The 69,983-nt window shown below is 49.7% G+C and overlaps 4 protein-coding genes and 1 long non-coding RNA gene across 7 annotated transcripts in view; 2 read left to right on the forward strand and 3 right to left on the reverse strand.

The window, feature by feature from the left end:
- The window catches only part of LOC138765388 (uncharacterized), a 27,314-nt gene extending 19,066 nt beyond the window's left edge, over nt 1-8,248 (reverse strand). The window contains exons 1-4 of the mRNA XM_069942430.1: nt 7,948-8,248; nt 6,371-6,860; nt 5,031-5,097; nt 1,664-1,706 (exon numbers count right to left, since the gene is read on the reverse strand). Of these exons, the coding sequence (XP_069798531.1) occupies nt 1,664-1,706; nt 5,031-5,097; nt 6,371-6,860; nt 7,948-8,248 (901 nt within the window). The remainder of the gene's footprint in view (nt 1-1,663; nt 1,707-5,030; nt 5,098-6,370; nt 6,861-7,947) is intronic.
- Nucleotides 8,249-15,825: 7,577 nt separating this feature from the next.
- Nucleotides 15,826-23,192, forward strand: rps19 (ribosomal protein S19). The gene is made up of 6 exons (XM_069940062.1): nt 15,826-15,924; nt 16,280-16,350; nt 17,359-17,459; nt 19,829-20,012; nt 21,142-21,196; nt 23,117-23,192. The coding sequence occupies exons 2-6, from the start codon at nt 16,280-16,282 to the stop codon at nt 23,141-23,143; spliced, it is 438 nt and encodes a 145-aa protein (XP_069796163.1). The 5' UTR covers nt 15,826-15,924; the 3' UTR covers nt 23,144-23,192.
- Nucleotides 23,193-26,113: 2,921 nt separating this feature from the next.
- On the reverse strand, nt 26,114-28,456 carry LOC138764320 (uncharacterized). 2 transcript variants are annotated; one of them, XR_011358102.1, is made up of 2 exons: nt 28,317-28,456; nt 26,114-26,748 (listed from the first exon to the last, which is right to left on the reverse strand). It is a non-coding gene; the product is annotated as an uncharacterized lncRNA (long non-coding RNA). The 2 variants fall into 2 exon arrangements; XR_011358103.1 differs by lacking the exon at nt 28,317-28,456 and adding an exon at nt 27,561-27,885.
- On the forward strand, nt 27,589-43,513 carry LOC138764319 (lachesin). Its single transcript, XM_069940063.1, has 8 exons — nt 27,589-27,770; nt 32,361-32,482; nt 32,735-32,933; nt 35,899-36,050; nt 36,434-36,578; nt 37,381-37,525; nt 40,095-40,191; nt 43,264-43,513. Exons 1-7 carry the CDS (start codon nt 27,710-27,712, stop codon nt 40,183-40,185), a joined length of 915 nt encoding a protein of 304 aa, XP_069796164.1. The 5' UTR covers nt 27,589-27,709; the 3' UTR covers nt 40,186-40,191; nt 43,264-43,513.
- Nucleotides 43,514-50,165: 6,652 nt separating this feature from the next.
- The window catches only part of cadm4 (cell adhesion molecule 4), a 41,951-nt gene continuing 22,133 nt past the window's right edge, over nt 50,166-69,983 (reverse strand). The window contains exons 4-10 of one of the 2 annotated variants that reach the window (XM_069936387.1): nt 68,121-68,255; nt 63,315-63,476; nt 59,675-59,765; nt 58,748-58,920; nt 57,721-57,759; nt 56,020-56,148; nt 50,166-52,247 (exon numbers count right to left, since the gene is read on the reverse strand). In XM_069936387.1, coding sequence (XP_069792488.1) covers nt 52,138-52,247; nt 56,020-56,148; nt 57,721-57,759; nt 58,748-58,920; nt 59,675-59,765; nt 63,315-63,476; nt 68,121-68,255 — 839 coding nt within the window. In that variant the 3' untranslated portion in view covers nt 50,166-52,137. The remainder of the gene's footprint in view (nt 52,248-56,019; nt 56,149-57,720; nt 57,760-58,747; nt 58,921-59,674; nt 59,766-63,314; nt 63,477-68,120; nt 68,256-69,983) is intronic. The other variant, XM_069936388.1, reaches the window with a different exon arrangement.

Raw genomic sequence — 69,983 nt, forward strand, 5'->3', positions numbered from 1 at the left:
TGGGGAGGAGTTACGGTCACTGCAAAATCAGCTGACATTTGCGAGTGAATTCGCAAATCCAAATGGAGAGGGGAGATGTGGTTGTCTGACAAGGGATAAATAACAACTCAGGAGGGGGAGGGGAGAATGGGGTTAAAGAAGTTTTAAATTGGAGAATAGGGAAAATGTTTGATGTTTAAGAAATGTTGTCTTACAAAGTGTTCAAAACAAAAAAGCAGAAATGGATAAGAAGGAAAGGTAATGATGGAGAAACGGAAAGGGAAGATAAACAAAGTATAAAATGGCTACGCTGAACTATATGATTTTAAATATTAACAGAATACATAACCAAATTAAAAGGAAGAAACTGCTAAATTTACTGAAAAAATTGATATAGCATTTGTGCAAGAAACACATTTAACTGAATTGGAGCACAAGAAATTAAAGAGAGATTGGGTAGGACACGTAACAGCAGCGTCGTATAATTCAAAAGCAAGAGGAGTAGCTATATTAATTAGTAAAAATGTGCCAATTAAAATAGAAGAGGAAATAATAGATCCAGCAGGGAGATATGTAATGATAAAATGTCAGATATATTCAGAGTTTTGGAATCTACTCAATGTATATTCACCTAACGAAGAAGATCAAAAGTTTATGCAAGATTTTTTTTGAAGATAGCAGATACGCAAGGGAACATATTAATAGGAGGGGATTTCAACCTGAATTTGGATTCAAATATGGACAAAACTGGGAAAAAAATTAACAGAAAGAACAAAGTAACCAAATTTATAATTAAATCGATGGAAGAAATGCAACTTTTGGATATATGGAGGAAACAACACCCAAAGGAAAAGGAATATTCATATTACTCGGCTAGACATAAAACATACTCAAGAATAGACCTATTTTCGTTATCAGCTCGTATGCAAGATAGAGTAAGAAAAACAGAATATAAAGCTAGAATATTATCGGACCATACACTCTTAATATTGACAATAAAGTTAGAGGACATCCCTCCAAGAATGTATAGATGGAGATTAAACTCCATGTTATTCAAAAGGCAGGATTTTAGAGAATTCATTGAAAGAAAAATTAAAATGTATTTTGAAATAAACACAGAATCAGTGAAAGATAAGTTTATACTATGGGATGCAATGAAAGCGTTCATTAGAGGGCAAATAATAAGTTATGTAACCAAGATGAAGAAGGACTATAATCAGGAAACAGAGCAGTTGGAAAGGGAAATAGTAAATATAGAAAAAAAATTAGCAATGAAGGAAGATACAACTAAAAGAAGAGAATTGGCAGATAAAAAAATAAAATATGAAACACTACAAACATATAAGGTGGAGAAAAATATAATGAAGACAAAACAGAAATATTATGAACTAGGGGAAAAAAACGCACAAAATTCTCGCATGGCAGCTTAAGACAGAACAAGCTAAGAAAATGGTATTGGCATCAAGGAAAAAAGACAAACAAATCACATATAATCCAAAGGAGATCAAGGAAAACTTTAGAGAATTCTATGAACAATTATACCAAACTGAAAACGAAGGGAAAGAAGGGAAAATAGATGAATTTCTAACTAAAATTGAACTACCAAAACTACAAATAGAGGAACAAAATAAATTAACAGAACCATTTGGAATAGTAGAAATACAAGAGATAATAAAAAAATTACCAAATAATAAAACACCAGGAGAGGAAGGATTCCCAATAGAATTCTATAAAACATTTAAAGATTTATTAATTCCTCCCCCACTGGAAGTAATCAACCAGATTGATAAAACACAAAGCTTACCAGATTCATGTAAAACATCAATAATTACAGTAATACTAAAGCAAGGGAAAGATCCACTCGCACCAGCGTCATATAGACCAATATCTTTACTTAACACAGATTATAAGATAATAGCTAAACTATTAGCAAACAGATTAGCAGAGTATGTACCAAAAATGGTAAATCTAGACCAAACTGGATTTATTAAAAAAAGACGCACAACAGACAATATTTGTAAATTTATTAACTTAATTCATGCAGTAGAAGGGAGTAAAGCGCCAACAGTAGCAGTTGCTTTAGACGCAGAGAAGGCCTTTGACAGAGTAGAATGGAATTATTTATTCAAAGTATTGCAAAAATTCAGTTTACCAGAGAAGTATTTTAACTGGATTAAAGCATTATATAAGGGACCATTGGCGAAAGTGACAGTAAATGGATATATATCAAAGCAATTTAACTTAAGCAGGTCAACACGGCAGGGATGCCCACTATCACCTTTATTGTTCGCGTTAGCTATAGAACCACTAGCAGAATTGATAAGAACAGGAAATAATATAAAAGGGATAAAAATAAAAGACAAGGAATATAAAATCAGTTTATTTGCGGATGATGTTATAGTATACTTAACAGAACCAGAAGAATTATATAAGAAATTGAAGGAATATGGAGAAGTGTCGGGTTATAAGATTAACGTAAATAAAAGTGAAGCAATGCCTATGAATAATGCGGATTTCTCAAAATTTAAGAAGGAATCACCATTCAGATGGCAAATGCAAGCAATAAGATACCTAGGTATACAAATAAATAAAAATCTCGGCCAACTATATAAACTCAATTATTATCCACTAATGAAAAATTACAGGACGATTTAGAGCATTGGAAAGATTTACCACTAACACTAATAGGAAGGATAAACTGTATTAAAATGAACATTTTTCCAAGGATATTATACCTATTTCAGGCATTGCCAATACACCTGACAGAGAAATTCTTCAAGGAGTTAAAGAAAATAATAAGGAAATTTTTATGGAAAGGGGGGAAACCGAGGATAGCACTAGATAAATTAACAGAATGGTATAAACAAGGAGGCTTACAACTGCCAAACTTTAAAAAATTATTATAGAGCCGCACAATTAAGATACCTATCAGGTTTTTATCAAACAAGGGAAAAGCCAGATTGGACTAGATTAGAATTAGATAAAATAGGGGAAAATATACCTGAACACATATTATATAAATGGGATGAAAAATTGGTACAACATAGAAGTTCTCCAGTATTACATCATCTACTCAATATTTGGAATAAGATTCATGTAGAAAGAAATAAAACAAATTATCAATTACCAAAACTAATATTGACGCAAAATAAGTTACTCCCTTTTACAATAGATAACCTTTCCTTTAGAGAATGGGAGAAAAAAGGGATCAAAAGAATAGAAAATTGTTTTTCAGGAAATAGATTATTATCCTTTGAACAAATGAAAGATAAATACAATATAACTCAAGATACAGTGCTGGCATATTACCAATTGAGATCCTACTTGAAGGACAAATTAGGAAGCAGTCTGAGTTTACCAGAGGGAAGTAACTTTGAATATGTGATTACAGATACAATGATAATCAAAAGATTTATAACAAATATGTATATTAAACTGCAAGAAAAGGAGAATGAGGAAACAAATGGTAAAACTAAACAAAAATGGGAACAAGATTTAAATATAAAGATAAAAAAGGAAACATGGGAGAAGCTATGTTCTGGAACGATGAGAAATACAATAAATACGAGGTTACGTATGATACAATATAACTGGATACACAGGCTATACATTACACCTCAAAAGTTAAATAAATGGGACCCAACAGTATCTGATAGATGTTTTCGATGTAAAAAAGAAATGGGAACAACAATTCATGCAATCTGGACATGTGAGAAAGTGGAAAAATTTTGGGAAGATCTAAACCAAATATTAAATAAAATTACAGAAAACAATATACCAAAGAATCCAGAGATCTTTCTCCTAAGTAACATAAAAAACAAAGAATTTGGAATTGATTTGGATGGTGCACAAAAAAGATGTTAGGATAGCTCTAGCCGTAGCAAAAAAATGTATTATGTCAACCTGGAAATCGGAAGATAATTTGAAAATACAACAATGGTATATAGAAATAAATAAATGTATTCCATTAGAAAAAATAACATATAGTTTAAGAAATAATATTGAAATATTTGAACAAATATGGGAGCCTTACATGAAACACAATAGCGAAAACCTACCGGGGACATTCACTACCTAAATTAACGAAAGGAGAAGGAAATGAAAAGAATTGACTCAGTGGAATTTCTTGTTTATTTTTATTGAATGACAACGTTGTTTGACTGGTTTAATGTATCCTAGATTTTGTACTTTAAATGGACGGGACGGGGAAGGTAGGAAGGGTGGGATGGGAGGAGGGAGGGGGTGGAGAAAATGGCACTGTATATATTTGAAAAGGAAAAAGTATGTATCATGGTTAATGTGGTTTATGGTGTGAAAAATAAAATTTTTTTTAAAAAAAGTGGTGAGACAGATAGCTGGGATTTTAAAAAGAGAGTCTGCCTTTGAATGATATCTGTGTCTGCAGAGATTCAATTCAGATTTATTGTCAGAGTACATACATGGCATCACATACAATTCTGCGATTCTTTTTCCTGCGGCCGAGACAGAATTGCCACTTGTGGGCAGGGCAATAAACTGTCCTCAAGAAGACATGGCTGGCGGCATGGTTGGCATAGTGGTTAGTACAATGCCTTTACAGTGCCATCGATGGGGATTTGGGGTCCCTGTGTGTATTATAACGAGCAGTACAACCTGTATACATCACAGCAAGGGGAGCATGAGAGGACCACTGTGAGATGCTTTCAACAGCCTGATGATCTGTCCTTAGGCTGTTTTTAGGGGAATGCAACCATTATGTTCATTACAATGCACCTCAACTCCTGTGCATATTATAGAATACCACTGCCCTCTGCAGAATAAATATTAAACCATCATCATCATGACCTGTCAATTTAATCCCTCTGTCCACATGATAAGAACCTATGTAAACGTCACACTGTAGTTAAGCCCTCCCACCAATGGTGGTGTGGTTGTGTTGCATCTCCAATCAGGTGCTGGATGACCAATCCAGACGCTCTAACCGCTATTTAACCTTTAAGAGGGGTATAATACAAGAATGCGGACCAATGTCCAAATTTTCCAAGTGGTTCCAGACTGTGGTTTGGACTTACCTCCCCTTTTGCTAATTCAGAAGATGCTAAAATTATTTCCTCTTGTTCTTCAGGAACAACTTCATTTCTACTTCAGAAGCACAAAGATATAAAAAAAGAATTATTGACCATTTCCCCATGCAAGATTCAAAAACGATGAAAACATTTTGCAGCCACGACATTATTTCCCTGCAAAAAGAAATGCCTTTTCAACTAATTTGCAGTTTGTAAATTAAATATTATCCATCTTAGACCCTGACAATCCAAAAAAAGAGGCCCACATTTCCATATCATCTGGGACCAATTCAAACAATGAGCGCCATCAAGCAACTGGCAAAAAAAAATTGCCAGTAATAAATGGGGTAAAATAAACAGGAAGTTTTAAATTGGTGCCTCGCCATTTGTGCAGTCTCAAGCATCCAGAAAACCCGCTTATCCGGCACTGACCCATCCTCATAGGTGCTGGATACCAGGGTTTTTTTTAAACTGTATTAAATGCTGACTGGGCAAAAAAGACCCTGTTGACATGGGCACAGCAAGCCCCACCTACAGGGCAGGCTTGACCTCCGCTGAACGCAACGGCAAAACACCGGGGGGTCCATTCTGGAATATTGCCCACCATGACCTCTGATCAAGGGTCCATTGCCAGGTCAAGAACATTGCTCTCCATGGGCCTCCGGCCATGACAAACATCAGGTTCCATCCCTTCCTCTGACCATCGCCGAGTCTGGAACTTTGCCTGCCATAACAACGACAAACACTGGGGATAAATCGCTGGATCAAGAACATTGCTCTCCACAACCTGTGAGCATGACTAAGGTGCATGTCCATTGCGAGTCCAGCATTTACTTCCCCCCCCCCCCAACCCCGACAGGCCGCCAACTACAACAAACACTGGGGTCCATTGCTGGGTCATGAACGTTGACCTTCCCCCACCAAGGGCCTCTAGCCTCAACAAACACCGGAGTCCATCGTCAGTTTAGGAATGCAGCCCCCCTCCAACAACATCTGACCAAACACTGGGGTCCATTACCGGATCCAGATCATTGCCCATGACCCCTGACCAAACACCAGGGGTCCACCACTGGATTTGGATCACAGCACCCCCACCCCGCATGGCCATCAGGAGTTCCGGAACATTGCCCCATCCGACCACAGCGGATGGAGAGTTTTCCGCAGGCAGATCGCGCCACCAAGGCATCTGGCATCAACAGCCCGAGAGGGATCTCCGTCCCCACCCCCTCGACGGAGGGGATATGCTCTCTCGGTGCTGCAATCTTGTTGAGTTTTGGGGAGAATTGGGAATTATAAAACATGACCCACAAAATTGGCCGGCAGACCCCTGGATGGGGCTCCTTTACCGAGTTGAGAGTGGGTTCTCCTCAGGGTTTGGCGGGCTGGAGCCTATTTGTCCAGTTTTGGGGGCTGGGTTATAGGTGCTCCCCTTCCCTTCGCCCTGTTGCACCAAGTGACAACCCAGCCGTCCCGCCAAACGGAAAAGCGCGCCAAAACGGGGCAGGGCGGGAACAGGCGAGTCGCGAGCGCGTGCACTCTTCCCGACAGGAGAGGCAAGAGAAACGAGAAACCCGCTCTCAACCGCGCGTGCGCGCCCGAAACGCCGTCGGTTGAGGCGGCTCTTCGCTCCCCCCCACCCCCGGCTCCGCTCACCCCGCAACTGCGCGTGCGCGGCCGAACGAGCGTCCCGGCGGCTCCCCTCCAACTGCGCCTGCGCGCCCCGAGCATCGCCGGCGTTTTGCGACAGCTTCAGCCACCCATTCCGCACGCGCCAAGCTCTCCTCTTTCCCCTCCCCCTCGCTGCACGGAATGCAGTGGAAACCACCAATGCACCCTCTGCAAATGGGGCATTCAATGCATTTGATCATCAAACATGCAATTACATAGAAAGACAAAATATTTACAAGCAATTTATGCATAACCGATCAAGTCAGGTTTATTGTCATCTGATCGCATAAGTACAACCCGATGAAACAAAGTTCTCCAGTCCTTGATGCAAAACACACAGACACACAACCAGACACAACACATACAGACAAATAATTCATGTACAGGATGTACAAATGTTGTTTCATGGATATGTGAGTCTTGGATGCGAGCTGTTCTGTGAGAAGTGCCTTCACGTTCACAAAATATGCTCGAGACAAAAGTTGAGAACAAAGAACATTTATTTACATTTACAACATTGCAAGGTTGGGTATTCTCCCCCTACCTCGAGAAAGTACACTGAGGGCGGGAAGCTTCTTTGTTTTTATACATTTTTCAATTCACCTCCCCTTACATTGTTCTTACATTTATCCTTCTTGGATTGGTTTGGCACTTTTCCCTATTCGCCTGACTCTTCACTGACTCCGACTTTCTCCTATCCCGTACTCACACCTCCTTTCCCCACCCCCTATTAAACAAGCTCTTTGTGTGTGTAGTGCATATTTCTTAAATTCCTCTGTTATCTTGTTTACTCTGTTCTGCTGTTTTTCATGCGCCATTTTACACAAAGAACATTTTAGCTTTTTTCTTGCTTTTTCTTTCTATCTTCTATAACTGTTTCAGAACTCCTAACATTAAAATAATAAATAATTATTTCTAAACTCCTACAATCCACCCTTTAAAAAGAGCTACACTATCAAACCTGACTAAATAATAGAGGTTTCTTTTTCCCATAGTTTCAGAAGGTTCTCTGCTGCCTCAGCATAATCCTGTTGTTGCAGAACCATAATGGGACTGATTTGTCGAATGGCTCGTCTAACCAAACACTGGAGGCAAGGAAGGATGCAAGGGATCAGTATTAAGGCAAGAAGTATAAAGGCAGAAAAGATAAGTGCTGAATGTATCCATGACCAGGAGCCACTAAACCATTTAGACAACCATGAGCCAATGGCGGGGTGCCACATTTGCACAGGCACATGGGAGAGTTTCTATATACCTGAAGAGATATCTTTAACAGCTTGTTCATTATTATCAATTGTAAGGCAGCAATTGGAGAGATTCAGCTTGCCACACACACCACCTTCTGCAGCCAATAAATAGTCCAGGGCTAGGCGGTTCTGATAAACGGTAGCCCGGATTTGCTGTTGTTCCTCTGCCAACAAATCTAAGGCAGTAGCTGTCTGGTTAGTAATTACTTCTAGGTCAGCCTGCAAATGGATTAGACAATTAAGCATGTTCAGTACCCCCATGAACCATCCTGTGCCCACGTAGCCTGTCCATAGTATGAAATTATGCATTCAGGGGGCCAGTCATCCCCCCATTTGCTGATCTCAGCCGAACGGCATTGTATGGGGGAATGTAATCGAGTGGAAATATGTTCATCAAAATCTGGAGGAAGAAGATGGAAATGTGGTTGAATTATACCAATACAACAAGTCCCACTCCAGTTGGGTTCAAGGTATGTATAAGCCATATTCCCACAAATCCAATATAAGCCGTCGGGTGCACAACCGGAAGGACTAGATTCTTCTCAGAAGGATGTCAGCTCAGGAATGGCCTGATAAGGGTTGAAACCAGTGCAATTCCAAAACTCAACGTCGGCAAGGTCAGATGTGTCATTAATGGGAACCGAAGGTACACAGGGAACATCTGATCGATTAGAAAGGGACAGGAAGCCGGTAGGTGGGGTTGGAACCCAATTTCCACTAGTGATATTATTCCAGCGCCGGCAAGCCAAATCGCCCTTTGGGTACCTGCCGTGTTCTTTTACCAAGCACTCAAAGCCTTGTGGATGATTTTCCAACTTCAAAGACTCACGGGATCGACCAGAAGTGCTAGTGGAAAGATTGGAGGCAAGAAGTGAACAATCATCTAATGGCTCACCTCTCCATGGCCAAGTTCCATCCCGGGTTGGGCCGCTACAAATCCAACAGTTACGAACACCAAGCTCCTGGACGGTAAGTTGATGTAAATCGACCCATAGGTTATCTCCAAGTCTATGCCTATTGGCTTGTATTCTTGCCCTCTCGTATAAGTTCTTTTGAGACTCGTGGCGAAACGGTGATCATGTTGGTACCACTATACTTAGAACCTGCCCGCAGTGAAATCACTTCCTTCACTAGAGGGTCTCCTGGTTTGATAATTTGGAGGCACAGAAGGGTCCCGGGGGGGGGGGGGGGTGGGGGGCAGGACAGAAAGAATCTATTTCTTGACCTACCTAGGGGAGAACCCTCTCCTAGACTTAGAAAAATGGTATATGTCTCGGAGGCAAAAGAACAATTGTCGTTCTTTCTTGGGACTACACAACCCTCCTTCGTCCCCATCCACTTCTCAAAATACTTAATCTCCCTAAGCTCAACATCATTACCCGAAGTGCTGCCCCTCTTCCAAAAGGACTTAACACATTGGGAGCAAGATGGAGTGGAGGCGAAAGCAATGGGGAAAATAAAGAAAAATACAAACAAGGACATTATTATTATACACAAATCAAATTTTTCGTCGCAGGGTGAGCTTGATGTCACTAGGATGTCACTCCAACTGCCAGTATGAGCCTTCTAGGTCAGTGGAGATATTCTCGAGGGGCTGGTGATAACGTTTCACCCTCTGGACATGAGTCCACCCTTTTTCACACGTATGTACAGCAGTATCTGTAACTAGAAGGACACAAAAAGGACCATCCCAGGTTGGCGACAACTTAACATCTTTCCAACTCTTTATCAATACCCAGCCACCGGGTTGAATGATATGTATGGGGAATTCCAAAGGCGGCGTCTGCGCTAGAATCCCCCTTCTTCTCAGATCAGCCAACGTGGTGGAAAGCTCCTGCAGATACTTAGATATAAATTGGTCATTTGCCTCCAGTATTGGGAGGTCTGTATGGGAGCCCAGATAAGGAAGGCTGAACATCATTTTATATGGGGAGACGGCAATATCACGACGGGGAGCGGTACGAGTACGAATCAAAGGCAGGGGTAAACATTTAAACCAGGAGAGACCTGTCTCAGCACACAGGCGGGTGAGCTGAAGTTTACTCCCATGGATGCCTCCTTTGCGACCTCATCTGCCTGTCTGTTACCTCGGTCTTCGGGGCTTTCCCCTACCTGATGTCCCCGGACATGGACCATGGCCACCTCCTTAGGCAGCATTAAAGCATCCAAACATTTGATTATTAAATTTTCATGGACTAATTTTTGGCCCTTTCCTGTAATTAATCCCCGTTTCTTCCAAATTTTTCCAAAGGTATGTACAATTCCAAAAGCATATTTAGAATCTGTGTAAATTGTTCCTACTTTCCCCTGTAGTCCCTGGAAGGCTCGACACAGTGCATATAATTCGCATGTCTGAGCCGACCAGAGACCGGGGAGGCGACCAGCTTCGATAACAGAACCATCTTTTCCATCCACTATGCCATATCCACTGTAACGGGTTCCTTCTATACAACGAGAAGAACCATCTATAAACCATCTCTCTCCCTCACACAGAGGCTCATCCCCGAGATCGCCCCGGATCATAGTCTGCAAATCTATTATTTCCAAGCACTCATATTCCATCTGATCATAGGCCGTCTCACTTGACGGAGATACTAAGAATGCAGCTGGGTTTTGGTCCCGATTAGTAACCAGCGTCAGGTCATCTCGGTCCATCAAAATTGCCTCATATTTTAGAATTCTCGAATCAGTCAACCACCTCCCCGCACACTGTAACAGAATAGTTCGGACGGTGTGCAGGGTATGGACAGTTATGGGTGCGCCAAAGGTAATCTTTCGACCCTCTTCTACCAGGACAGTGGTGGCAGCAATAGCCTGGACATACTCCGGCCATCCGCGGCAAACTGGGTCCAATACTTTGGACAAAAACGCCACTGGTTGCCGGAGCCCCATTCGCTCCTGGGTCAATACACCTGTAGCTGCCCCATCCTTTGCATTAGTAAATAAGTCAAATGGTTTATTCAAATCAGGTAATGCCACACTGGAGCCTTGGCGAGACAACTCTTTATCCTCTTAAATCCCTCCATTTCTTCCTCTGTCCAGACAACAAGAGAATTATCTCGGCCAGCTAACTTATCATACAAAAATTTTACCAAACTAGAATAATTTTCTATCCAAATTCGGCAATATCCCACCAGACCAAGGAACTTCCTGAGCTCTCGGGCATCCTTGGGAGGTGGGACCTGCAAAATGCCATGTATTCTCTCCAGGCTTATTCGCCGACACCCCTGACTAATTAGATGGCCCAGGTATTTTACCTCTGGCTGCACAAATTGCAATATCACCTCACTTAGTCTCAGCCCCTTTTCTCCCAGAAAGTTTAACATATCCACCGTATATTGTTTGACAGCCTCCTGTTCTTTTCCTGTGATTAATAAATCATCTACATATTGTATTAGTTGACAGTCTGATCTTTTTGGAGCTTCTTCCAACACTTGTTCTAATACCTGGCCAAACAGATTAGGGGACTCTGTAGAGCCTTGCGGGAGAACTGTCCAGCGATACTGGTTCTTTCGTCCAGTATACAGGTTTTCCCATTCAAAGGCAAACATGTCCCTATTACCCTCATCCAGAGGGCAAGCCCAAAAGGCATCTTTCAGGTCTATCACACTAAACCATTTACTATTTGGATCTATTTTTCCCATAATTGTATAAGGATTAGGCACAACGGGGTATCGGGCCAAAATCACCTTATTTAATTCTCGTAGGTCTTGTACCAGCCGATAAGTACCGTCTGGTTTTCATACTGGCAGTATTGGGGTGTTAAAGAGGGACATACAAGGTTCGAGTAATCCATCCAATAATAATTGATCAATTATGGGTTGCAGTCCCTTCCTTCCCTCCATTGGGGTTCGATATTGCTTTCGTCTGACAATCTGATTGGGGTCTTTTAGCGTGACCCGAAGTCTGCCTTCTTAGCCCACACCTTGGGGTTGATCAACTCGTGATCTTCTTGTGTCAATGTGTAGAACTGGACCCCAATTCCCTTTCCTTGAGGCCGGATCCCGATACCCAATAAATCCTGCAAATCCCGTCCCAGCAGGCAGACTCCTGCCTGGGAAACCAGTAGAATGTCTCCCCTTATTATTTTTTTCTCCATTTGTATCCTAAGGCCCCTTAATTCAGGAACCTCAAAGTTAGATCCCCTGACCCCTGAAATAATCACCCTCCCGTTAAAAACTGTTCCCTTGGGTTTGCTTAAAATACTAGAACGAGCAGCTCCCAAGTCTACCATAAAAATCATATCTTGTTCATGGGGTCCTATGCTTAAGTTTACCAATGGTTCTCCATGCTGCCCCACGGCACTCTTTACAAGAGAACCCTGACTCCCCTAATCTTCTCCTCCATCAGGTCATAGGATCGTGTGTCCCTGGCCCTCTGGGGGCATTCCCTCTTGAAGTGTCCCTCTCTTTTACGATAGTAACAAACCTTGGGCCCTGTCTGCCATCCTTTGTTGGGACCACCTCTTGGAGCCTCCGCTCGTGGTCGGGGACCCTGGGGTTTGTCCCATCCTTCAAATCCTGGCCCTCCTCTTTCTCTCATTCCCATCCATCCGCCCGGACCGTTGGTCCGGCGTCTTTGACTTCCCTGCTGTCCATTTACGACTTCCTTTATCGCCTGCATTAATATCTTCGCCTTTCCTTTCTGCTTATCCTCACTCCTTTGGACATATGCCCTTTGGGCTATTTGTAGGAGCTGGGATAATCCCTGTTCATGCCAATTTTCAGTCTTTTGAAGTTTCTTTCGTATATCTGGGGCTGAGTTTGTAACAAATCCTGTCAAAACTAATTGTTCCCCAACTGGTGACTCTATATCCAATCCTCCATATTGTTGTATTGCTGCCCGCAGTCTAGTCAAAAAGGCCGAGGGGGTTTCCTTTGGGCTCTGGGAAACCTCGAATGCTTTCTTAAAATTCTGTCCTTTTGGTATTGACTCCCTCACTCCCTTTATCAGGTTCACCCTGTATTCTTCCATCCAGGTGCAACCATCTACCGTCCCAGAGGGAATTTGTCCTCTCCAGCAACTGCTCCTGGACCTCCCTGGTGTTCCCGATCCCACATCCTAATTCCAGCTTGTCTAATAATTCCTCTCTCATCTAAAGAAAATAAAGCTTTGAATATAGACATTAACTCGTCCCAGGTGTAAATGTTAGGTCCCAGAAACTGATCTAATTGCTCCGCACTGGCTTGAGGATCTTCAATTAAAGACTTCATTTCCCGTTTAAAATTTCTCACTTCTGTGCTAGTCAAGGGGACATTTACAAAGCCTATTCCACCCCCTGGACCTCCCAAGGGTACCTCGCGAAGGGAAAACATTTGCGCCTGAGAAGTGTCCGGTCCCCAGGCTCCTGATGGAACTGGATCTTTCTTATGATGTCTGGGACCCAAAGCAAATTCCCCAGCCTTCTCTTCGTGAAGTTTTTCACATTGCTCTTCTAATAATACAGTCTGGGTTATATACCTGGGGGATAAGAGGCGGCGAAGTCCTTATCGTGTTTTCTCGTTCATTTTCATTGATGAGTCTCGGAGGGGTTGGAGTGGCAGACATAGGAAGGGGAGGATAACGCGGGCAGGGAGGAGAGGGCAAGGGAGGAGCCGGCTCAGGATATGGTGGCGGTAATGCCTGCAAGGGGTCCCAATTTTCAGGAAGAGGAGCCAAAGGCTCCTGTTCCTTAGATTTCACCGGATCCCTTGTATTCATCACCATCTGGTCAAATTCTACAAACAACCAGCAGGCAGCATAATCTCTACTTTCGGAGTCCTCGGGTCTATGCTCATAAAGCCAGGTATTCAACGCCTGGAATACCCAATCCTCATCCGAACCATATTTTGGCCAAAATACTGAAGACCCCTAAATTGGATTCTCAGGCCACTCATGGCAACAGTACTGGATCATTTTCTTTTTATCTTTCCTGTGGGTCTTTCCCGCACCCCAATTTATCAATTGCATCCCCAATGGGCTTCCCGGGGGAATTCTATCAATCGGTCCTATTCTCAGACCTTTCTTTTTGCTCCCTCCCCCACCCATGGTGGATAAATCAGTCTTACCCGGCTGTCGAGCCTTCCCAGCACGTCACTCGCACGGCTGTCCCGTCCTTTGTTCTCAACGTCTCTTCTCGGATATCATTCGCTACGTCCACTGGCCGGACACTCGATGACCAGGAGTCCGGCTAAATCAGCCGGGGTGCACCAACCCCCTTTCAGACAAGCACCAGTCAGTGGAGGGAGTGTGATCCTGGACGAGCCCCAAGTTGTGAGAAGTGCCTTCACGTTCACAAAATATGCTCGAGACAAAAGTTGAGAACAAAGAACATTTATTTACATTTACAACATTGCAAGGTTGGGTACTCTCCCCCTACCTCGGGAAAGTGCACCGAGGGCGGGAAGCTTCTTTGTTTTTATACATTTTTCAATTCACCTCCCCTTACATTGTTCTTACATTTATCCTTCTTGGATTGGTTTGGCACTTTTCCCTATTCGCCTGACTCTTCACTGACTCCAACTTTCTCCTATCCCGTACTCACACCTCCTTTCCCCACCCCCTATTAAACAAGCACTTTGTGTGTGTACGTGCATATTTCTTAAATTCCTCTGTTATCTTGTTTACTCTGTTCTGCTGTTTTTCATGCGCCATTTTAAACAAAGAACATTTTAGCTTTTTTCTTGCTTTTTCTTTCTACCTTCTATAACTGTTTCAGAACTCCTAACATTAAAATAATAACTGTTTCTAAACTCTTGCTATTAAAATAATAACCATTTCTAAACTCCTTCAATTAAAATAATAACTGTTTCTAAACTCCTACAGTTCCTTTGATCATTCAGCGATCTCGCTGCCCGTGGGAAGAAGCTGTTCTTCAGCCTGGTGGTGCTGGCTTTGATTCTCCTGCATTTCTTCCCAGACAGGGAAGGTCCTGAGTGCGGGGTGGAAGGGGACCCTCGATGAGGCTGTGCGCCCTCCAGTCACTTCGGAAACCTCTGCCCCGCTTTTTCCATTTGGCAGGACAGCCGGGTTGTCCCTTGGAGCAACAGGACGCAGGGAAGGGAGAGCATTCTGGCCGGTACAGAGCCGCCAGCTCTCAGGACAAGAATAAACTCCAGAGGGTTGCGAAACGCGGCCTGCGGCATCACGGGCACCAGACTTCACCCATCCAGGATATCAACACAAGGCGTTGTCTTCAAAAAAGCAGCCTCTATCCTCAAGGACACTCACCACCCAAGCCGTGCCCTCTTCACTCTGCTACCATCAGGGAGGAGGTCCAGGAGCCTGAAGACGAGCACCCAGCAGCACAAAGACGGCTTCTTCCCCTCCGCCATCAGATTCTTCAACGGACAATAAACCCCAGACACGGCCACATCTTTACTTTTTTTTGCAGTATTTTTATTTATTGTTGAAAGGTGGTTAATATAAATATTTTCACTGTGATGCTGCCACAAAACAATGATTTTTGTGACGTGTTCATGACAATAAATTCTGAATTTGACAAAAGCAAATTCTGTGCAACATTAAATCTGTTTTGTTACATGACAATGAAGGAAACTTGAATCTTGAATATTTTTCCCCAAATTACACAATTAGCAATGGTTGTGGCTCAAATTAGAGCATTGCTCAAATTATTTAGAATGTTTTTTTCAATAATTTTTCCCAAATTATTTGCAATCTCTTTATTGCACGTATTGACTTTCGCCTTGGGTTTGGAGCCCTCTGACCTCACCAATATGGCGTCCGTCCGCCGGCCACGCAGACCTTACCAACATGGCCGCTCACAGGGTTGACGGCACCCTCACCAACATGGCCGCCTGCGCGGTCACCTGAGCCCTCACCAACATGGCGCCTTATTTTCTCGCCGGGCGGAGAGCGCTGCGTGGTCAACAGCTCTCGCGAGGCCTGACACGCCGCGAGATTTCAACGCCCCAGCCCGTGCTAAATACAGTCGGCGAACCCGGGCCCGGCCTTTACGCGCACGCCGAGCCCAGGAGACGGTGAAGGTGTGCAAGGGAGCGCGGTGGGAGGGAGGGAGAGCCGGGGAAAGAAGGCGACGGGACACCGGGAGGGAGAGGGGAGGGTGGTGAGAGGGATGGGGGGGGGGGGTTGGAGGAGGCGAAAGGATAGGAGGGGGTAGGGAAGGGGGCAGGAGCAGGAGGGGAAGGGAGCAGGAGGGGGTAGGGAGGCAGGGGAAGTGGAGAGAAGGGGTTAGGGGAGATAGGCAAGGGGTAGGATGGGGAAGGAGAGTTTATGAGGAGGAATGGAGTGGGGGGTAAGAGGAGGAAGCAAAGGGGTAATGAGTGGCCCTATTGTTGGTCTCTCCCAATCCTCTGACTGCACTGCTCTCTCCCTCCCTAGATGCCAGGGGTGACGGTGAAGGACGTGAATCAGCAGGAGTTTGTTCAGGCATTGGGAGCCTTCCTGAAGAAGTAGGTGTCTTGGGGAACCTGGTCAAAGAACTGAAGAAGGGGGATACTAACAGTAGCCTCATCCAACTCATGCACACCTCCCTGTCTCAGTAGGGAACCCCTCTGCCCCCTCCCCGTCGCTGCTGCCCCCTCCCCGTCGCTGCTGCCCCCTCCCCGTCGCTGCTGCCCCCTCCCCGTCGCTGCTGCCCCCTCCCCGTCGCTGCTGCCCACCCCCCGGTCCCCTCCTGGTTCCCTACACTCCTCCCTGTCTCTGGAACTCCCTCCAGTCCACTACATCCCTCCCTGTCTCTGGAACCCTTTCTGGTCCCCAATACTCCTCCTCCCTGTTTCTGTAATTCTCCTCTCTCCCCCCCCACCCCCCCACCCGTCCCCTACATCCCTCTGTCTCTGTAAACCCCTCCGGTCCCCTCCACCCCTCCTTGCCTTGGTAACCCCCTCCAGTCCCTTACACCCCTCCCTGTATCAGTAACCTCCTCCGGTCCCTTACACCCCTCCCGGTCCCGGTCGCCCCCTTCCAGTCCTTTACACCCTTCCCTGTCTCGGTAACCTCTCCCTGTCTCGGTAACCCCCTCCGGTCCTTTACACCCCTCCCTGTCTCTGTAACCCCCTCCGATCACCTACACCCCTCCCTATCTCTGGAATTCCCCCCTTAGTTAAGGTGCATCCCGATGATCAAGGTTCCCTTGGTGTCTCCTGCCCGCAGTCCAGTGAGCACCATGCGTCTGATTGTTTCCAGCAGGGGTAGGAATGGACCTGACCTGGTTGCCTGACTGGTTATGCTGCTGTGCGTCAGTGGTGGTGAAGCGGCCGGGAGCATTTCCTCTTATGAGCTTGGCTGGCTGGCCTTGAGTCTGCTTGCGTTGGGACGCGGTGTCCGGTTTCAAGCCTGGATCTGATTTCGTAGCAGCTTCTCCTCCACGGTTGGACGGATTCTTGAGGCTGCGTTTGCTTGGCGGGGGTTGGTGTTCCCAATATGCTTGTGGCTACACCGGTCTCGTCTGTTTGCAGGTCTGGGAAACTGAAAGTCCCCGAATGGGTTGACACAGTGAAACTGGGTAAACACAAGGAGCTGGCTCCTTGCGACGAGAACTGGTTCTACACACGAGCAGGTGAGTTGTCTCAGCGCGCCGAAACTTCCTTCCCGTGACTGCACGTGTTACGCTGAGGGGGTGGTTGGCCAGGTTCCACTCGCGTGGGTTTGAGTCGGGTTTGCTCTGCCCTCTGGTTCCTGGCATCTACAGGGATTGGGTGATGCTGGATAAATGTATTTTCCTGTTGCTTGATTCTTGCTTGAGAAAAAGCAGTTTAAAAGACAAAAATACTACACTGTGTTTATACTGAACAAACTTCACTTGCATGAATATATAAACCTTAAGGCATTTTGCTTTATTTTCAGTCACATACTTTGAAAACGTTTACCCATCACTGCATCCCCTTGCTCTGAGTTGTAACCCTCTATTCACACCCATGACCCTCTTTTTCTTGCATCCATGTACCTGTCTAAATGCCTTTGAAATGTCCCTTTTGTACCAGCCTCCATCACCACTTTGGGGTAAAAATGTACCCCTTGACCTCTCCCCTAAACTTTCTTCCCCTCGCCATCTACAGATGTCCTATGGTATTTGCTACTCCCGCCGTGTGTGGGGATAAAGTGCTGCCTGTCAACCATATCTACGCCTTGTAGGCCTCTGTCATGAGTAAACTTATACCTCTTATTTTGTTCGTTTTAGATTGGTCACAGTGTTTGGGCTACTGAAAGAAAATAGACACACACACCGAGAGCAGTTCAGTTTATACAAGTCTTTATTACTAAATAACTAGCTGAATTCACACTCAATATGCAAGCCCTTTCCAATTATACTTATCAATGCCTGGACTGGTCCCAACTGCCAAAGAGAAGCAACGACTGCACACTTGTATAGATTGTCGGGGTGCCGGTAGCAGCTTCTCTACCTCCCTCGACCGGACGTTAGCTGGACTCTTGAAGTTTTTCTTCTTGCTGAGAGATGTTGCCACCTCTTGGAGAGTCTCAAACTTCATCAGTGGGACCATGGCTTATATTACCCAAAAGTTGGTTACTTCAGATCTTATCTCTTTGAACAAATGATTTAATTATCTTCAAGGTCTTCTGACAGTCTGCGACCAACAAAAGACAACTGCATCTCCTCAAGTTGGATAATGTCTACTGATTCATATGCATCCCTGGGGCCCATAGTGTCAATTAGATAATGTCTCCTGATTGAACTGCATCCCTGGGCCCCATAGTGGAATTTAGATTATGTCTTCTGATACAACTGCATCCCTTCTTGCATAAGCTGGTCTAAATCCTCCATTACAGCCTCTGAAGTCTTCTCTCATCCTTCTTCGCTCCAAAAAGTCCCAGCTGTCCTAACCCTGCCTCATAAGGCAGGTTTCCCAATCCAGCCGACATCCTGGTCAATCCCCTCTGCAACCTCTCTAAAGCTTTCTAATGAGGTGACTAGAACTGAACACAATATTTGAAGTGTTGGCTCACAGCTCTTGATCTCAATTCCCCTGACTAATGAAGGCCAGCGTACCATACGCCTTCTTGACTCCCCTATCAACCTGCACAGCATTCTCCTGCTTTCGCCCCATTGCCTTTCTCACCTGTACAAATTGAGAACCTCTGCCTTAAATATTCTTGGCCTCCACAGCTGTCTGTACCAAAGAATTTTAGATTCACCACCCCCACCTCTTCACCCTGACTGAAACAACCTCATCTCTGTAGTAAAGGGACATCCCTTAATCCTCGTCCAAGACTTTCCCACTGGTGAATACCTCCTCTCGGTTCACTGTACACAGTCTTTTACAATATTCGGTCAGGTTCTCCATCCTAAACTCCAATGAGTGCTGGGCCAGAGCCATCTAATGCTGTTAACCCTCTCATCCCTGAGATTATTCTCGGAAATTTCCTCTAGGCCCTCTCCAGTGTCAGTACATCCGACCTTGCTCCTCTGGCTCTCTCCCTCTGGGAGAACAATATTCCACTCCAAGCCTTTGACCCACATGACTAAACTACTGCACTCACACAGGGGAGGGCTTGATCACATCCCTGGCCCGTGCCTTGTGAATGGGGAAATGAAGAGTGAATCGACAAGTCCCACCCAGGGGAAGTGGAGAGGGTTCAGTCCCACTTCTGACTCGCTCCATGCAGATGGGAAATGTGGTGGATGGGGAGTGCGTTGACTAACTCCAGCCACGGGGAGTGCTCTGTCGCACTCCTGTGCCGTGCAAATGGGAAATGTGGCAGATGTGGAACCGACACCTGGTGGTCAAATGGGAAGTTTCCACACAAAGTGAGGGTGGGGGGTCGGGTCAGCATTGGAAAGGGGAGCTGCCAAATCCATAACACGGTGGGGAGAGGAAGTTGTGATGGGTACTTGGTCCCCTTCCCTCCAGGATCAGTTGACACCCACCTGCCCTCCTTCCTGACTGGTGCCTCGTCTTGTGCTTCTAGCCTCCACGGCCCGTCACCTGTATCTTCGGGGTGGTGCTGGCGTGGGTGCCATGACCAAGATCTACGGGGGCCGCAAGCGCAACGGTGTGAAGCCAAGCCACTTCAGCCGTGGCTCAAAGTCTGTCGCCAGGAAGGTGCTGCAGGCCCTTGAGGGGCTGAAGATCGTCGAGAAAGATCCGAATGGGTGAGTTAAGGGCGCTGGCTACCCCTGCCCCGACGTCCCGCGCCAAGGGGCAGCGGGGAGGGGGGCTGTCAGGCACGAGGAATTGGGTTGCCAGCTGATTCTCATCAGTCCACCCCTTAGCAGATGCACAGGGGGGATCTTCAGTGCTCCGGTGATTATCCCTCTCGGAGGAGGGTTAGAAAGTGCGCCTCGGAGGTGCCTCCTGCTCTTTCAGGTGGGTACCCCTAGAGCCGCATGGGGTCGAATATGCGGCTTTACATTGGGGTATTCTGGCCACCTGAAAGAGCTTAGAGGTGAGGGGGGAAGACTGGGAGGGGGAGGAGTCCAGGCCAACAAAAGGTGATATGACAAGAGGAGGCGTGATGATTGATTTGAGGAGGGGAGAGAGCTAGGGTAAAGGTGGTGGGGAGGCGGGGGGTGTTTAACAGAAGCCAGAAAAGTCAGACTGAGACTACCCACAGATTGGAGGAACATCGCCTCATCTTAAATACAGCAGGGTAACAAGCCATTTCGGCCCTCGAGTCCGTGCTTCCCAATTTACCCCTCATTAAATTACAACCCCTGGTATGTTTTGAAATCTGGGGAAAATTCACGCAGACTCGGGGAGAGCATACAAACTCCTTACAGACAGCGTGGGATTCGAACCACAGACCCGATTGCTGACGTTGTAAAGACATTGCATTAACTGCCTCGCCAACTGTGCTGTCTTCTATGTGGGCATCCCCCAAAGGGATGGCATTCATGTCAAGCATCCAGTTTCCATTAGAACCCCGCCCCCCCATCTCCTTTTCCTCAGTGCCTGCAATCTGGAGCCATGTTGGGTCCGCTTTAGGGACTCGGGGAGAGCAGCATTGGCGGGAGAAAAAGGGCAGTTGATGTTTTCAGACCGTTCATCAGTACCCGAAACGTCGACTGTTTTCTGCCTCTTCCCCCACCCACCCTCTAACTGATGCGCCTCGCCCCCCGCTGAGCCGTGCTCTACCTTCCCAGAAAGTGCCACCGTCTCCTGGGTTTACCCCTGCTCCTGCGTGGAATTCGGGGAGAATGTACTGACCGGGTGTGTTAATTTTGGGGGCGGTGGGGGGAGTCGGAAACGTTCCGGTGATGCCTTTATCTTTCTTTGACGCAGCGGCCGGAGGCTGACTCCACAGGGACAGAGAGACTTGGATCGGATCGCAGGACAGGTAGGTGGCCTGCTTCCCTTACACAGCTGAGCCCTGGAAAGGTGCGGCAATGGCGCGGAACATTCTGGCACAGTACAGAATACTCATCAAACTATGTTTGTGCCTGTCTTTTAAATGTCCCATATTACACCAGTCTTCAGCACCGCCACCCCGGCAATGCATTCCAGGCACCAACCACTGTGTATTTAAACAAAGCACCTAACCTAAACCTTCCTCCACTCACCTTAAACAGATGACTGCTGCTATTTGCTCCTATTGCCCAGGGAAAAAGGTTCTGGTGTCCACCCTATTTTTGCATCTTGTAGACCTCTATTCAGTCTCCACTCGAGAGGAAAGCTCCCAGCACCGCTAACCTTGCCTAATAAGACACATTCTCCACTCCAGGCAGTGTCTTGGTAATCTCTGCCGCCTCTCTACAGCTTCCACGTCTTTCCAGTAATGAGGTGACCAGAACTGAACACAATATTCCAAGTGTGGTCTAATCAGGGATTTGTAGAGCTGAAGCATTACCTCGCAGTTCTTGAACTCGATTCCCGCAACTGATGATGTCCCATAGACATTCTTAATGACCCTGTCCACTTTCCGTGAATGACCTATCTTGGTTTGACCTCCCAAAGTGCAACACCTGATGTGTCTGCACTAAATTTCAGCTATCAATTCGCAGCCCATTTTTCCAGCTGGTCCAGATCCCTCTGCAAGCTTTGGAAACCTTCCTCGCCGTCCCCATCACCTCCTATCTACAATTTACCCCATCCAGTATAGAGTCTATACTATAGTCCGGGAGTGGGCAATCTTTTTTAAACCATAAGCAATCCTATGCCATTGGTGCTTAAGGTGGGATGTGGGTGGGAAGGTAAGGTTGAGAAACACTGCTATAATTGTTATGAATTATTTTGCTGGAGAAAAATGGTCATTGGCCCTTTTCCTTTGGGGTTCTGAAACTGCACAGAACGAGTCAATTAGGGACGATTAAAACAGTGGTTTTCAAACCTTTTTCATTTCCACCCACATCCCACGTTAAGCAATTCCTCACTAAATCACAGAGCACTGATGGCACAGGGATTGCTTAAGGTGGAATGTGAGTGTTTTTTTTTAAAAAAAAGGTTGCCCACTCCTGCTGTTGATGACCATCTATTCTCATCCTTTTGGCTATGGCCCCCTTGGGTTTGTGCTTTAAGTCCATGGGCCCTCTTCCCCGTGAAGCAGTCAAGTTTCTTCTGTACTTCTACCGAATTTTAAAAAAATTAAATTTAGACATACAGCACGGTAACAGGCCCCTTCCAGCGCATGCCGCCCGATTACACCTAACGAGCCTAAAAACTCCCAACCCCAAATGTGTTTTTGGCGCATTGAAGGAAACCCACGCAGACCATGGAGAGAACTTACAGGCAGCGTCAGATTCGAACCTCGGTCAGTGACACTGTAACAGCGGTGTGCTAACTGTGCCGCCCCCCCTGCATCGTGAAATAACTTATGTTGTCAGTCCATGGGCTCCCCCTGAGTTTGTACGCTCTCCCCATGTCTGCGCGGGTTTCCTCCCACCCTTCAAACAAAAAACCTGTACCAGGGGTTATTTGGGCGGCACTGGCTCATGGCCAAGAGGGCCTGTCATTTAGCTGTATATCTAGATACATCAAATATTTTAATTTAAATGTAGGCCCGGGGGAGAGGGGCTGCATGATGACATAGTGGACCCACTACTTATCCATCTCCTCTCCAGTCCTCAGTGTGCATTTATTTATGGGGGCTTTTTGCCTGCCCACCAAGAACTGAACTGTAGTGAGTGGCAGGGTATAAATCTGTAACTGCGTTTTCCCTCTCTTCTCACCCCCCCCCCCGTAAAATGCCAGGCTGGTGCTCAGATAGGGGGTGTGTGTGGCATGGAGGGGGACTGAGCGGTGGCCGTTTTTATCTTTGCAGGTAGCAGCGGCCAACAAGAAGCACTGAGGGTCCGGTATGCTGTACTTTTAAAAGAAATAAAACTCCCTTCAGCTTGTCTCCTGTGTCCCGTTCTTTTTCTGGTGCCTTCTGTGGGCCTGAAATGTGCCCCTGCCTCTCGCTTTCCATTCTCTGTCGAGCTTCTCCTGTGTGCCTGGGCGTCTTGCCTTCCGGCGGCTGGGCGGCGCCCGAAATCTTCGAGCTCTCCAGGGAAGGGGGGGTGGGCTTCAATGCTGATCTCTGCCAGATTCTCTGCTTTCCTCCCACTTCCTCAAAACTTGCGAGGGGGGGGGTGGTTGGAGGAATTGGCTCCTGGGAATGCTTCCCACCACCCCCCATGTGTGGGTGAGGGAAATGTGGGTAGAATAGAATTGGGTTACTGCATTGGTTCCCAACCTTTCCTTTTCCACTCAAATACCACCTGAAATAATACCTTACTAACCACAGAGCATGTACCCACTACACCTTTTCACTTCCCCCAGCCTCTTCTGCTGAGACCCTCTTCCCCAGCTCCTTCTGCTGAGACCCTCTTCCCCAGCCCCTTCTGCTGAGACCCTCTTCCCCAGCCCCTTCTGCTGAGACCCTCTTCCCCAGCCCCTTCTGCTGAGACCCTCTTCCCCAGCCCCTTCTGCTGAGACCCTCCTCCCCCAGCCCCTTCTGCTGAGACCCTCTTCCCCCAGCCCCTTCTGCTGAGACCCTCTTCCCCCAGCCCCTTCTGCTGAGACCCTCTTCCCCCAGCCCCTTCTGCTGAGACCCTCTTCCCCCAGCCCCTTCTGCTGACACCCTCTTCCTCCAGCCCCTTCTTCTGAGACCCTCTTCCCCTCTCCCACCCTCCTGCTAACTCCTTGTCCCCTTCCCCAGCTCCTGCTCTGTTAACCTTGCCTGATAAGACACATTCTCCGTCCTGGTAAATCTCTGCACCATCATTTGAATTTCTTAGCCCTTTGAGCACTGATACCTGTTCCCCTGATTTCCCCATCCGGAAATGCACAATCAGCTCCTTGGTTTTGTTAATGTTGAGTGCAAAGTGGTGTTTGTGACCCCACTCAATGAGCTGATTTATCTCATTCTTGTACGCTTCCTCATTCTGTGATTCTGCCGACAACCGTGGTGTCGTCGGCAAATTTACAGTCGGCTTTTGAATTGCACATAGTTTTGACATCCTTTGTGTCACAGTATTCTAAGCATGTCTAGGAGAGTCCCAGAATTGTGCTCTGAGCTGGGATACATTTCAGCGGTGGACACGGTGTCCACGTACGTGGAGGTTGTAGGTTCTCTCAGTGTGCTGTGTAGAGTTTGTGTTTTCTCCTGGGGTAAGCATTCTTTCCAAAGGAGCTCTGGATTCGTCCCATGTCCCAATGGTGTGTGGGGGTCCGTGGGTGAATAGGACATTTATTCCCTTTTCCAAACTTCCCAATCTGCAGTTGTACAGGTGAGGAGTTAAAATCCAGGGACAGTTGATGGGTATCTTTATTGACCTGCATCACAACATGCGGGGAGGGCCATGCACAGTTCCCGGTCTCTGTATCCCTAGGTCAGACTACACTGGGAGCACAGTACATTTCCCAGCCTCTGTATCACACTGTGCACAGTTCCCAAGGGTCAGACCACACTGGGAGTCCCATGAACAATTCCCTGTCTCTGTGGGTCAGACCACTTTAGGAGCACTGTACACAGTTCTCAGTCTTTGCCCCACACTGGGAGCACCTTGCTCAGTTCCCAGTCTCTGTATTGCACACTCAGAGCATTGTGCGCAGTTTGCACTGCTTCTCTCCCCCCCCCCCCCCTTGTGGCTGCACTTGTGGCGGTGGACCAGTGAGGGGTTCAGTGGCTGCTGGGAACCAAGTATCAGAGTCAGGATCCGAGAGGTGCTCAAGAGCATCGTGATTGAGTCGGAGGTTTTGACCTGGAGCCTGGGCAGCTGAGGGATCGAACAGGAGTCTGCATGGCTGCGGGAGTGCTGGAGGTGAATCCATGGACACTCAATGTCTCCAAAGAGACTCTTTTGCTTCTCTTTCTCTTGCACCAGGCCTTAAGGTGGATAAGATTGAGGTTTATCATGTATATTACATTTTTTAATATATTTTGTGGCAATAAAAGAAACCTTGTGGTCTGTTTATGTGCTGGGAAACTCAGTGATTTGGGGACAGGCACTCAACGTTGGCAACTTAAAAGGCTAAAAGTCACATCCACAACTTTACAGAAGGAGTCTGTTCAATTTTTCCTAGCTGGCTAACCTCCCAGTCACCCCAGGAGCTGACTCCAAACCGGGAACCATCTGACAAAGCAAATCGGGGAGTGAAACAAAACAGTGTGGAAACTCTGTGATTATAGGAAAAAGAGAATCAAGTCAGGTCAAGTTTGTCATCTGATTGCGGAAGTACAACCAAACGAAACAGTGTTCTCTGATCCTCTGCAAAACACAGACAAAGAGGACAAGTACAGTGAAACCCAGGTGCCGGATTAGTGAATCTTCCGGTTGCTTGAGACTGAGTGGCATAGATTGGCAAACCAATGGCATCAATTTTAAATATCCATACTTTTTACCTATTTATTGTGTTAATCGCTAGGCCAACCGTGGGCGTAGTCTTTACAGCGCCAGGGATTCAAATCCCGCGCTGTCTGAAAGGAGTTTGTACACTCCGTGTGTGAGGGTTGCCTTCAAAATGTATCGTGGGTTGAAGGGCGGCATGGGCTGTTTTAAATTATTGCATAAAATTATAGTGCAGTAGAAGAGAAATTGTCTATTCAAAAAGCCACACAAAAAGGGACGTCCCCCTCCCCGCCATCGAGAACATCTACGGGGAGCGCTGCCGTCGGGAGAGCAGTGGCGATCGTCCACCCGGCACACGCTGTGTTCTCGTTGCTGCCGTTAGGAAAGAGGTGCAGGTGCCACAAGACTCGCCCCCACCAGGTTCAGGAACAGCCCCTCCTCCCCCCCCCCCCCCCCCCCCCCCACCGTCAGAGTCCTCAAGGACATACTCGTTTAAGGTGACTTTATTGAAGTTTTTCTCTCGACGTTGCAGTCAGTTCATTGACATTTCGATATCAGGCGCTTTCAGGTGGAGTAGCTGGGAGGATGCGGCTGCGGGCATCTGCAAAGCGTTCAGGTGACAGTGCGGAAGGCACCGTTCTGGCACCTGAATCCATCTACCCGAAGGAGGGTTGACCAAGTACTGCTCGGGTCAGGGTTCTCCGCTTTCAGGTGGCCTCCCGACAGCCGTATTCGGGTACTTTAGGCGGCTTGACGTCGGGGTATTCTGGCCACATGAAAGGGGCAACATGTGTACAGTTTATTTCTTGCGCTCCCCAATTAAGTGATAATTGTGCCTGGCCCGCAGGAAAAAGAATCTCAGGGCTGTACGTGATGTCTGACAATAAATCTGAAATCTGTTGAAATTTGCAATGGTCTTTAGTGACATAATCTCAAACTTCTCACGAAGTATCGCCAGGCGTGAGCCTTCTTGGTCACTGCATCGACGTGGATCGACTTGACAAAGGGCTCAGGGCAGAAACTTTACGGTGGAGACCTGCCGAGTTCCTTGGTTGAACTTGAGAGGGTGAATTTCACCCGGTTACAGCTGACGTCACCCAGCTGGCAGCAAACCCATTGGCTGAAGGAAAGGGCAAATATGGGCTTGAGTTAACATTTCATGATATGTTATCAAAGTTAAAAATCGGGTTCTTTACGAATCAATTTTGTGTGTGCGCGCATCAGAGTCCGTACTCTTGCATGTGTGTGAGAGACTGTACCCTTCTGTGTAAGATAGAGACGGGAACCTGTATGAGAGAGATTGTGTGTGTGTGTACAAGAGAGATTCAGTGTGTGTGAGAGATTTGTACCTTGTATGTGTGTCCAGCTTGTACACAAGTGTTATGGGAGAGACTGTAAAAGAGCGTGAACCTTTGCACGCGTGTGGGTAGGAGTGTGTAAGACACTAAGAGTGTACCACTGTGTGTGTGTATGTGCAAGAGACAGACGGTGTTATAGAATCTGTTTAAGAGTGCACATTTGTGTGTGTGTGTTCACAAGAAAGAGACTGTGTGTGTGAGAGAGAGAGAGAGAGAGACTAACACCGAGACTATATCTTTGGAGACAAAATGATGAGGGGGAGGGACATAGTAAATGTAGACAGGCTTTTCCCACTGAGGGTGGGTGGGATACAAACCAGAGGACGTGGGTTAAGGGTGAACGGGGAAAGTTTAGGGGGTACTTCTTCACCCAGAGAGGGGTGGGAGTGTGGAACGAGCTGAAGTGGTGAATGTGGGCTCAGATTTAACATTTAAGATCAGTTTTGGGCAGGTCGGTGGATGAAAGGGGGACGGTTAGTGGGACGGGGAAGAATGTTCGGCCCAGACCAGAAAAGCCTGCTCTGCGCTGACATGTATGGATGTGAGAGGTGGGGCTTTCGTGTCTGTAAGGTACCTTTCTCTGTTGCGTGTCTCGGCAACACGCAAACACGGTGTCAGGGAGCCGGAAGAAAGTGAAACAAAACAGACCTGCCCCCGGCACAGACTCAGCATAAAGAGTTGGCAGGTCGGAGGTTTGCAACGACCGCAGACGGAGAGCGGACGATGGCCGTGCTCTTTTGGACAATTCTGGGGGTGGTTCTGCATTTACAGGCAGCCCGGAGCGGTGAGTACGGTCAATGTCCTACGGCGGCAATGTCAAAACAGAGAGGGCTTCCTGACCCAAGGTCCACCCAAAGGTGAGGCTCATTCTGAAGGGGGAGTCTTGCCCAGAATGTGGGTTTGCAACCCCCTCCCCGTCTCTGTTAAACACCCCCCCCCGATCCCCTACCCCCTTCCCGTCTCTGTAACCCCCTCTATTCCCCTCCTCTGTAACTTCTTCCGGTCCCCTCCACCCTTCCCCTTTCATATGTACAAATGTAAATGTGTTTTGTGCTCCGACTTAACCAGCAGAAACAAAAGCTGCTGCTGGGTTTGGAACCAGGAAGCGCACTTCGCCCCGTCATCGTCGGCCGAGCCCCGCAATGTTACCCCTGGAGCCGTCTCTCTCCGGCAGGACTGTGGGTTACCATGGCCGAGGGATTGGAAGGGATCGTGTTGAATCCATTCGGACAGCCCCGGGAAAACAGTTCGGGTTCAATCTCACAATGATTATCAAAACCAGGCCCTTCTAGTCTGTGCCGATATATTTTTCAGCCCTTGTCCCACTGACCTGCACCCGGTCCATCGTCCTCTGCATCCTTCCCATTCAAGGACCTGTCCAAATTCCTCTCGAATTTGAGCCTGCATTGTTCCACAACCCCACCCCTCTCTGTGTGAAGAAGTTCCCCTGAACCTTTCCCCTTCCACTCCTAACGCATGTCCTCTGGTTTACATCTCACTTGCCCCCACCAGGTTCAGGAACAGTTGCTCCCCCTCCACCACAGACTCCTCAAGGACAAACTCAATCAGGGGCTCCTTTAAAGACTTTGACCAATTATTTATTTATTTTTCTCAGTCAGACCGACTCAAACACAGTCAGTTTGTTTACATTTCTTTATTTGTTTACGTGTGCACAGTATTTTTTGCACTGCCAATAAGTGTTAATTCTGCCTGGCCCGCAGGATAAAGAATCTCGGGGCTGTATGTGACGTCGTGTATGTCCTCTGACAATCAATCTGGAATCTACAACCCTATCTACCTGAGGGGCCACTTTCAGGGAATGATGTCCCTGTATTCCCAGATCCCACTGTTCCACTGCACTCCTCAATGTTTTGGGCCGGATCCCTGTGCCACGCCTTGTGTTCAGGTCACCTCTGCCGTGCTCTGTTTGAATTCCCTCTATCGTCATAGAAATCTATGAGAAGAAATTCCATCAACTTGCCCCCCCCCCCCCCCAATAGTTCCAATAAAAACACATGATGCTGGAGAAACTCAGCTGGTTAAAGAGTGACAAAGATAACGATACGGAAGCGACATTTCGAGTTTGAGTCCTTCATCGGGGGTGAGCCAAAGGTCGGCAGGTTCTGGAACAAAGTGTTGGGGGCAGGGGGAGGAGCACGGACCCACAGGCAGGACAAGGGAGGGAGGAAACAGCAGCAAAAGGGGAGGGGGGATGCAAATAGAGAGGGAAGGGGTGGAGAGCTGGAGGAAAAGAGGGACGGGGTTGCGGGTGGGGGGCAGGCTAGCAGAAACCGACATCGCGGAGAACGCCCAGGCGAAAAAATAGGTGCGGCTCCTCCAATTCACAGGTGGTCTGAGTTTGGCCGTGCATGAGGCCACGGACAGACATGTCCGTGCGAGAGTGGGGCACAGAACTGAAGCGGTGGGGCCACTGGGAGATCCCGGTCACCAATGCAGACAGAGCGAAGGGACTCAACCAAGTGATTCCCCTGGTAGCAAGAATCAATGTATGTTAAGAAATGACAAGGTAAAAGGACACTGTTGGTACCTTCGTACTACTTCGTAGCTGGAGATGTGGATAACAACAGCACATTGAAAAGTCATGTCAGAAAGGTAATGTTATGGTAGTCATGGGGGATTTTTAACACGCAATTAGATTGGGAAAATCGAGTTGGGACTGGGTCTCAAGAGAGGGAACATGTGGATGGCTTTCTTAGAGCAACTTGTTGATAGGACGTAGCCGTACTGGATTGGGTGTGTGTAATGCGCCAGGGACGATGAGAGATCCTAGGGTATTAGACCTTGGCGAGGCCAAATTTGGAGCACTGTGTGCAGTTCTGGTCACCGAACTACAGGAGAGATCTCAATGAGATTGAAAGAGGGCAGAGAAGATTTACTGCGATGTTGCCCGGACTTCAGAAACTCAGTTACAGGGAAAGGCTTAAACAGGTTCGGACTTTATACACCCTGGAGCGGAGAAGAATGAGGGGAGATTGGATCGAGGTCCTTACAATATGATGATGGTTGTGAGTGAATGTGGACAGGCTTTTTCCACTCTGGGTCAGTGAGATACAAACCAGAGGGTGCGGGTTAAGGATGAAAGGTTTAGGGGGATCTTCTTCACACTGAGAGGGGTGGAGGGAGTGTGGAACGAGCTGAAGTGGTGAATGCGGGCTCAATTTTCATTCTTGGATGCAGGTCAGTGGGATGAAGCAGAATAAGAGTTCTAGAAGGGCCAAATGGCCTGCTTTCTGTGCTGTAGTGATCTGTGGTTCTAATGGGGGAGGGGGTGGTGGAGGTGGGGGGGAGTACAGACCAACAGACAAAAGGGCGTGAGCTCAGACGGAGACTAGGTGTTGTTCCTTCAATTTGTTGGTGGTCTCAGTCTGGTCGTGCATGATAGAGTTAGGTGGAGGCAGGGGGCAATAGTATAATTTAACAAACGATTAGAGAGGTAGATGGAACTGAAAAAAACTGGAGGGTTACTCAGTGGGGAAATTCAAGGCAGTTGTTAGAGTAGGTTATTGGGTCAGCACAATACCGTGGGCCAAATGGCCTGTACTGTGCTGTAGATTTCTATATTTCAGGTTTCGGAGTCTGACAGCGGAGTGTGGAGCGGCTGTTCCTGAATCTGGTGGGGGTGAGTCTTGTGGCCCCTGCACTTCTTTCCTGATGGCAGTGGCGAGAACAGAGCGTGCGCCCGGGTAGGCTGTGGATCTTTGACGATCGCCGCTGCAGCATACCCCCCACCCCCACTGTAGATGGTCTTGATGGTGGAGGGTAGGATTTTTTGCCTGTGATGTCCCGGGGCTGTGTCCGCTACCATTTGCAGGGTTTCCCACTACTCAGGTATTGGTGTATCCCGTACCAGACGGTGATGCAGCTGGTCGGCGCTTACCACCAAGCACCTGTGGAAATTGCCAGGGGGTTTCCAGCATCGCGCCAAACCTCCGCCAACTCCTGAGGAAGTCGAGGTGCTGACGTTGCCATTAGTGTATTGGGTCCAGGAAAGATCCTCTGAGATAGTGACTCCCAAGAACTTAAATTTGCTCCCCCCCCCTCCCCCTCTGATCCCCTAATGGATCTGGTTTTCCTTTCCTTTCCTTGGTTTGGGTGACATCAAGTACCAGGTTGTTGTTGGTGACACCATTCAGCCAAGTTTACAACCTCCCTCCTGTACGTTGACCCATCCACATCCTTTATACAACCCACCACTGTGGGATCGTCAGTGAATTTGTCATGTTATTGTCGGACCGAGCCACGTGGTCATGGGTATAAAGTGAGTTGAGCAGGGGGCTAAGAACACAGCCCTATGGTACTCCAGTACTGATGGAGGAAAGGTTCTTACTGATCCTCACTGATTGGGTTCCGGAGGTGAGGAAATCCAGGATCTGATTACTCAGAGGGGTCTTGTCTTCGCTGATCAATTTCCAGGGAATAATGGTGTTTTGGTGAGTTATAAGTGCAGTGAGACCGTACCACCAGGTCCAGGAACAGCTCCACCATCACACTCATAGAACAACACAGCCCTTTGGCTCTTGAAGTTGTGCTGACCCATATATTCCTTCTTAAAAAATAAAATGTACTTACCCTCCCTAACCCTATAACCCTCTATTTTCCTTCCATCCATATGACTGTTTAAGAGTCTCTTAAATGCTTCAACCTCCACCACCAACCCTGGAAAGCCATTCCAGGCTCCTCGCAAATCTCTGGGTGAAACAACCTGCCCCCGACGTCTCCCCTAAACTTCCCTCCCCTTCACCTTGTCCAAACGTCCTCTGGTGTCTGCCAATCCTGCCCTGGGAAACAGGCGCTGGCCGTCCACCCTGTCTATGCCTCTCAGAATCTTGTCAGCCTCTGTCAAGTCTCCTCTCGTCCTTCTTCGCTCCAAAGAGAAAAGCCCCCCAGCTCTGCGAACCTTGCCTCATGAGGCATGTTCTCCAATCCAGGCAAAATCCTGGAGAATCTCCTTTGCCCCCTCTCCATAGCTTCCCCATCCTTCCTGTAATGAGGTGACCAGAACTGAACAACGTATCATGAACTCATTTAAGGACATCTACTTCTGCATGTTATTAGGTTTTTTAAAATTCTCTCTGTATTGCCCTGTCGGTTTGTTTACATTTCTTTATTTGTCTACATGAGTTCAGTGGTAATTCTGCCTGGCACTTGCAGGAAAAAGAATCTCAGGGTTATATGTGATGTCGTGTATGTGCTCTGACAATAAATCCAAACTTTGAACTTTGAAAAGACAGTGAGCATTTTATAAGCCTTCAGCCTCTCCAACATTTCCCTAAAACCGCTTAACCCCTCCCAATGATTGATGGCCTTCTGGTTACTGGCTGACCACAACTTGAACCTTGATCTTCTATTGCAGAGATGCTGGAGGTGGCTGTGAAGGAGCCCCAGGGTCCAATTGTGGTGGGGAGCGATGTTACACTTGAATGCTTGACGAGCGACCTCGACGCCTCCTTCTGCAAGTTTCAGATGTACCAGAGGGTGAGATTCGTGTGAAACCAGGGTCTCTGCACAAGATCAGAGCTGAGTGGTCAAATAGATGTATGTGGGAAATGGAGAGGGTTAGGCTATTGTGGAGGGACCTTCCCTCTGTGCCTGACCCCGGGAGTGTCTGACGGGACAGTACAGAGGGAGCTTCCCTCTGTGTGCGACCCCAGGAACGTGTGACGGTACGGTGCGGAGGGAGACATAAGTTCAGCACTAACCGCATTAACCATGTGGCTCTGTGTTCAGTGGCTCAGGACCTGGATGACCATCGACATCGCACATTCTCTGCGTTGCTGGCTTTACAACATCAACGTCACTCGGACAAACAGTGAACTCCTGATGCAGGTGAAGAGCATTTACAAGTGGCATGCAGGGCCCTACCGCTGCATTTGTAACAGCACTGATGGAGAGATCGAGTCGCAGGCCATAACCGTCCCACTGCAGTGTAAGTGTCTTTGCTGAGGAACTGGCACCAATCCACTCCCACATCCCACCTCTTCACACCTCCCCCCTCTCCCCTTCTCTTCAACCTCTCCCCTCTTCTACCCCTCCTCCTTCTATCCCACCTATTGCCCCTCTCCTCCCACTCCTCCCTCCTCTTATCCACCTCTCCCCTTCTAACCCACTTATCCTTGCTCTTCCCTTTTCCCCTTCCTCCTTTCCCCTTCCTCCTCTCCCCTCCCTCACACCCTCCCCTCTTCCCCATCTCCTTCTTATCCTATCCTATCAATCCCCCTCTCCTCCATTTCCTACAAACCTCCACTCTGCTCCTCTATCCCACTCTCACCCCCTCTCCCATTCTCTCCACTCTCCCCTCCCTTATCTGCCCAACCCCTCTCTCCTCCTCCCTGCTCCCCCTCCCCTCTCACTGCTCTCTTACCCCACCCTCTCCCCTCTCCCATTCTCCCCTCCCCAACTCCCCTACCTGTCCACCCCCTTCTTTCCTCCTTCCTGCTTCCTCCCCTTCACCCCTCTCCTACCCCTCCCTCTCCCATCTCCCCTCACTCTCTCCCCTTGCTCACCCTCCTCTCCTCCTTCCACACCTCTCCCCCCTCTCTCCCTCCCTCCATTCCTTCCTCTCTCCCCCTCCTTCACTGTCCATTACTGCTCTGTGGAGGTGCTATGGACCATGAGGAAGGGTTTCAAAGGTTGCAGAGACTCCAGCTGGGAAAATGGGCTGAAAATGGCCGATGGAGTTTAACACAGACAAGTGTGAGGTGTTGCACGTTGGAAGGATGAACCAAGAAAGGACGTACATTGTAAATGGTCGGGCACTGAGGAGTGCAGTAGAACAGAGGGATCTGAGAATACAGATACAGAATTCCCTGAAAGGGATGTCACAGGTGGACAGGGTTGTAATGAGAGCTTTTGGCACATTGGCCTTCATAAATCACAGTATTGAGTCCAGGAGTTGAGATGTTATGTTCAAGTTGTATAAGACATTGGTGAGGCCAAATTTGGAGAATTGTGTGTAATTTTGGTCACCGAACTACAGGAAAGATCTCAATAAGAAAGAAAGAGGGCGGAGAAAGTTTACTGGGATGTTACCTGGACTTGAGGAACCGAGTTACAGGGAAAGATTCAACAGGTTCAGACTTTATTTCCTGGAGCATAGAAGAATGAGGGGAGATTTGATATTTAAAATGATGAGGGGGAGAGACAGAGTAAATGTAGGTTGGCTTTTCCCACTGAGGGTGGGTGAGATACAAACCAGAGGACTAGGGTTAAGGGTGAAAGGGGAAAAGTTTAGAGGGAACTTCTTCACGTAAGAGGTGGGGGTGTGTCGTTGAAAATCCATTCTCTGGATGTCTTCCCGGCCGATCTCAGTGCGATCGGTGACGAACACGGCGGAAGGTTTCACCAGGGCACACTGTGACCGCGGGAAATGTGGGATCGGGGAAACTGGGATCCATTGATGGCGGCCAACTATTGTTGGACACTGACAAGAGAGGCATCAGATGCTGAGTACCAATGAAAATCAATGGCCAATCAGAATCAACATGCTAAATTCAATCAAAGTTAATGTAATGTTTCACCAGCTTCCTACATGATACAACACATCTTAATTTTTTTCCAGAAGATTCACTTCCTTAAAAAAATTGAGGATTCTGATAGACGACTTCAAGTTGAACACAAGCATAATTTCAGATTTGCTGCGTCATGCAGGAAATTGGAAAATCATTAAATTAACTTTTATTGAATTTAGCAGGTTTAATCGCATCCACATTTCGTCTGTTCTACTGACCTAAAAATGTTTTGCTGCTGATTTTCGCTTGTACTCAGCATCTGATGCCTCTCATGTCAGGGTCCAACAGTCGGCCAGCAATAATGGATTTCAGTGGGCCCGATACCCCTTTTATATGGTCGCAGTGTCCTAGTGAAACCTTTCGCTGTGTTCATCACCAACCGCACTGAGATCAGCTGGGAAGACGTCCAAGTGCGGGCACGGAAAATGAATTTTCCACGACGTGGTTTTGTCTGCTCAAAGTCGACTTAAAATATGACAGGAAATCACAGTAGGTTGCATGTCAAAGTCGCCACGTGATAGGGAAAGGTTAAGGTGATTTTTATGCTTCGCAGTACAAAATCCATAAAGTACACCAAAAAAAGTACACCAAAAAGCGGTCAGAAGATTAAAAGATATAAGAGCAGAAGTAGGCCAATCGGCCCATCGAATCTATTCCACCATTCTCACCATGAGCTGATCCATCACTCAGCCCCATTCCCTGGCCTTCTCCCCTTAGCCCTTGATGCCCTAACTAATCAAATACCTGCCAATCTCTGCCTTAAATCCACCCAATGTCCTCATGTCCACAGCTGTCCATGCCCACGTTCCACATTGACGCCCTTTTATCCTGAAGTTGTACCCTCTTGTCTGAGACTCACTGACCATGGGGAAACAACCTCACCACATCTACTGTGCCCAGGCTTTTCAGCATGAGGTCCCACCTCATCCTTCTGTAACCCCATCGAGTTCAGTCCAAGAGCCGACCATTGTTCCCCGTGTACTAACCCTTTCATTCCTGGTTTCGTTCCAATAAATCTTCTCTGAACCCTCTCCAAAGCCAGCCCGTCCTTTCTCAAACACGGCGCACAAACTTGTACCCAGTCTCTATGCGAGGTCTCAGTGGTGCCCTGTAGGGTCTCAACATCACATCCTTGCTCTTCCAGAAATGAACACCAACCTTCTTCCCCACCGACTCAACCTGGAAGTTTACCTTCAGGGTATCCTGCACCAGGACTCTCAATATGGTCCGGAAAATCCGCAGATTGGACACAGTGGTGCCCCCTGAGGAGGGCCAGCGATGGTGATCCATGGATTTCATGATCTTTACCTCCGATGGACGCTGCGAGATCGGCTGAGTTTGTCCAGCATTTCTGAGTTTTTTATTGCCCTCTCGATCTTTCAGACCTGAATGACATCTGCATCCAGGAACAACAGAGCCGTTTCCCCTACCTCATGCGCAGAATGCGGGTGATCAGGGTGATGAAGGGCAAAGACCTTGACCTGAAATGTACAGCCAGCTCCTCCCAGACACCATCCTTTCAGTGGCATAAGCAGGTAGGCAGAGGCGAGTCGCCCTCACGTGTCCATGGAAATGATATCCAGGGCTTGTGACATGGAAGGAGGGAGTTTAACTCTGGGTCTGACCCTGGAAGTGTGTGATGGGACGGTGGGGAGGAAACTTCTCTCTGTGTCCGACCCCAGGAATATGTGATGGGACAGTGCGGAGGGAGCTTCACTCTGTGTCTGACCCCGGCAGTGTGTGATAGGACGGTGTGGAGGGAGCTTCACTCCATGTCTAAGCCCGGCAGTGTGTGATGGGATGGTGCGGAGGGAGCTTCACTCTGTGTCTGACCCCGGGAGTGTGTGAAAGGCCTATAATTGGAGTAATGGATGGATGATCTTTGAGATCTAATTTCTCTTTAACCCCAACCCTTTAGGGCAGTGATTGGATTTATCCCAACAGTTCCTTGCGCATCAAGGAGATCTCTCCTGAGGATGGGGGAACATACACATGCAAAGCCACACACCCATTGGTTCCTACCTTAACTCTCTCCAAATCCGTGCAGATCGTGGTGATGAAAGGTGAGTCCACTCTGTCACCCTGTCATCAGATTGAGAAAAGGCTATTCAACCCATTGAGTCAGACCTGCCTCTCCCCATAGACCTTCATTCCCTCCCTGATCAAGAGCCCATCTACCTCTTTCCTAAATGTAACCAATGACTTGGCCTCCACAGCAATGAATCCCATTGTGGGAGATGTGTTGGATGTGGAGGGGATGGACTAACTTGACCCGGGGGGTAGGGTGGTGTTCCCTCACACCCCTGACCCTTGTAGATGGGGGGAAATGTGGCAGATGTGGAGTGCATGGGCTAACTTTACCCAGGGGTGTGGAGAGTGTTTCCTCACACTCCTGACCCATGAATGCCTTGTAGATGGGGTGGAGATGTGGCAGATGCAGAGTGCATGGACTAATTCTGCTCAGGGAAGTGTGTCACCTCATACTCTTGACCCATGCCTTGTCGATGGAGGAAATTGGGTGGATGTGGAGTGCATGGACTAACTCCACTCAGGGTAGAGTTCTCTCATATTTTTGACCAGTAGATGGGTGAAATGGGGTAGATGCAAACTGGGTGGACTAGCTCCATCCAGGGGAGTGAGAAATGTTTACTCACACTCCTGGCCCAGATAGATGGGGGAAAATGTGGTGGATGTGGAGTGCATGGACTAATTCTGCCCAGGGCAGGGGCAAGCATTCCCTCACACTCCTGACCCGTGCCATATAGGTGGGCCTCGGGGACAGGAGGGGATTTTCCCTCCGCAGTGAGGATATCATGTTCTTACACCCCTTCCCTCTCTCCCTCCAACCCCCCCCCCCCCCACCAGAACCACTCAGCTCCTTCCAGCTGAGTGAGGTGAACCTGATCCTGGTCGTGGCCCTACCCATGGGGATCCTCCTCCTGGCTGCCATAGGAATTACCGCCTGCATTTGGAGAGCACGAAGACACCGTGCCAAGGGAGCGCCGCTGCTGTGAGTTTGTCTGCTGGAGATATGGGCCATCGAACCAGCCAGTGCAGTACCCCTCGCTGGGAATTCCCCTCGCGGGAAATTCGGAGACAAAAATAGACCACAGATGAAGCAGTGTCTGTAGCAGGGGAGGGGGGAAGGGGAGAGTGAGGGGAAGGGGGAGAGGGGAGAGTGAGGGGGAGAGGGGAGAGGAGGAAAGGGGAAGGAGAGTGGTAGAGGGTGCAGGAGGGAGAATAGAGTGTGGGAGGGAAGGAGATGATAAGAGGGAGCGTTAAGGAGAGGAGAGGGAATAGGAGAGGTAGGGAGAGAGAGGAATGGAGATGGTAGGGGAGAGGAAGAGCAAGAGGGAGAGAGAGGGTTGTGGGAGAGGGGAGTGAAAAGAGTGGAAAGAGAGAGAGTTCATACAGGCCATTCATCAGGTCTGAATGTTATAGCTGGAGGGGGAGAGGGGAGGCAGAAAAGATTCACTGGGACATTCCTGGGACAGGGGGTGGGGGTGGGCGGGGGAGGTTGATTTATCAGAAGAGGCTGGGGCATTTCTCCCTGGAGCATTGGAGGCTGAAGGGGGGGGGGGGGTGAACACCTTAAAGAGGTTCATAAAACCACGAGGGGTGGACAGTCACAGTCTTTCTCCCCCACCCCACCCCCAGGGTTGGGGAATCTGACACTGGAGGATGGTTGATAGATTTAAAGAGGCACCGTCTCTCCATAGAGGGGTGTGTGTCTGTGGGGCGAGGAGGGTGGGGGGGCAGCTACACTGCCCGAATGGGTCTGTGGATGGGGAGGGAAATGAGCCAAATGTAGGCTGACCTTGGCCAGCGCGGGCATGATGGGACGAAGGGGCTGTTTCCATGTGATCCATTCAAAGTGAAGCACGAAAGTCTGCAGACGCTGAAATTGTGAAAATACACAGAAACGCTGGAGGAACCCAGCCGGTCTCATGGCGTCTGTCAGAGGTAAAAATATATTCCCGATGTTTCGGGCCTGAGCCCCTTCCTCAAGGTGCAAGTAAACAACTGGCATCTGAATTAAAGGCTGGGGGTAGAATGGTTGGGGTGGGGGTGGAGGGGTCCAGACCAATGGACAAATGGATGAATGGATATGATAACGAGGAAAGGTGAGAACTGATTTTGGCTCCGTGAAAGGAGGGAAATGGGAAGCGAGAGGGAGAGGGTGTAAGAGAGAGACTGAGTGAGTGAGAGAGAGAGAGGGAGAGAGAGGGGAATAGAGGGGAGGGATAGGGGGGAGAGAGAACGAAAGAAAGGAGAGATAGTGGGGGAAATATATATAGAGGGAAAGAGGGAGAGGAGGAGAGAGGGGACAGAGGGGTAGATAGAGAATGGGGCAATAGAGAGGGGGGAATAGAGAGAGATGGGGAAATGCAAAGGTGGGTATTTAATGGAAAACTGGAGAATCCAGATTGAGACCACCCTCTCCCACATCTCGTCCAACTGGACGGCATCATTATCAACTCCCTCCAATTTGCGGGTGGTCTCTGTCGGGCCGCGCATGAGAACACGGACAGGCGCAGCAGCAAGGGAACGGGGCGGGGAATTGAAACGGCTGGCCACTGGGAGACCCGCGGCAGGCGGAGCCGAGGTGCTCAACAAAGCTGTCTCCTGGTCCACGGCCGGTCTTACTGACGTAGAGGAGACCCCAGCGGGAGCCCTGGATGCCGGAGACAGACACCCTGCAGATTCACAGGTGGAGTGTGGGTTCATTTGGTTTAAAAAAAACAGTTTGGGGTTCCCAACAGTGGTGAGGTGGGAGGGGATGTTGGGCGCAAGTGGAGCATCTCCTAAACTCACAGGGGGGTAGTTACTATGAGGCCACATGGCATAGCAGCAGAAATAGGCCATTCAGCCCATTGAGTCTGGCCCACCAATCAACCACGAGCTGATCCATTCTCCCATTCAGCCCCTGCTGCCTGGCCTTCTCCCCATAACTTATGATGCCCTAGCTAATCAAGAACCTGTCAATCTCTGCCTTAATGACCCGGCCTCCACAACAAATGCAACGCATTTCCATCCTCTGGCTGAAGAAATTGCCCCATATCTGAGCGGACGCCCTTCAGTCCTGAAGTTGTGCCCTCTTGTCTTGGACTCTCCCTCCGTGGGAATTGACCTTTCCACTTCGATTCCGTCCATGCCTTTCCAAATTTGAAATGCTTCAATGAGATATTCCATCATTCTCCTAAATTCCAACGAGTTCAGGCCAAGAGCCATCAAACGCTCCTCACGTGATAACCCTTTCCATTCCTGGAATCATCCTTGTGAACCTTCTCAGCACATCTTAAATGAGGAGCTCACAAACTGCTTGAAATATGTTCAACCTGTTAAGTTCCTCCTTGTAAGGGTTAAAACCGTGTGTTTTTAATTCCGTTAATTTTGTGCTTGTCTCTTTAAGAGAACTATTGTTCGTAGTGTTTTTTTCTACAACCACAGTGTCCACAGTTTCGTCTTTCTCTTTGCAATTTATTGCTGTGTGGGTTGACGCGCTGTCTTGAGGCGCGCAGCAATGAACAGACATAACAGCCTGATACCTGCGATATGATCACTCTTCCCGCCTGCAGGGATGACCATGTGGTGAAGACTCCGATCTGGAAGGCTGGCTCATCCACCTCTTCGATCGCGATCTCGGATTCCGTCCCGCTGGTCATGTGAGCTTGTGTATGTTGAATTTGTTGGCCTCCTGCACCCTTTCCTCACTCCCCGCCGTTTCCCGATCCACACCACCACCCCCTCCCCCAAGCTGCCAGTCTCGGAGATGAATCATAGACTTACATACCCTGTCTTAAACCGATATGGTGGCTCTGTAAACCTCTGGTGAGACCACACTTGGAATATTGTGTTCAGTTCTGATCACCTCATTACAGGAAGGATGTGGAGAAGGGGCAGAGGAGATTCACTGGGACATTTTGCAGCAGCTTTATAGTGCAAATATTACTATAAATCACATCACAAAATTAATACATAGTGTGGAAGGGGATGAAAGGAGAGAGGCCATGTCTGGGGTTCATTGTCTGTTCAGGAATCTGATGGCGGGGTGGGGGAAGACGCCATCCCTGAGCCCCTGGGGGCTCATCCTCAGGCTCCTGGACCTCCTTCCTGATGGCAGCAGAGTGAAGAGGGCACGGCCTGGGGGGTTCTTGAGGATAGAAGGTGCTTTCATGAGACACTCCCTCATTTAGACGTCCTCGATGGAGAGAAGTCCATTGCCCGTGATGTCACAGGCTGAGTTCACAACCCTGTAGAAGTCTTCGAGAGTCTTCGGTGACGCACTGAATCTCCTCAAACACCTCACTAATAATTGCCACCGGCGAGCCTTCTTCATGACTGCATCGACGCGGAGGCTCCAGGTCAGATCCTCGGAGATGTTGACACCCTAACCCTAATCCTAATGTTCTTGACCCTCTCCACTACTGAGCCCTCGATGACAATGACTGGCTCAAAGTTCAGATTTACATATGCGACTACACTGTTCAGTTCTGGTCGCCTCATTACAGGAAGGATGGGGAAGCTGCAGAGAGGGTCAGAGGAGATTCACCAGGATGTTGCCTGGATTGGAGAATGGGTCTTATGAGGTGAAGTTAGTAGAGCTGGGGGCTTTTCCCTCTGGAAAGAAGAATGAGAGGTGATTATGAGAGGCGTGGACAGGGCGGATTGCCAGCGCCTGTTCCCCAGGCCAGGAATAGCAAACTCCAGTGGATGTCTGGACAAAATGAAGGGACGAAAATTTAGGGGAGACATCAGGGGTATGTTTTTTTTTACACGGAGAGTGGTGGGGGCCTGGAATGCCTTGCCAGGGGTGGTGGTGGAGGCTGGTAAAATAGGGGGCACTTAAAAGGCCCTTAGACAGGCACATAGATGCAAAAAGAAGAGGGTTGTGAATGTGGGGGAGGGAAGCGGGAGATTGTGGAATAGGTTTATAAGGGTCAACATAACATCATGGGCTGTAATCTTCCATGTTCAAACCTGTTTAACCTTTCCCTGTAATTCTGTTCCTCAAGTCTGGGCAAATCTCCGCCCTCTTTCTGTCTTATTGATATTCTTCCTGTAGTTCGATGACCAAAACTGCGTGCAATGCTCCAAATCTGGCCTCACACAACATCACCATAGCATCCCAAGACTTGTACTCAGTGTTTTGGTTTATAAGGTGTAGACCATTCAGCCCATCAAGTCCTGCCATTCAAACATGAGCTGATCCATCCCGGTCCCCTCCCCATAACCTTTGATGCCCCCGGCTAATCAAGAACCTTTCAATCTCAGCCTTCACTAAACCCAATGGCCCGGCCTCTACCCCCGCCTGTGGCAGCAAATTCCACAGATTCACTGCCTTCCAGCTGATGAAATTCCTCTGTCTCTGTTGTAAATGTATGCCCTTGGATCCTGAAGTTGTGCCCTCTTTTCCTGGACTCTCCCACTGTGGGAAACAACCTTTCTACATCCACTCTGTCCACGCCTTTCAATGATTGAAATTATTTATTGAACTCTCCCCCCCCTCATTCTCCTAGACACCAACGAGTTCAGGCCAAGTGCCATTAAACACTCCTCGTATCACAAGATCAAGGAACAGAAGTAGGCTGTTCAAGTCTGCTCCCCAAATCCACCCTGTTCTCACATCTAGTTCCAAATTCTGGCCTTTTCCCCGTATCCCTTGATCCCCCAACTAATTAGATGCCCGTCGATCTCTCCCCCCACCCCCCCCCCCCCCACCCACCCATGATCATCTGAATGTGGCCATGAATTCCATGATCCTCCGGCTAAAGAGATTTCCCATCATCTCCATTTTAAATGGGGCCCCTTCTCGTTCTAAGAATGTGCCCTCTTGTCCTGGATTTACCCACTGAGGGGAAACATCTTATTCACATTGACACTGTCTGATCCTTTCAGCATTCGAAATGTTTGGATGAGATCCCCTCTCATTCTTCAAAGCTCCAATAGACACTGTCCAAGAGTTGCAAAATATTCCTCATGTTTGCCCTGACATTCCAGGAATCGTCCTGGTAAATCTCTGTCCAACATCAGTCCATCCCTTCTAAGACAGGGGGCCCATAACTGCACCCAGTTCTCCAAATGATGTCTCACCAGGAGAAGACTATTCCCCGTGGAATTAATGCCAACATAGCGTTCGTTCTCTTTACTGCCCATCCAATTTGATGGTTAAATGTTGATTATCCTGCACGAGTCTTTGAACTTTGAATTTCCTCCCCATCCAAATAAAAATCTTCCCATTTATTTCCTCGACCAAAATATCCAACCGTATGTTTCTCAACGTTGAATCCCATCCGCCATTACTTCGCCAGCTCTCCTAAACCGTCCAAGCCTCTCTGCATCCTCTCGGTTTCTTCAACATCCCCTGCAAACTTGGCCTCAAAACCATTCTCTAAATCATCGGCATGCATTGCGAAAGAAAGCAGGGGGCCACCCCTGCAGACACCACTTGTCACTGGCGACCCACCAGCCCGTCAGCCAACGCTCCGCCCAGTCTAGCACCTTCTCTGGAATTCCATGGGCTCTCACCTTATCGATTGCCTCTTCTACCGCACACCTGAGAGTCTTTTGAAAATCCAAATGCATGACATCCCCAGTCTCCCCCTTGTCCGCCCTACCTGCGATCATCCCAGCCTCTCCCTTGCCCGCCCTACCTGCCATGTCCCGGAATCATCGCTGAAAGCCTAATGTGCCAAAATCACTCATTTGCGCCCTGATCTGGCTAATTTGATGCCCCTCTTACTACAGGGCTCGGGAGGCTACGGGATTCGCCCGAGGACCGATTTTCTCTCCGCCTCGGATGTGGAAGATTTTCTTTGTGATCTAAATTTCAATTTGACAGCTTGATTTCTTTGCTTTGAAAATTGATCCTGGTGGTGGGTTGAGGGTGGAGGGGGATGGAAGCTGAAAGAATTAATTTCCGAAACGAACGCTCAAGTTTTTGATGCGCTTATTGGAATAAACGATGTACCAATGAATAAAACGTAGGCAAACTTCACTTCACGCGATTAATTCACCCCAATCTAGCGCAAGACGAATTGACGATAATTACATTGGGCCCCGACCTTTCACATTCATCAGACGTGCAGAAAAATGTGCCTGCGCTGGGTGCAATGCCAAAACTGCGAAGGCCAATAAAAATAATCACGACCGTTTTCATTTACATCAGAACGAAACTAATTCTTAGAAAAATATTTGTGCAAAGGGGACGCCCAAGATTTTGATTTTCTTTATCATTAGACCATTATCCCGCAGCCAGCGATCACTTTTTCCAAATGGCCATGCTTCCTTCCACGTGAGGGGGGGGGGGGGGGTCGACATTCAGGTCAAAGTCCTCGGCGGCTTCAAGAGGTTCAAAGCCCTTTCTTTGAAATGACCGGAAATTTTGTTCCACCAGCTCCCCCACCCCTGCAGTTCAGACATACTCGGAGCTAAGAGCAGGGACGAAGCCCAATCAACCAACAGTTAGCATCTACCCAGAAGTACAAAAAACAGTGACACCGAAGGGGCTGGGAAGGTTGTGTAGAACAGAGAGACCCCGTAGTACAGGGACATCAATCCCTGAGAGTGGGGACACAGGTAGAAGGGGCGGGGAAGGGTGTTGTTGAACAATGAGACCCCGGGGTACAGGGACATCGTTCCCTGAGAGTGGGGATACAGGTAGATGGGGCGGGGAAGGGTGTTGTTGAACAATGAGACCCCGGGGTACAGGGACATCGTTCCCTGAGAGTGGGGACACAGGTAGACGGGGCGGGGAAGGAGTCACAGCCTCTGGAAAGAAGCTGGTTCGAGAGCGAAGGTTCTTGTAGCACCTACTAGATGGAAGAAGAGTCAAAAATCCATAGTTTAGGTGAGATGCATCCTTGACGATGATCTTCGCCCTGCCCTGGCTTCTTTCCTGATCGATGTTCTCGACGGTGGGCAATTGCATGCCGATAACCCGCTGGGCGGTTTTCGACACCCGCTGGAGGGCTTCACGGTCTGATACGAGACAGTTGCTGGACTGCACTGAGATGGCGCAGGTTTGCATTGTGCACGATGTTTCAAGCAACCAAACCGACCGCGCCTGCAGCAAAGGTTTTCTCACTATCTTGAAGTGTTGAAACGATGTTGAAAGCTTTGGGTTGAATGATTTTTGTACAAAGTGGTATTCGCTTTTGGATGAAGTGACCGTTCCAAATTCCATTGTTACAGGCCTTCTGCTTCGAGGAACTGATGCACAAATCATGAGATAAAGGGACAGGAGCAGGCCATTTGGCCCGTCGGTTGTGCCCTGCCGCTCCACCCTGGGCTAAACCATTCCCACGTCCAGCTTCAATTTCCGGCCTTTCCCCCTCCTCCTTTGATCCCCCAACTAATAAGATCTCCCCCATCCCAACGATTAGCTGGACATGGCCACGAATTCCACCATTCTCTGGCTAAAGAGATTTCTCCTCCTCTCCGATTTAAATGGGGCCCCTTCTAGTTCTCAGACTCAGCCCTCTTCTCCTGGAATCACCCACTGAGGGGGAGCATCTTATTCGCATCGACTTTGTCCGATCCTTTCAGCATTCGAAATGTCTCTCTAGCCGATTTCAGCTGGAATAGCCGGGAGGATGTGGCTCCGGAGCCGGCCGCGGGCATGCACTAAGCGACGTTCTGGCACCTGAAAGGTCCGCAGCGGGGGAGAGACGCTGTGGAGCGAGCACCGGCTCCCGTTGACCATGGCCCGCTGTCAGGTGCCTGGAGGGGAGCGGAGAATAGACCTACCCGAGGAGGGTTGGGTAAGTTCTAGTCAGGTCAGGGTTCTCCGCTTTCAGGTGGCCTGCCGACAGCCGCATTCGGGTACTTTAGGGGGCTTTACGTTGGGGTATCCAGGCCACCTATGAGATCTCTCATTCTTCTAAACTCCAATGAAGAGCCGCTAAATGTTCCTCCTCTGTTAGCCCCTGACATTCCAGGAATTGTCCTGGTAAATCTTCGCTGTCCTCTCTCCAATATCAGTCCAACTCTTCTCAGGGGCCAAAAACTGCACTCCGAATGAGGATCTCCCCAGTGCCCTATAGAGATTAATCAGCACCCCTCCACTCTGACACACTATTCCCCGTGAACTTTCCCTTGTTCTTTATGTCCTTGCTTCTTACTTAACATCGGGTGGGCCATTGTCGCCCAGATCGTGTCCGATTTTCACGTTGCGGGCACAGTCTTCATGTCGTGTAATAATGTCAAGTTTTTCTTCTGAAATCATTCCTTTTAATATCACCGTCAGGTTCTTCTCCCCGCTCTCCCTTGTCCATATTTAATCGGGGGCACCGGTTACCTATATTGTGCGCATCGAACCGAGGGCCGTTTGCACACGATCTACTCGTCAGTCGGGATTTTCCAGGGAGCTCCCGTGGTAACTGAATGGTTTCATGGGAAGAATAGGGAATGGCTGCAATACTTCCAGACCGCGGTGACCGAACTCCGGGTTGGCGCAGTGGGGGTGGGGGGTGGGTTCGCCTGCAGACAGGGCGATTTTAAGGGCGTTCCCGTGAACCGCTGCGGGAGGACCAGAACAGCGCTACCTGCGGGAGGGGAGGAGGATCTGCGTCGTTTTTTTTTGTTGAGTAGGTTAACCCTTTCACAGCCAGAGGGGCTACAGTTGAGGGGACATTCGGACGATTTTTCATGGATGGGAAGGGTATGGATTGGGTACAGATCAATGGGACTGGGCAGAAAAATAGTTTGTTGCAGATTAGAATGGCCGATGAGGCCTGTTTCTGAGCTGTAACGTTCTACACCTCACTCCACACCGTCCCATCACACAGTCTTGCGGTCAGACACAGAGTGAAGCTCCCTCTGCATTTTCCCATCACACACTCTTGGAGTCAGACACAGAATGAAGCTCCCTCCGCACCGTCCCGTCACACACTCCCGGGGTGAGACACAGAGTGAAGGTCCCTCCGCACCGTCCCGTCACACACTCCCGGGGTGAGACACAGAGTGAAGCTCCCTCCGCACCGTCCCGTCACACACTCCCGGGGTGAGACACAGAGTGAAGGTCCCTCCGCACCGTCCCGTCACACACTCCCGGGGTGAGACACAGAATGAAGCTCCCTCCGCACCGTCCCGTCACACACTCCCGGGGTGAAACACAGAGTGAAGGTCCCTCCGCACTGTCCCGTCACACACTCCCAGGGTCAGATACAGAATAAATCTCCCTCCGCACCATTCCATCACACACTCCCGCAGTCAGACACAGAGTGTAGCTCCGTCTAGGTCACACATGTCAAACTCTGGCCCGCGGGCCAAATTTGGCCCACGATATAATTATATTTGGCCCGCAAGATCATTTCAAAAATGTATTAGAGGTGGCCCGCCCTGCAGCGAGAGCCGATGCTGTTTTTTGGTCATGTCACTCCCACCATCCTCCCCCTTCATTGCACATCCTTCCCCATTGTAACACGAGAAATTGTAACACGAGAAGTCTGTCGATGTCATCAGCCGGCAAGCCAGTTGGAAGGCTCCCCGCACAACCAGTCACTTCTCCCACCTGTCGAGCGGTGCGGCGGAAGGGCGAGCGCCTGTGATTTCCTGTCGGCGCGACGGGCATGGCAGGCTGCGCACGGCCCCCAGGCAGCGCGAGCCCCGCGCGACTGGCACTGGACGGCCCTTCCACAGCGCGAGCGCACTTCTTCCCGGTCACCACGGCCTTCAGCGCTTGCACCCGCGCGGACCCCAGGGACGGCTGGTTCGGCCTTGCACGTGAAGAGAAAGATGGTGGCTGTCCGCAAAGGCTGATCGGCAGCGCGCTGGGCCTGAGTGGGTGGGTAAGCAGGGGTGGGCAGAGGGTGTAGGTGAGGAGTAATGGGCAGGGGAAGTTATGGTGGTGCGAGGGGCAGTTAGAGGGAGGGATGAGTAGAAGGAGGGGTGGATAGGGAAGAAGTAAAAGGGGAGGGGCAAGGGCAAGTAGGGGAGGGGTGATTAGAGGGTGAGTGACGGGTAGAGGAACAGGTTGAGGGGAGAGGCAGTAGAGGGGCGTGTATAGGATGGGGTGGGTAGAGGCAGAGCGAGTGGAGTGAGGGGTGAGTAGAGGTTGGGTAAAGGACTGGTCAGGTAGAGGGATGGTGGGTCGAGGGTGAATAGAGGCCAAGAGCCTGAGGAGTGAGCAGGAAATGCTGAGTCCTGATGCAGGCCAAAATGGACACAGCCTGTGAATGCTGACTACATCTCCACAGGGACCAAATAGGTTTCCCTCAGGTCAAGCAAAGGGTGAACTTGAGCTACCTACTCCTGACCTGTAACATTATCCTCCTAAAGTTATATCCTAAAGTTTAACATTACATATGTTGAAAGAAGAGAAAACATGCAGATGTTGTTGAAAATTTTCAATAAATATTTAGTTCGGCCCTCGACTTAGTCCAAGTTTTTAATTTTGGCCCTCCGTGAATTTGAGTTTGACACCCCTGGTCTAGGTGGACAATGGAAATAAGGAAAGAAAAGTTGCCTTAAAAATCTAATTCTTTCCTTGAAATTATTCCTGTCCATGGCAACCCCACCTACAGCGCCACCTCTGGCCACAAAGAGGCATTGCAGTGTGACATGTTTACATAGGATATCTCCTATTATAAATGGGATCGTTGGATTTATAACGGAAGGTTCCAGATTTTTGGCTTCATTTCAGATTATCCAAATTGTTGAGAGTTTGAGTTCAGTTTTACTTATGTATCCAAGGCTGTGGAAGGGATGGTACACAAGTCTGACATTAAATAACTGCATGTTTAAACATTAAAACTTTTATTAGTTTTGAATACACAGTATTTTTGGTTCTTTTGTACAAAATGGTTTCCAAGAGAAGGGTATAAATTGGATGAGGAACTGTTTAAAGTCACAAATATAATATACAGTGCACAGTGGGCAAATGTATCACAGGGGCAGAGTCATCCTGGGGGCAAGGGAGTGTGTGTGTATGTGTGTGAGAGAGACTGTGTGTGTGTGTGTGTGTGTGTGTGTGAGAGAGAGAGAGAGAGACTGTGTGTGTGTATGTGTTTGTATGTGGAGGGAGATAGTGCGTGCACGTGAGCACATCAGAATGGACCCCTTCTCTCCCCACTTCCCCTGCCCTCACCCATTCACCAGCTCCTTCAGAGAGATCCCGACTTCTCCCCTGTCCTCTGGGAGGGGAACTCAGCCAATCCCCCCGCTGATTGCCATAGAGTTCATGCACAGACCCCATGGACCCCGGAACGATGTCCCAGGGAGCAGGAGGTCAGTGAGAGCCTGGAATCATGTCAGGAATCAGTGAACAACTCAACTAAACGTTCAGACAGTGAACAACTCTCCCACCCTGGTTAACGTGAGACACTCCCCAGGTTAAATAAATTAAAAAATTTCAGTGTTAAATCATGGAAAGGAATTAGATGCACAGTTCTGGACAGACATTAATTTAGGCTTTAACGGGCAATGGAGAGAGGGATAATTGTTCAAATTTTGTCGATTGCTTAATTCAGAAAAAAATCAGACTATTCAGCCCCTCATTTCTACTATCGCACCTCCGACTCTCATTTCAGATGCACCAGAATTCCAGCTGGGAAATTCAGTGAGGATTTCTCCCTCGGTCCCTGGGATATTTGGGAATGTTGCAGAAAGCAGGCGGGAGTTAATTATTCTACAATCAGACCCTCTCGTACTGGAGGGGGTTACAGAGACAAGGTTGGGTGCAGGGGACCGGAAGGAGTTACAGAGGCAGGGAGTGATGTAGGGGACTGGAGGGGGTTACAGAGACGGGAAGGGGTGTAGGGGACCGGAAGGGGTTACACAGGTAGGGAGGGATGTAGGGGACTGGAGGAGGTTACAAAAACAGGGAGGGGTGACAGGGACCAGAGGGGGTTACAGAGACAGGGAGGGGTGTTGGCGACCGTAGGAGGTTACAGAGGCAGGGAGGGGTGATGGGGTCTGGAGGAAGTTACAGAGACAGGGAGGGGTGACAGGGACCAGAGGGGGTTACAGAATCAGGGAGGGGTGTAGGGGACCTGAGGGGGGTACAGAGACAGGGAGGGGGTAGGGGACCAGAGGGAGTTACAGAGACAAGAAGGAGTGTAGGGGATCAGAGGGGGGTTACAGAGACAGGGACAGGTGCAGGCGACCAGAGGGGTTTACAGAGACAGGGTGCAGTTTCGGGGACCGGAGGAGGTTACGAGATGGGCTGTGGAATTACAACTCCTTCAAGCAACCTCTCCGCTGCTCTCCAGCCATACTTGGGACAGGATTCCCTCATTTCAGGGGCAGCTCTGGGGAAGACCCCCACCTCCTGAAGATGTGGTACTTGGGGTCCTGACCCCTCGCCTGCAGTCCTGCAACCCGCCACCAGATGGTGGTGTCGTCTCTGAATCCCCGCCGACCCTGCACCGCCTCCTGGCACCACCGCCCCGCCACTGCAGGGCAGCGATCAGTCGCACCCTTTCACCTGCTAATCACAAGCCCCTCCTTGCATCTACTGAACAGGCCGTCTGTCCCTGCACCCTCTCTCCCTTGGCTCTGAGAGAACAATGCAGACAACACTGAGTCATAGATCCTGAATTAAAATCATGGCTTTTTAAAAGATTGCAGTTAAGGCCCAAAGGAATAACCCCCCCCCCTCCCCCCCCCCCCCCCACACACCGCCCTTTCCCCCTCTCCCAAACCCCCAGACTTTGCAATTTTTTTTGGAGTCAAATAAGAAGCCTTTTCTCTTTGTCCCCGCGTTTTCCTGGCCAAGAAACCGGGTCTGATTGCGCCCGGTTCCCTCTCCTGGTCCAGTAAAAGGTGCAGCCACAAATTCTCACCCACCCACCCACCTGCACCGTGCACGCAGCAAGATTCCACGGTGGCCGCTTCAACGGCCCTCCACCAGCCACAAAGCTGGAAGGATGGTGGGGTGGGGGGAGGCTGGAGTAAGGACGGGGGCCTTCCTGTGCCGGTACCACCCGCTCGTCGTCCCTTGCAGCCAACCCAGCAGAAAGCAATCCCCGTCCGCGAGCAAAACCTCAACGAAATTAATCTTTTGCATCCCACAAAAAGGGGAAGAGGTGCGGAGAGGGTAAAGAAAAATCTGACATCTGCAGAGGCTGCAGTGCTGGGGGGAAACTTAGCAGGTTGTGCAGCATCCACGGAAGGCAAAGACCATTTAGGCGCCCATGCTGCCCAATTTACACCCGATTAACCTGCACATCAGAATGAACCCCTTCTCTCCCCACTTCCCTTGCCCTCATCCATTCACCAGCTGCTTCAGAGAGATCCCGACTTCTCCCCTGTCCTTTGTGTTTTAATCACACTGGACGATGAAGATTTTGCTCCCTGAACATTTCTGGGCGTATTTTGATCACGAAAATCACATTTCCCTATCATGTCCCGATTTAACCTATATTTTTTTTACGCTTCCCGCCATCATTTAAGTCGACTTTGAGCTTACAAAACTATGAAGTGTGACATGTCGTTGAAAACTAATTTCCTCGCGTCCGCCTTCCTGGCCGATCTCAGTGTGGTCAGTGACAGACGGGGCGAGAGTTTTCACCGGAGGACACTGCGACTGTGGAAAAGGGGAATCAGGGTGACTGGAACCCATTGAGGCTGGCGGGCTATTGCTGGATACTGAGGGGAGAGGCATCAGATGCTGAGTACAAACGAAAATCAGCGGCAAACATTTTTAGGTCAGTTGGATGGACGCAATTATGCGATTAAACGTGCTGAATTCAATAAAAGTTAATTTTTCTCCAACTTCCGACGTGATACAGCAAATCTGAAATTATCTTCATGTTCAGCTTGAAGTCGTCTATCATTATCCACAACTTGTTTTCAGGAAGCAAACCTTTGTCCAGTGTTACCTGCTCTGAAAGGTGAACGGGAACGATGCTGGTGTCTGTTCACAGTGACCTGCGGTACCTGATACCGCCACTGGATGAGGCCATTGATCCACGGCGGAGACCTGAGTCGGGCGGTGGGAGCTGCTCAAGGTCGCCCTCTGGTGCCCACAGGAGGGGTTTGGTGACCACTCTGTCCATCCAGTGGTACTCGTCCCCGGTGATGGCCCCTCCTGAACCCGCCGCTTTTCCAAGGACAAAGGGGGGGGGTTCACACCAACGGCCAGAGGTTCCTGTCCACTCATGTGCGGAACGTGACGCTTTGAGGGATGGGGAAAAATGCTGGGGTGGCCCAGAGGAGGAGAGTGGGGGTAAGGGGGAGAGAAGGGTGAGGGAGAAGGGGACAGGAGAGGGGGAGACGGGAAGGGGAGAGAAGAGGGGAGGGGAGAGAAGAAAGGGAAGAGGGAGATGGGGAGGGGAGAAGGGGGAGAGAAGAGGGGAGGGGAGAGAAGGAGGAGGGGAGAGGGAGAGAAGGGAATGGGGAGGAGAGTCGGGAACGATCTCCAGCCGCCAGTGGGATCGAAGCATTATGAACGGATACAAAAGTCCCCCCATCCACCCTGGCCAACCATCCCCCCATCCCCACAGTCCCTGACCCCGAGGGCGAAAAGAACCCCTCGCTCCGTGGGTCCAGCGGAGGGGATTCGTATTACGGGGAAAGTTTCCTTAAGAGGGGGAGGGGGGGTTTGATTCCTCAGTCCCAGAGTGGACCGTGATGGCCAGGCCGGGATATCCCTCCCCTTCCCGTCCCCCCCACCCGGACCTAGATGAAATATTCCTTCTTCTGTTCCTGGCTCTCACTCCCGTTGATGAAGGCTTCCCGCACCTCGCCGTGCTCGTCCAATCGGCTCGCTTCGTGCGTCAGGTAGGACCCTGGTGATTGGCCAGAGCCCAGGGCAAGGGGGGGGGTGGAAACAGAGAGAAAGAGATGTTGATTGGTGGATGGCTTCGCCAGGGCCTGACCCAACATATATTTAAATCAAACTTAAATGCATATAATCCCGTTCGCCCGGGACAGAGAGAGAGAAGGGACCCAGTGCATGGAAAGGAATCATAGAACATTGCAGCACAGGTACAGGCCATTTGGCCCTTCTAGTCAGATCCTCCAGTGGGAAGCAGGCCCTTCAACCACCCATTTCCTCTGACCCATTTCATTCTCCTGGTATTCCTGTCGGGGGGCGGGGTCAATTAACCCACCGATACCACCCCCCGCACAATCCCGTGTGAGGAAACCAGAGCACCCAATGGAAGGAGCGTGCGGACAGCAGCGGAGGCGGGGATCGAACCTGCGTCGCCGGATTATCATGTGGAAGAGATGGGGGCGCAGAGGGAAGGGGGAGGTCACTCCTGAACACGTCTGGGCGTGTTTTACGGATCTCCAGCACGGTAACAGGCCATTTCGGCCCACAAACTCGCACTGCCCAATTTACACCTCCCGGGACGTTTCGAACGGTGGGAGGTATCCCTCTCGGGGAAAACCCACGCAGACATGGGGAGATCGTACAAACTCCTTACAGACAGTGTGGGATTTGAACCCCGGTCCCCATGGCTGGCGCTGTAAAGACTTACTGCTACACCAACCATGATTTGGGCTGCTGGCCCAGCAAATCACCTTCAAATTATCTGATCACATATATATATTCTGGAAGATTGCCATTATATAATAATCAACTTGTTCCTTTTACGGTCTCCAATACCACTTTGAAACAATGGGAAAAGAAGGGAATAAAAAATTTATCTGATTGTTTTTCTGAGGGATGTTTTTGTTCCTTTGACGAATTACAAAGGAAATATGGTATTAGTGCAAATTCTATATATGCATATTATCAATTAAGATCTTTTGTAAAACAGTTATGTGGTCGACATATGATTTTATTGCCTGAATCTAGTTTTGAAGAATATGTACTTTCAATACCAAAAAAGGGATATATATCTGATTTGTATTGTATTTTACAAGAAATTGATAGTAAAAAAGACTGGGATAAAGATAAGTTGAAATGGGAAAAAGATTTAGGACATAAAATAGCTGAAGAAGCTTGGATGGAAATTTGTCAAAATAGTATTCGGAAATTAATTAATGCTAGACTAGCTATGATTAATTATAATTTTATTCATCAGCTATATTTAACGCTGGAGAAATTTAAAAAATTTGGTTTTAGTAAGTTGGATTCTTGTTTTCGATGTGATCAGACGGCCAATACTTTTTTGCATACTGTTTGGCTTTGTGATCGATTGCAACAGTTTTGGAAAGGTATTCAATCTGTTTTTAACAGTTTATATAATATCCATCTTGTATTAGATCCCGATATATTTTTATTAGGGAACATGCAATCATTAATCGATTTAGGTTTAGAGGATTATCAGATTTCATTTATTTATTTAGCTTTAGTTGTGGCTAAGAAATGTATAGCACTTACTTGGAAAGATAGAAATATACTAACTTTAGATAAGTGGTATTTGGAAATGAAATTTTGTTTGACTATGGAAAGGATATCTTTTTCAATTCAGGATAAGATGTCTTTTTATAAGTTAAAGTGGACTCCGTTTGCTAATTATATGCATTTAAGTTTGATTTAAATATATGTTTAAGTGTGATATTTTAGTATTGACAATTTTTTTTTGTTGTTAGAATCTTTTTAGGTTAAGTTTTATCTCTTTTTTTTGTAAGTGGGTATTTTTTTTATATATAATATTGTCAATTTTATTAACTCTTCACTTTATTTTGGGGGGGAGGGTTGGACTAATTTTAAGTTAGACTATTAATATTGTGTTACAATTAATGGGGGGAGGGTTATTTTGTGTAGTTTTCTGATGTAATATTGTAATCATACCTTTTTAAATTTTTTTTCTATTTTTCTTTAAATGTAATTCTTTATTGTATTCATGTTATAAAAATTTTAAATAAAGTCTTTAAAAAAAAATTATCTGATCATCTAGCGCTTTGAGTCGGTGGGGGTGGTTGGGCATGTATTTAGCATGGCTGGAGGATGGTTGACCAATAGCGAGAGTTGGGGTACGGGTGTTTTTCTGGTTGGTGAGTGGGGTGCTGCAGGGGTCGTTGCTGGGCCTGCAATTCTTCACGAGGTTCATTAGCGATCTGGAAGAGGGGACAGGGTGTCATGTAGGCCGACACTAAATTGAGTGGAAAAGCACATTGAGCAGGGGATATGGAGAATCCACAGGGAGAAATGGATAGGATAAGCAAGTGGGCAAGGGTCTGGCGAATGGAAGAACAATGTCGGTAAATGTGAGGTTGTCCACTTTGGAAGGTAATATGGAAGATCAGATTATTGTGTGGTCAGCAGTCAGGCAGAAGGACTGGGGAGGACTGGCGCATGAATCACAAAAGGTTGGTTGGTGGGGGCAGCAGGTTATTAAGGAGGCAAATGGAACATTGGCCTTTGCTGCGGAGGGATTGGATTTAGGAGCAAGGAAGTTGTACTGCAACTGTACAAGGTCCCGGTGAGGCCGCATCTGGAGAACTGTGTGCAGTTCTGGTCTCCTCACTCGAGGAAGGATGGACTGGCTGTGGAGGGGGTGCAAGGGGAGTCACCAGGTCAGTTCCAGAGATGAGGCGGTTGGCCTACGAGGAGATATTGAACCACCTGGGGCTGGACTCACTGGAATTTAGAAGAATGAGAGGGGATCTTAATAGAAACATATAAAATTATGAGAGGTGCAGATAGAGGTGGGTAAGTTGTTCCCATTGGTGGGGGAGACCAAAATAAAGGGACATAGATCGCGGGGAGTAGATTTAGGCCAGAGAGGAGGGGGAACTAGTTTATCTAGAGGGTGGGGAATCCATGGAATTTGCTGTCCGTTGAAGCAGTGGAGACAACCTCAGTAAATAGATTTAAGCCCAGGATGGGTAGATTTTTACAGTCGGGGAATGAAGGAATGTGGGGAAAAGGCAGGTCGGTGGAGATGAGCCCATCATCAGACCAGCCTTTGAATGGCAGAGCAGGACGATGGGCCAAATGGCCGACTCCTGCTCCTATTTATTATGTTCTTGCGGTTTTTTTTAGATATAACTTATTTTTGTGATTTCCTGCCATATTTTTACATCTGCCTCGAGTGTACAAACCCATGACGTGCAACACATCGTTGAAAACTCATTTTCCGCACTTGGACGCTTTCCTGGCCAATCTTGGTGCAGTCAGCGACGGACACGGTGAAAGGTTTCAACGGGGGACACTGCGACCATGGAAAAGGGGTATCAGGGGGAGTGGAATCCTTTGAGGCCGGCCGACTATTGTTGGACACTGAGAGGAGAGGCATCAGATGTCGAGTACAAACGGAAATCAGCGGCAAAACATTTTTAGGCCCGTTGAACTTACCCAAAGTGTCAGCGTCGTGATGCGATTAAACGTGCTAATTTAATAAAATTTAATTTAATGTTTCTCCGACTTCCCAGGTGATGCATCAAATTTGAAATTGTGTTCAGTTTATCATAATCCCCAACTTGTTTTCAACCTTTTGAAGATTTGTTGTGTTCTGTTATTCTTCAGGGAGGGAGGGAGGGAGGGTGACCCTCATTGTAGTGGGCGAGAAGAAAGTGGGGGGGAGATGGAACTGAGTGTGCTCGTTCATGATGGGCTAGTACAGAGAGCATGGGCAGAAAGACAGGGGAAACGATGCCTGTTACCTTTCTGTTTCATGGAAACCCACACGGTTACGATCAGGGCACAGATCACCAGGAAGACGAGAACCGCCAGCACTCCCCCCACCACGGTGTAGCCCATGGACATCCGAGTTTCCACAACAGCTCCTTGATCTGGGAGGAGGGGGGAGAAAGAGAGTGGGGAGAGAGGGAGGGGGGAGAGGGGGAGGGAAAGAGAGGGGTACAGAGAGGGGGGGAAAGAGGGGGGAGAGGGAGGGAGGGGAAGGGAGTGGGGGTGGGAGAGAGGGGAGAGGGAGGGGTAAAGACAGAGGCAGTGAGACAGTGTATTGCAATAACCATGGTGACAGTCTCTGTGGATATGGAGGTCGTTCAGCCCAGCGACTCTGTACTGGTGAGGAGTAGTTGCACATCGGAAGAGGGTGACCAGACCCCTTCCACTGTCCTCCAATGCAGGGGGGGGGGGTGTCACAAAGAGAATAAAACATGAAAAGTGTTTCACAGAATGAAAAAAAGATGGAACATTCCAGAAGCCCCATCTGGTGGTCAGTGTCTGTGTGAGAGGAAAGGATGGAGGATGTTTCAGGTTGAAAACCACCGGAATGGGAAAAAGAATGTTGCAGAGTGTGAGGGAGAGAGATGGAGAGAGGGAGGGAGGGAGGGAGAGAGAAGAGGAATGGAGAGAGGAAAGAGGGGGGAAGGAGAATGGGAGGTAGGGAGAGAGGAAGGGAGGAAGGGAAGGCAGTGGAGAGAGGGGGACAGAGTAGGGTGATAGAATCTCCATTTGAGTGAGGTCAGGATTGCCGTGGGGAAAAGTTGTTGATGGCCTTGCTTGCAAACAATGAGGTGGGTGTGGAATTAGGGTGTGGTAGAAAGTGAGAGAGAGAGAAGGGGTGGTGAGGAGGGAGGGGCAGTCCAAAGGGAGGGGGCGGCGAGGAGGGAGGGAGGGGCGGTGAGGAGGGAGGGGATGAGGAGGAGGGAGGAGACGATGGGGAGGGGGCAGTGAGGTGGAAGGGGCAGCGAGGAGGGATGGGGTGAGGGGGAGGGAGGGGATGAGGGGGAGAGAGGGGACGAGGGGGAGGGAGGGTCGGCGAGGAGGGAGGGTCGGCGAGGAGGGAGGGTCAGCGAGGAGGGAGGGGGCAGTGAGGAGGGAGGGGGCAGTGAGGAGGGAGAGGGCAGCGAGGAGGGAGAGGGCAGCGAGGAGGGAGGGGGTGGCTATGAGGGAGGGGGTGGCTATGAGGGAGGGGGTAGCAAGGAGGGAGGGGGTGACGAGGAGGGGGGTTGAGGAGGGAAGGGGAGAGGAGGGAGGGGCAGTGAGGAGGGAGGGGGTGGCGAGGGAGGGAGGGCAGGAACATTGATAGGCGCTCCCTGCCCATCCCCAAACAGGACGGAGGCCGGGCCCATCAACCTTACCAGAGCTGGCCCGAGCTTGAATCAGTTCATGATCCATGGAGAGGGTAGGTGGGGTCTGCAAGCTGAGGGTCTTTTCACCCAGACGACTGCACCCAGCACCCTGCAATCCTTCTGCATGCAGATCTCTCCCTATCTTGGCATGGTTGCATCTCAGCCAATCACCAGCCAGGAAGCAAGTGTTAGGAGGCTAATCAAGTCAGGATCAATGGTGAATCTTGCATTTGGAAGGGCAGACAGATACCTTGGGATGAGCCAGTGAATTAGTGCCTAGAACTATGTGATCCCATGCAAGGCATTCACCCGTCTATACTCTACCTGTGGGAGGAAGGGGCGCTGGTGGAGAGCTGGGGAAATCTAGAGTTGGAGAAAAATATTGTTAAACAGAACTCGGATCCCCCCCCACCCCCCAAGGGGACTGGCAGCCACAGGTAGGAAACAGAGTGAAACTCCCTCCACATCATCCCATCACACACTCCTGGGGTCAGACACAGAGCGAAACTCCCTCCGCACCGTCACGTCACACACTCCGGAGTCCCACAGAGTGAAGCTCCCTCCACACTGTCCCGTCACACATTCCCAGGGTTAGACTCAGAGCCAAGCTCCCTCCGCATCATTGCATCACACACTCCCCACCTCTCTCTCCACCACTCTCTCCCACTCCTTACCTCCTGTTTCTCTCTCTCCTTCCATTCCCCTCTGTTCCTCACGTATCCTCCTCCCTTCTCCCACCTTTCCCCATCCAACTCCCTCTCTCCCCCTCTCCGTACTGTGGCTGTTCCTCTCCCACTTTCTCCTCCCTCTCACCAAACTCCTCCCTTCTCTCCACTCTTCCCCCTTTCATCACATCCCCCTCCCTCCCCGCCCTCCTCGTCCCCTCTCTCCTCCACCCTTCCCTCCCATTCTTTCCGCTCCCTCCTTTATTTACTCCCCTCACAGCTAGCTTTATCTCCATTGACCTCCCTCCACCCTCCTCACCTCCCCTCACCTGCTTCCCACCTATCTAACCCCTCCCTCCAGCTCCCCAAAACCTCCTCTACCCTTTCCCTCCCCATTCCCCCTCCCCTCTATTCACCATCCCCTCTATTCACCCTCTCCTATTCCCCCTCCTCAATACTCCCCCTCCCCATTCTCCTCTACTCCACCGCCACTCTACTATCCCTCTCCCATTCTCCCCTCCCCTTCCCCTCTAACCCCCTCTCCCTCCCACTCCCCCCCTTATTCCATCCCCTCCCCCTCCTACCCTACCCCATCCCATGGCCTCCTCCAGCCCTCCCCCTCTCTTCCCTGTCCCCATCTCCCCATTCCCCCCTCTCCTCGCCCCCCCTGGCGGACAGACACTCACCGTACACCACCAGCGAGTAGTGGTCTGCTGCTGCGCCCATCTCGCTCAACGCCTCGCACACATACGTCCCGTTGTCAGTGCGGCTGAGCTGGCGAAAGACCAGGGTGTTCCCCTGCTGCTTGGCCCGCTCTGGGAGGCTGTCATTCATCCGGCTCCATGTCACCAGGCTGGGCCTGCAGGGGGAGAGAGGAGTGGGGGTCTGTCAGTGCACAGGGAAATCCCACGGATGGGGTGAGGGGGGCCGTCAGTGCACAGGGAGATCCCATGTGGAGGGGGTGAAGGGGAGAGCCAGATCCCATGGATTGGGGAGGGGGAAGGAGAGCCATCAGTGTACAGGGAGAACCCACAGACGGGGAGGGCTGTCAGTGCACAGGGAAATCCCACGGATGGGGTGAATGGGAGAGGGCTGGATCCCACAGACGGGATGAAGTGGAGAGGGCCGTCAGTCCACAGGGAGATCCCACGGATGGGAGGAGGAGAGCCATCAGTGCACAGTGAAATCCCACGGATGGGCATGAGGGGAGAGGACCGTCAGTGCACAGGGAGATTCCATGGATGGGAGTAGGAGGTGAGAGGGCCACCAGTGCACAGGGAGATCACACGGAATGGGGCCATTAGTGCACAGGGAGATCTCACAGACAGGCATGGGGGGGGAAGGGTCATCAATGCACAGTGAAATCCCACAGATGGCCATGAGGGGAGAGGACCATCAGTGCACAGGGAGATCCCACGGATGGGAATGGGGGAGAGAGGCGTCAGTGCACAGGGAGATCACACGAATGGGAATGAGGAGAGGGCTGTCAGTGCACAGGGATATCCCACGGGGGGAACGGACTGTTAGTGCACAGCAAGATCCCATGGACGGGGGTGGGGAGAAGGTGATTGGAGTTTTATTGGCAATCACCTCTTCCTTGCTGACCTACTCACAGTGGGTTTCCCGTCACGGCGCAGGTGAGGACCACATCATCGCCCTCCCTGAGGATTACTGTAGGAGCCTTCACTTCTACCATTGGCGAAACTGTTGGGGAAAGGAATAAACCAATGTCAGGGAGGGTCAGATACACAGTGAAGCCTCTTCCCCATCACCCCCTCACATGCTCCTGGGGTCAGACACAGAGTGAAGCCCCCTCTGCACTGTCCCGTCACACATACCCGGGGTCAGACACAGAGTGAAACTCCCTCTGCCCCATTCCATCACACACAGATGGTTTCGAGAGCTGAGAACTTCCCTCTTCCCTTCCCCCCTCTCCAATCCCTCCGTATGAATCCCACTCAATCTCCTGTGCCTGGGCCCGTATTTCCTTAATAGAGTACATTCTCTGGAGCCGAGCATCTTGGGGCAGCAGCCCTCCATGGCTGTGACCCCTATCTCTGTGCACTACCTCAGCAGAAATGAGATCAATCCTCTCGCAAAACAAATTCCCGGAAGCAGTTAACTTCAGCACAAAGCTCCCCTTTTGACAAATCTGCAGCATAGAGATTTGTGCTAATGTTTCCCTTTCCTGTGTCATGGTGATACCCAAACGTTGGTGGCGAGTTCCTGACTGACTGGTCAATCACAGATTGATCTTGACACATTTAATTGGCCTTTGTCCCCTCACTGGGATTTTAGCTGTGAAAGCAACTTGAAAATTTTTAATCCCCAGTGACTTCTGCGTGCACTTTGAAAATTTATAACCAGCAACTAATTTAAAAATAAAGTCAAGGCACTGAAGATAAGTCTAATATCTCCTCTCTGCATTCATCTGGCCGGAAATTGGTTTAACTTCAGTGGACCAGCCTCGAGAATCCTCTGAATCTTTAACCCTGCTTAACTTTCTCACCCCCCCTACTTCGTTCCTGCAGGATCCAGGATAGTCTCCATCATCATGGTCTCCAAGTGGAAGACAATAACAGGCCTCAGTGGATACTGATCTCCACAGTCCTGAAATGCTACGAGCGTCTGGTGATGGAACACACCGTCACACCCCCCCCCCCACCCCCGAGACGCCATTTCACAGAACGTAAAATAAAGAACGTTACAGACACAGAGTGAAGCTCCCTCCGCACTGTCCCATCACACACTCCCGGGGTCAGACACAGAGTGAAGCTCCCTCCGCACCATCCCATCACACACTCCCGGGGTCAGACACAGAGTGAAGCTACCTCCGCACCGTCCCATCACACACTCCCGGGGTCAGACACAGAGTGAAGCTCCTTCCGCATCATCCCATCACACACTCCCGGGGTCAGACACAGAGTGAATTTGCATCCCCACCGTCCCATCACACACTCTCGGGGTCAGACACAGAGTGAAGCTCTCTCCGCACCCTCCCGTCACACATTCCCGGGGTCGCACACAGAGTCTGTCATCAAGGTATTGTTATAACTGACTATAGGAGTTGGTGAAGATGTGTCAGACTTTGATGAGGCCAAATTTGGAGCATTGTGTGCAGTTTTGGTCACCGAACTACAGGAAAGATATAAATAAGATTGAAAGAGGGCAGAGAAGATTTACCAGGATGTTGCCTGGACTTCAGGAACTGAGTTACAGGGAAAGGTTAAACAGGTTAGAACATTGAACATTACAGCCCACAAATATTTTAATATAACACAGATTAGATTAGATTTACGGTAGCTTTCAGATTTATTGTCAGAGTACACAAATTACATCATGTACAACCCTGAGCTTCCTTTTTCTGTGGTAGAATTACCACTAATTGGTAGTGCAAAAAAAAACTGAACACGCGTAAACAAAGAAATGTAAACAAACTGACTGTGCAACACAGAGAAGAGAAAAAAATTCAATAAAGTGCAGAAGTAAGAGTCCTTAAATGAATCTCTGGTTGAGGGGTCTGATGGTGGGAGAGGGAGGGGAGCTGCTGAGGGAGCTGCTGTTCCTGGACCTGGTGGGGGAGAGTCTTGTGGCACCAACCTCTTTCCTGATGGCAGCAGTGAGAACAGAGCATTCACCGGGCGGTGTGGATCCTCGACAATCGCTGCTGTTCTCCGACGGCAGCATTCCCCGCTCTCGACGGCGGGGGAGGGTTTTGCCCATGGTGTCCTGGGCTCTGCCCACGACCTTTTGCGGGGCTTTATGCTCAGGGGGTTCCAGTGTGCCTGTACAAGTCTGTGATGCAGCCGGCCAACGCACTTTCCACCACACACTTTTAGAAATTTGTCGGGGTTTCTGGTGTTGCGCCAAACCTCCGCCAACTCCTGAGGAAGTCGAGGCGCTGACGTGTTGTCTTCACGATGCCATTAGTGCGTTGGGTCCAGGAAAGATCTTCTGAGATGGTGACTCGCTGGAATTTAAATGTGCAACCCCTCTGATCGCTGGATTTGGTTTTCCCTTCTTGAAGTCAACAACCAGACCCTTGGTTTTGGTGACGTTGAGTCCGAGGTTGTTGTTTGCGCACCTCTCTCCTGCACATGCCCCTTTGTATACAACCCACCACTGTGGGATTGTTGGCAAATTTGTAGATGGTGATGGTGGTGTACTGAGCCACGTGGACATAGGAGTAGAGCTGGAGGCTGAGAACACAGCCCCAAGGTGCTCCAGTGCTGATAAAGATAGCGGAGGAGATGTTCTGACCAGCCTATCCCCCATGCAGCGCGGCAGAAGTCTTTCATGTCCCACAGAGCCCGGGCGGAAACTGGAGCCCCAGAAGGAAAGCCGCTCAGGTCAGCACGAGGGAAAGTGCAAACACCTTGCCGACAAACAACGTCTCCTCCTCACTGGCGATCAGCATAGGCGCGCCCCAAGGACACGTGCTCAGCACCCCCGCACCCCAGCTCCACTTACTCCTCACCCATGAATGCACGCCCAGGATTATTCTACAAATTTGTTGATGACACCATGGAATCGCCGGTGGCCACGAGGAGGGGGGAGAGGGGTCCAATCAGCTCGCTGAGTGGTGGCCACAACAACCTTGGGCTCAATGTAAAAGCAAAAACCGGGGGTTAGGAGGGGTGATGGAACACGACCCAGCCCCCCCCCCCCAAGGGCTCAGCAGTGGAGGGGGTCAAGAACTTCCAATTCCTGGCCATTGACAGCAGTCCTTGTCGGTGCTATCGCGAAGAAGGCGCGCCAGCTGGTCGGTCACATCACTGCTCAGTCGATATGGAGGTGCGAACCCTCAGGACAAGAAAGATCTCCAGAGAGTTGTGAGCCCGGCCTGCAACTTCACGGGCACCGGACTCCACAGGTTGTCTACGAGAGAGGACAAGAAATGGGGCTCTCTCCTCAAGGACCCCACTGGCTGAGCCCTCTTCACTCTGCTACCATCAGGGAAGGAGGTCCAGGAGCCTGAAGATGAGAGCCCCCAGCGGCACAAGGACGCTTCTTCCCCCTCTCCTCCGCCATCAGATCCCTAAACAGACAGTGAACCCCAGACCCTCCCTCGTTTTCTCCTTCCACTAATTTATTGATTTTTAAATGTGATTTTATAGCAATATTTGGACCTGTAACGCTGCCGCCAAATCAATTTTGTGACACGTTCACAACAACAAATTCCGCTCTCCCGCCAGCCCCTGCTCGGGCTTCGAGGTCCCCCTCTCCCCTACACCCCCCCCCCCCAAGACTCACAACGCACGTCCAGCGTAAAGTCGGTGCGGAGCCGCTGCCCTTTCACGGAAGGAAGATCGGCCTCGCATGTAACCACCGCTCCGTTGTCCCTGCGACCGACAGCGATCGTCACCACGCTGGTAACCCTGGTGATCTTCCCCAGTTGTTCTTGACTTGTGACTCCTAAACAGGGGGGTAGGGAACGGGGGTGGGGGAGTGGGGGGAGCAGCAAGTACATTCATTTGGCAAGCAATTCAGCGCAGTCAATCCAACGGCAGTGGAGGGCAGGGGCAGAGAAGGCAGAGCGATTCGAGGGCAGGCGGCAAGATATACAGATTTATTGTTAGAGGACACATACGACATCACCTACAACCCTGAGATTCTTTGACCTGCGGGCCAGGCAGAATATAAAAATAAACCTGTACACAACGTACACACGGATACAAATAAAGAAATGCGAACAAACTGTGCAATACAGAGAGACTAAAAAATATCAATACAGTGCATACGAGCCCCTGGTTGAGTTTGTCGTCGAGGAGTCTGAGGGTGGGGGGGGGGGGGGGGAGCACCTGTTCCCGAACCCAGTGGGTGCGAGTCCTGTGGCCCAGAGACCTCTTTCCTGATGGCAGCAACGAGAACAGAGCGTGTGCTGGGCGGAGTGGGTCCTTGCCGATCGCCGCTGCTGTCCTACGGCAGCGTCCCTTGGAGGTGTTCTCGACGGTGGGTGAGGGTTTTGCCCGTGATGTCCCGGCGTTGTGTCCGTCCGGTACCTATTGCAAGATTTTAAGCTCAGGGGTGGGGGGGGGGGGGGGGTTCCATCCAGTCTGCCCCCGCCATTCTCTTCACGAGCTGGTCCATTCTCGCACTCAGCCCCTCTCCCCAGATTTCTCCCCTTAACCCTTGATGCCCTGACTAATCAAATACCTGCCAATCTCCGCCTGAAATCAATCCAATGACCTCAAGTCCACAGCCTCCCATGGCAACAAGTTCCACAGACTCACGACCCTCTGGGTGAAGAAATTTCTCCACATCTCATTTAAATTGACGCCCTGCCCCCGACCGTGGGGAAACATCCTGGCCACATCTACACTGTCCAGGCCTTTCAGCATTCGAAACACCTCTACGAAGTTCCCCTCATCTTTTTGTCACTCCATCGAGTTCAGTCCAAGAGCTGACAACCGTTCCTCACATACTAACCTTTTCATTCCTGGTCTCGTTCGAGTGAATCTTCTCTGAACCCTCTCCAACGCCAGGCCATCCTTTCTCAAACACGAACCCAGTCTCACCAGTTCCCTGTAGGGTTTCGACGTCACGTCCCTGCTCTTGTAAGCTCCTCTAGAAATGAACGCCAACACTGCCCCACCGACCCAACCCGAAGGTTCACCTTCAGGGTATCCTACACCAGGACTCCCAAGTCCCTCTGCCCTTCCCAATTTTGAATTTTCTCCCAATCTAAATAGCCTCGCCATCTACTTCTTCCACCGAAGTGCATGACCGCGCACTTCCCCACAATTCGTCTGCCTCCTCTTTGCCGAGTCACTCTGCCATCCTTTGGGAATCGAGCCGGGCACACGTTCTGTTCTCGCTGCTGCCATCAGGAAAGAAGTCACAAGACTTGCCCCCACCATGTTCAGGAACAGCCGCTCCCCCTTCCACCATCAGACCCCTCAATAACAAACTCAGTTGGGAACTCATTTAAACTTTGCACTTTATTGATTTCTTGCTTTTTGATTTGCATTGTCTTAATCCAGGAATGAAAGGGTCATCATACGAGGAGCGTTTGACAGCTCTTGGCATGTACTCGTTGGAATTAAGGAGAAGGAAAACAATTTGAATAGATGTACAAAGGCTGTTCCCCCACGGCGGGAGAGTCCAGGTCAGCAGGAGCACAACTTCAGGATCGAAGGGCGTCTGCTCAGAACAGAGGAATTTCTTCAGCCAGAGGGGGTGGGGTGGGGGATTTGTTGCCACGGCTGGTTGTGGAGGCCGGTCCATTGGGTGCATTTAAGGCTGAGATTGACCGGTTCTTGATGAGCCAGGGATCAAAGGTGATGGGGAGGAGGCGGGGCTGAGTGGGAGAATGGATCAGCTCGTGATTAAATGGCGGGGCAGACTCGATGGGCTGAATGGCCATTTTCTATTCCTATAATTTATGGCCTTATGCAACTAAAGCTGGTTACCACACAAAATTGCTGCTGGACTCAGCAGGTCCTACAGCATCCACAGGAGGTCAAGATACGTTACGAACGTTTCAGGCCTTGGTCAAGGTGTCTTCATGAAAAGGCCCGGGGGAGGAGGGGAGAAGGGGAAGGGGGAGGAGCACAGGGAAGGGGCCGCAGGAGGACATCATTAGGAGGGCAGCAGAGGAAAGGTGAGGATTGACTGCGGGTGGCTCTGTGAATGCAGGGCTGGAAGAACGGAGATAGAGGGAAGGGGAAAGAAAGAGGCAGGAGAGGGTCTAATGGACAATGGAGAAGTTGATGTTAATGCCAGAGCTTCGCTCTGATTCTGACACCGGGAGTGTGTGACAGGACGGTGCGGAGGGAGTTTCGCTCTGTGTCTGACCCCGGGAGTGTGTGATGGGACGGTGCAGAGGGAGCTTTGCTCTGGGTCTGACGCCGGGAGTGTGTGACAGGACGGGGTGGAGGGAGCTTCACTCTGCCTGACCCCTTGCCTCTGCCTTCAGGGAGTTTAACATGGAGTTAGGTACTGAATCAATCTCTTCTGTTGAGAGATTAGTGTGTATCAGTGGATCGTGATGCACGAACAGAAAAAAAATCTGGAATCTCTGAGCCAAAAGGAAAAATTAAAAACTTTTTCCCTGATTGCACACGGAGCAGTTAAAGATGTCAGTAAACTAATGAACTGTTGCTGTGGCTTTAAAACTTGCTCGGATTTAAAGCTGTCAACCTGAACCCTGCGGAATTGGGAATGAAGCAGAACATCACTGAACCTTGCCATCTGAATATTTATCACTCACAAATCCTTTCTATTTACATTCCCTTTTCCATTTGAGTTAATTTAAACTGTTGTGTGTTTCTTTTCTACAAATATCTGCTCGACTGAAGCTCAAACGAATTTTGGGGCTTTTATATGTTGTTAATTGTAGATGACAGCCAACCTGTACAGGATAGGGAGGGGGCAGTGAGGAAGGAAGGAGTGAGGAGGGCAGTGGCAGTGGGGTGGGAAGGAGTGAGAAGGGCGGGGTAGTGAGGAGGGAGGGGGGTGGTGAGGAGGGAGGGGGCAGTGGGGAGGGTGTGAGGAGGGCGGGGGGTGGTGAGGAGGGAGGGGGAGGGGCAGTGGGGTGGGAGGGAGTGAGGAGGGAGGGGGCAGTGGTGAGAGAGAGAGTGAGGAGGGAGGGGGCAATGAGGATGGAGGGAGTAAGGAGGGAGGGGGCAATGAGGATGGAGGGAGTAAGGAGGGAGGGGGCTGTGAGAAGGGAGAGAGTGAGGGGGCAGTAAGGAGGGAGTGAGGAGGGAGGGGGCGGTGAGCAGGGGCCTGATTTCTCAACTCCCACATCCCTTAATGCCCTCTACCATACAACCATTTTTTACTTTGTCTAACGCTTTCACCAGCTTATTCCTTCATTAAGTGAGTCTGCAGATACTGCGATGGGCCCTCGAAGCCCACACGCACTGGGGGATCAATCTCAGCCCATCTCACAGCATCCAGAGGAGGTAAAGATGTCTGAACATAACGTTTCTCCCTCCACTGGACACTGTGAGATGGGCTGAGTTCCCCCAGCATGTGTTAATCCTTGAATTTTTCAGAGGAAAGCTGGCGTAAATCAAAAGGTTTCTAGTTTAGCATTTAGATAGCTTTCCAAGGAGTCATTGGAATTAGATCACAAACCATGTGTTTTATATCCATGTTGTGTGCAGTGACATTCAGTGAATTCAAATCAGGTTTGTGTGGGGACGTGTTGTCTCTGCTGCCCGGTGACAGGCAGAGTGTAGAGGGCACTGACGTCAGGCGTATGCTTCAACCTGGCTCCTCACTGCCCCATCTCCTTGCCCCTCCATCCCTCCTCATCATCCCCTCCCTCCTCATCTACTGCCTCCTCGTCCTGCCCTCCTCATCGACCCTCAAACCTCACCGTCCCCCACCCTGGCTGCCTCCTCCCTCCTCGCTGCCCCCTCCCTCCTCGCTTCCCCCTCCCTCCCCCTCACTGCTCCCTCCATCCTCTTCACCGCCCCCCTCCCACCCCTCCACCTTACTAACCCTTCCCTCTCCCTCACCACCCCAGCTCTCCTTTCACTGCCCCTCCCTCCCCCTCACTGACCTCTCCCTCCTCATTGCCCTCTCCCTTCCCCTTCTTGACCCTCCCTCATCCTCACCGCTCCCTCCCTCCCTTTCACTCCCTCCCCCTCCCCGAGTAATTACAGGGTACGCTTCTGTGGAACAAAACATCAGGACAGATGTTGTCTGATCATCCTGACTGACTGTATTTACATATTCATTATCTCAGCCGTCAAGTATCCTGAAGGAATGAGTGGGAAGATTCCCTCCCTCCTGAGCCCCTCGAGAGATGGGAGATGCACAGAATGTGTTGGGGCACCCCCAACCAACCCCTCCTCTGACTCGGGAAAGGATGTCCCAAATAGAGCAGACCCCAGCGGACCTCGGGGAAACATTACCCTCCAGTCCCTGACACAAAAATCTGATCTTCGGGGGGAGTGTGATGGGACAGTGTGGAGGGAGCTTCACTTTGTGTCCGACCCCTGGAGTGTGTGATGGGACGGTGGAGGGAGAGGTGTGAGTGTGGGGGAAGGGGATGGGGATGATCTGCAGCAGCCCCCCTCCATCCTCCGCGGGGACTCCACTTACCCTGCAGCTGTTTCTTGTCCCGGATCCAGCGTATCCGTGCTGGTGGTTTGCTCCTGGGGACCTCGCACTCCAGCTGTAACTCACTGTCCTCCGTTGCAGGTTCCCCGAGAACCTGGACCCTCGGTTCTGGGGTCACTGCAAGGTCAGGGTTACCAAATTAGACCCCGGTTTCAACTTTTTTTAATGATATGAACTTTATTTAAAACTACAACATTGCAAGACAAAAACGCACGTACAACTAAAAGCCTCCATTGAACAAGAGAGGGAGTGTCAGTTACAACATGTCAAATTAAGACACAAATTTCATCATCCCCCCCACCCCCTCCTGAGCGTAAAGCCCTGCAAAAGGTAGTGGACACAGTCCAGGGCATCACGGGCAAAACCCTCCCCCACCATCAAGAACATCTACAGGAACGCTGCTGTTGGAGAGCAGCAGCGATCATCAAGGGTCCACCCCGCACGGCGCATGCACTGTTCTCACTGCTGCCATCAGGAAAGAGGTGAAGCTACCAAAGGACTTTCCCCCAGCAGGTTCAGGAACAGCTGCTCCCCTCTCCACCATCAGACAAAATCAATCAGGGACTCGTTTACGGACTCTTTCTGGTGCACGTCATCGATTTTTTTCTCTCTCTCTGTATTGCACAGTCAGTTTGTTTACATTTCCTTACACGTGCACGTGATGTACAGATTTTTTCCCCCCACTCTTCCAGTAAGTGGTCATTCTGCCTAGCCCACGGGAAAACAAACCCTATGTGTACACTGAGCAGAACTCTGAAATCTGAATCTGAAATGCAGGCAGTCGTCGGTGGTCAGCACAGAGGGGTTGGGCTCAACGCCCTGTTCTGTGCTGCTATCCCAATCCTTCCAGATCCCGGAGTTGCCACGTGTTTCCTGATTGTACAGCAAATGCATTCGCAATTGCCCTCTGGCCGAACATGAACAGGCCAACACGAGGAAAATGCTCGGAAATGAATCAGGTTTATTAATAAATCAGTGTATTTTAAATTGTACAATTAAATTCCCATCACCAGGCACTGTCACATCAATAATTGAATTTGCATTTCCTTAAACCATTGACCTCTGAGATATTCTTTAATTAAACATTTACACCTGCTTCATTTTCTCAAATGGTTTGGTTGAATCTCCTTCCGACAGAGAGGGGGCAAATCTGCCTCGTGCCAGGAGGCTTGATGGAGCTCTTTCTCTGGTGCTGAGCATGCTGGGATAGGGCACCCTCCGTTGCTCGGTGCAGGGTGGGGAGGTGGTGGAAGGTCAGTGCAAGGGAAGGGAATGCCAGAAGTGCATTGCAGGGGCAGTGCCCAGAGGAAAGGTCCACGAGGGTCATCAGTAGGAGAGGGAGCTCAGCTTGGTATAGAGAGGGAGGGAGGAGAGAGAGATGGAGAGCGGTACGGAGGGAGCCGCAGAGCATGGGGTGGGTGGGGGTGGGGATAATGAAGCCATGGCCATCACCAGGGGAGCAAATGCAATGGGGAAATGAACGCGAGGGAGGGGTGTGGGGACTGGAGGGGCTTACAGAGATGGTGAGGGGTGAGGGATGGAGGGGGTTACAGAGTCAGGGAGAGGTGTGGGAACCAGATAGGGTTACAGAGACACGGAGGGGTGAGGGAATGGGAGTGGGGTACAGAGACAGGAGGGTTTAGGGGACCAGAGGGGTTTACAGAGACAGGAAGGGTGTAGGGGATCAGAGGGTGTTACAGAGACAGGGAGGGTTTAGGGGACCAGAGGGGTTACAGAGACAGGGAGGGTGTAGGGGACCAGAGGGAGTTACAGAGACAGGGAGGGGTATTGGGGACCAGAGGGGGCTACATAGATAGGGAGGGGTGTAGGGGACCAGAGGGGGCT

Source organism: Narcine bancroftii, chromosome 5, assembly GCF_036971445.1.
Source record: "Narcine bancroftii isolate sNarBan1 chromosome 5, sNarBan1.hap1, whole genome shotgun sequence".
Classification (NCBI taxonomy): Eukaryota; Metazoa; Chordata; class Chondrichthyes; order Torpediniformes; family Narcinidae; genus Narcine; species Narcine bancroftii.

Excerpts from the sequence above, each read along its gene's own strand:
- LOC138764319 (XM_069940063.1), top strand. The coding sequence starts at position 27,710 with ATGGCCGTGCTCTTTTGGACAATTCTGGGGGTGGTTCTGCATTTACAG. Across the intron at positions 27,771-32,360 it reads TTTACAGGCAGCCCGGAGCG|AGATGCTGGAGGTGGCTGTG; the intron begins GTGAGTACGGTC and ends CTTCTATTGCAG. Across the intron at positions 32,483-32,734 it reads AGTTTCAGATGTACCAGAGG|TGGCTCAGGACCTGGATGAC; the intron begins GTGAGATTCGTG and ends CTCTGTGTTCAG.
- rps19 (XM_069940062.1), top strand. The coding sequence starts at position 16,280 with ATGCCAGGGGTGACGGTGAAGGACGTGAATCAGCAGGAGTTTGTTCAG. Across the intron at positions 16,351-17,358 it reads TTGGGAGCCTTCCTGAAGAA|GTCTGGGAAACTGAAAGTCC; the intron begins GTAGGTGTCTTG and ends GTCTGTTTGCAG. Across the intron at positions 21,197-23,116 it reads TGGATCGGATCGCAGGACAG|GTAGCAGCGGCCAACAAGAA; the intron begins GTAGGTGGCCTG and ends TTATCTTTGCAG.